General features: G+C 38.4%; 3 protein-coding genes and 2 long non-coding RNA genes across 5 annotated transcripts; 3 read left to right on the top strand and 2 right to left on the bottom strand.

Moving 5' to 3' along the window:
• Positions 1 to 8,155: 8,155 nt before the first annotated feature.
• Positions 8,156 to 12,480, top strand: pkdc (protein kinase-like domain containing). The gene is made up of 3 exons (XM_085423743.1): positions 8,156 to 8,316; positions 8,401 to 8,785; positions 10,727 to 12,480. Exons 2-3 carry the CDS (start codon positions 8,415 to 8,417, stop codon positions 11,316 to 11,318), a joined length of 963 nt encoding a protein of 320 aa, XP_085279869.1. The 5' UTR covers positions 8,156 to 8,316; positions 8,401 to 8,414; the 3' UTR covers positions 11,319 to 12,480.
• Positions 12,481 to 13,172: 692 nt separating this feature from the next.
• Positions 13,173 to 22,470, top strand: herpud2 (HERPUD family member 2). The gene is made up of 9 exons (XM_085423742.1): positions 13,173 to 13,288; positions 14,294 to 14,664; positions 16,332 to 16,409; positions 18,169 to 18,270; positions 18,589 to 18,752; positions 19,807 to 19,932; positions 20,109 to 20,438; positions 20,635 to 20,740; positions 21,839 to 22,470. The coding sequence occupies exons 2-9, from the start codon at positions 14,518 to 14,520 to the stop codon at positions 22,022 to 22,024; spliced, it is 1,239 nt and encodes a 412-aa protein (XP_085279868.1). The 5' UTR covers positions 13,173 to 13,288; positions 14,294 to 14,517; the 3' UTR covers positions 22,025 to 22,470.
• LOC146659618 (uncharacterized) lies at positions 22,394 to 25,798 on the bottom strand. The gene is made up of 2 exons (XR_014913816.1): positions 25,581 to 25,798; positions 22,394 to 24,865 (listed from the first exon to the last, which is right to left on the bottom strand). It is a non-coding gene; the product is annotated as an uncharacterized LOC146659618 (long non-coding RNA).
• A 1,231-nt stretch (positions 25,799 to 27,029) lies between these two features.
• Positions 27,030 to 36,080, top strand: LOC146659617 (uncharacterized). The gene is made up of 3 exons (XR_014913815.1): positions 27,030 to 27,565; positions 28,438 to 28,527; positions 35,679 to 36,080. It is a non-coding gene; the product is annotated as an uncharacterized LOC146659617 (long non-coding RNA).
• A 1,273-nt stretch (positions 36,081 to 37,353) lies between these two features.
• tbx20 (T-box transcription factor 20) lies at positions 37,354 to 47,686 on the bottom strand. Its single transcript, XM_085423741.1, has 8 exons — positions 47,404 to 47,686; positions 46,249 to 46,480; positions 45,237 to 45,401; positions 44,107 to 44,215; positions 42,024 to 42,182; positions 40,880 to 40,956; positions 38,599 to 38,711; positions 37,354 to 37,696 (listed from the first exon to the last, which is right to left on the bottom strand). The coding sequence occupies exons 1-8, from the start codon at positions 47,531 to 47,533 to the stop codon at positions 37,368 to 37,370; spliced, it is 1,314 nt and encodes a 437-aa protein (XP_085279867.1). The 5' UTR covers positions 47,534 to 47,686; the 3' UTR covers positions 37,354 to 37,367.
• Between the last annotated feature and the right edge of the window lie 9,430 nt (positions 47,687 to 57,116).

Here is a 57,116-nt window from a genome sequence, read left to right as displayed (position 1 = left end):
CTCTGGATGTCTGGAGTTTTGATCTCCTCCATACCCGCTTCACACCCTGGAGGACGGGGCTGAGGCCCCCCCACACTCCCTAGCAGATCATTACATGGAGAAACCTTTGGAATGCAAGCATGCTGATCCACACAGGTATGCACACATGGGTATTCACAGACGCGGACTAAAGCTTTCTTGGCTGCTGCCTCAAAGCACACTGTGCGCTGTCTATCTTGCGTGCTGCACAATATTGTTTATTACTTAGTAAATACTGATATCTATGACTAGCTAGTTTATTGTGATGGTGCTTTGTTTTCTCTATTATTATGTTGCTCTTTGTTGTTTGCTGTCTCCTCTGTTTGTTTGTTTGTTTGTTTGTTTTTTTTTTCTCCATACAGGTGACCCAGGAGTTTTTTTTTTTTGTCTCTCTTCCCCCCCCTTCTCACCGTCTCTTCTCCCCTTTGGTTTTCTTTCTTTCTCTCCCCCTCTCTCTCTCATTCATTCCCCCTGTCCTATTTATTAAAAAAAAAAAAAAAAAAAAAAAAAAAAAAAATGACAAAGGATGAACTGAAGCTCTGCCATCACGTAATGTCGCATACTGCTGTTTCTGATGTCATTTAAGAAAAAAAAAATAAAAAAAAAAAAATAAATAAAACAACAAGCAAAGAGATGAGTCCACTGCCAGAGGCCATAATTAATCTATTATTATAATAAGCCATTATTTGTGACCTACACTAAAGAATTTTCTGTACTGTGATTAGTGTGGTGGTAAAGTGTCAAAGGGTTGAAGAAGTTTGTTGAGAGGCAAAAACAGGATCCTGGTGTTACCCTCATAAAAACCGAAAATACCTGAGTAAAAGTTTTGTTTGGCCTAATTGATGGGATCTTTATACTGTAGAACATGACATTTATAGATTTCCGCATTTATATTTACGCTCTAGTTGCCAAGCTTTTGCCCTCAATGCTGGGAGATCAGAGGTACACCATGGAGCAGAACGAGCGAAGGAAACAGTGGGTTTATACAGGAGCCAGAGAATCTAGGAAATAGAGTAGACAATTATTATAATATAATACTAAATCATCAGGAGGAGAATAGAAGTCTGGAATCTGACTATTATCCAATCTGATAGTGAGAATGCCCATATCAATGTTTTTGATGTTGCGGAACAAGATGAGATGGGTTGGCTTGGTTGAAGAGCAGCAGAGAGTGAGGTTAAATGAAAGGAGGAATGAGAGAGTTTTGGTTCTCCTTGTTGTTGCGGAACTGTTACGTTCATTGAGGAATGGGACCGTGGCGAAGTAGGTGCTGGCCAATGCTGCCCTGCTGGCCCACCCATTTCCGTCAGCGGAGTACGCATTGACCACTGACGCGTGTTCAATGACGATGTTGGGTTCATGTCTGGTGGTGAATAAAGTCGGAGAAAAAAGCTAGAGCTCCTGTGTCGTCTGTACCTTCACCCCACACGCTTAAGATTTCACCTACAATTGAGTGTTATTAATAATAACACTTCCAGATCCCACTCGTCACTGACTATTTTGCCTTGGGTCCTTTTCAAAGAAATCTTTCCGCTATGAGGGGAAAACCTCTGCTCAGAGCAGCTGCACACCCAGGGGACCTGGGCACTTAGACCAAAAAGCTTGTTCTCTTAGTGATGCTGGCTTCTTTTCAGTCTTTAGCCTGTTGTGATCACACTATGCAGATTATGACTGTTTAATTATTTACAAATGTACTAAAAAAAGATTTATCACTTTATTTATTTCAGACAGAATTAGTCCATACCATTAAAAACGAACTATTTGTAAATCAAATAATTCAAAGCCAGAAAAGGCCTGAGATATTTATTTTATGTATAATGAATACAAAATAGCAAATTAAACAATTATAATCAAATTAGCATAAATAATTAAAATAGTAAAAAAAAAAAAAAGGAAAGGAAAAGAGAAAGAAATCTTCAAATATTAAACTATTTTCTTTTTAAGTGAGATATGGGGTGATGCCCTACCCAACAATTTCAGCTCTTCAACAAGAAGGAATTAGTACTGTGACAGATTTACCTAATGTGTTTTGAAAATGATCTCTCAAGGATCATTACTTTTCTAATGGCTCTTGCTTGCTCTCCTTTTCATATCTCATTAATTCAAATCTTTCAGGAACTAAAGACATTTGTTTCTTTAGCCAAATCCAAATCAGTGTCATGTCTCTGCTCAGGACATAATTTTCAAGGATATATTAAGGACATTTTTTGCAAAATGTGACCAGTGCGACTTTTCCCCCTTTTAACTTTTCTTTTCAATAACATTAAACATAGTAACAATGAAACAATATGTAACAATGTGAAACTTAAACTAGCCTAGATAAAGACTGCTTAAAGCAGTGGTTCCCAAACTTTTTTTGCTGGGCCCCCCTTTGTTTTACAAGAAAAATATTTAGTTTGTGAACTAAAAATCAAGAATGTGGGATACTGTTTGTCCGTGATTTGGAGAGCCCAGCGCTGCTCCCGACAAAGGGAAAACCAATTAAGCAGGGGAGACCTACCTCGGCACTTGTGCAGGTGAAACCAAAGGGAAGATATGCTTCACCGTATTTTCTAGTCTTTGGCTTAGAATGAAGTTGGTTTGGAAACATATACAGAGATGCTTCATCTCCTGCTTTGCGTTTGTGTGGGCGCCCTGTGCTAGCAGTGTCCAAGCATTGTTTTGTTTTTTTCCCCCTTTTCATGCCCCCCCCCCCCCCCCCCCCCCCCCACACACACACACACACACACACACTTTGGGAAGGTCTGTTTTAAAGCAACTCTTATGATATGCAAGTCTTATGTTAAACTCTTGATAACTCGTGACACCAGTTCTATTTTAAAAACAGCCATTTATATATACAGCATGGCTTTGACTAAGGGGTAGACATCAGAAAACAAAAATATTTTATTTGTATTTATCTAGTCAGATACACAGATACAATTCACCTTTCATCAAGTTTTACTTATTGTTTTTTATTTTTACATCCCTTCACTGTAATATCCAGTCGACCGGCCAGGCATATTACAACAAATTTGAAACAAAAAATGCAAGTGTGTGACTCAACTCTGGCAAATCAACTAAAAAGTGAATTCTACTGGTGACATTGAAGTTTAACTGTCATCTGCCTATATATAATGAAGCTTATGTGCCAATAAGAAAGATCGGTATACACTCATCTGTGTAGAATTCGAGAATTCCTTGAAATTGTTAGTCTGCTTGCCTATCGATCCTGCTTCTTGCACTTGCACTCGGTCAGTTGGGGCCATCTTCCCAATGTAAATGCCCTCAAATAAAAGCCAACAGTCTGCAGTTAAAGCACATCTTGTTCGTTTCATTTGGAATCCATTGTGGTGGTGTATGGAGCCAGAAATGTTAGAATTGTGTCGATGTCCCAATATTTATGGACCTGACTATATATGTGTGTGTGTGTGTGTGTGTGTGTGTGTGTGTGTGTGTGTGTGTGTGTGTGTGTGTGTGTGTGTGTGTCTTCATTACGATAGGGATTTGTGTTGGTGTGTGAGACTGTAGCTTCAGGTTTATATTGTTAAATGACAATTATGGGACAAGTCAGGACAAGTTTTTTCCTGACTTGTCTTTTGCTGTGTCAAACATTTGAATGTTGTTATATATGTGTCTTTTAATGTACTGTACATGATTTTTATGACTGTGCCAACTTGTCTGCAAAAAAAAAATTACATTACAGCACACGAGCTATACATGTGCGACAGGTACCAGACTGGAAAAAAAGTATACAGGAAACATTACCCAGCTCTTAAGTCTCCAGCTGTCGGTGTTCATGTCTGCAATACAAACACATGATCAGAAGCACTAGATTTGCTTTGTGTTCTACTGGTAGTGCATTCATCTTTAATACTCCCCCGGTGAGGATGATTTTCCATTTGTGTGGTAATAACTTAATAAAGTGAAAGATTTTCATTTTTTTTCACAGATGTTTCAGCCTGATCTGATCAGTGTCATTTGTAAGCCTTAGTAAAGTTTTTATAGTCAAACTAATTGTTGCCCTGTCTGTTCTGTTATTGACCTTGTGTCAACACACGACAGTTTATCCATAATGAACACACCATGTTCAAAGATAAGGATGTCCATAATTGCAGGTTGCAGGGTCCGATATTTAACTCCCACCTCCGGTAGAACTTCGACAGCATTTCGAGACAGGCTGAAGATGTTGAATCCAAATGGACCATGTTCTGCACCTCCATTATTTTGTATATAAATGTGCAAATAGACTGTATTTACGTTTTTATATGTATGTATCTGTATATTTATTTTATTATTTTAGATGTATTTATATATATGTATTAAGTAATTTTATAATGCATTATAACATTTGATATATGACTTGAATTGTTACAGTGCATTGTATGCTGTTATAGAAAGTAACCCAGAATCTTTTGTTTTGTTTGTTGCACTTATTTACAGTAAGAGGGTTACACAGCGTGGAGGTTTTGTGGTTAATTTTCTTTGTGTAGACTCAGTGTTCATGCAAATGCATTTTGTATATTGTATGCAAAACACACGCAAACAAGGATTACAAATGCAAACCCTGGGAAGCTCTTCCATTGTAAAATTTTACCCTTAAGCCTCCACTTCATATTGCAAGTGAGCTATGCCTGTATACATATAGCACTGTGGATAAGCTACTGGAAATATAAACTAAAGAAGTTCTGAATTTGAATCTGCTGCCCAGCTGTGGCGTTCACTTAGAAAGGCCACAGACTGTGCTTCTGTGGATTTCCTCTCAAAGACATTTATGTTTGGTTAATTTGTGATTCTCAATTATCTACAGCTGGAAAATGAGAATGTGTGTTGTTATTTCTCTGGGTTAGATTCTCTGTGTTCACCCTGTCGTAGTCCGGTGACCTCATGATGTCAGCAGGTGTGGTCTTCACGTATATAGTTAGGATAATTGGTTAGTATATCCACTTAACCAATGCTCATTTTCACACATCATAGTCAATTTCCATACCCTCAGTCTTAATACTGTTATAACTGTTCTCTGCAGGAACCTTTTTGTGTTCATTTTAACCAAAAGAAATTCCTTATTTACAAAGAGACCTTTAGAATTTTAGTTGCTTTCAGAATACTAACCGACTGAAAGGATTATTGTATTCTAAAAATAAGAATTGTTTAGTTTGTGAAGCTGTTACAATTTATTTTTTATCTTTAAGGCTCATATACTCATACTTATGTACCCCCATTATTCGATATTACACAATAACCTCAACATTTGCATTTGGATGTGTATTGTAGAATAGTTTTAGATTTAGACTGTTACACTCAAACACTAACAGATACGAACAGGGTAAAGCCCCTTCACTGAGGAATTTGATGGGGATAGTCTGCCTGGAGCCCTGGACTAGTGTTGGCACCACAAGGTACAAAACTTAAAGGCTGACTCTACTAGACCAAAACATGTCTATAAATTCTGGTGTTTGAAAGTTTTCTCTCTCCCCAATTCCTCCCCTTTCTCTAACTCTACAGGCCAGAAAGCAACATTGGATGGTTGCCATGGTGATGTGAGAAGTGTCATCTCTTTATTAGGGAGATGTCCAAAAGGTGCAGGAGATGAAACGTGAGCCGGATGTCGGACCTAAAAATTTCCTCCAACTTCTGACCAATCATGTTAACATTCTGTTTTTACCACACACAATAAAAGTGTTTACTGCCTCGGTGTGGGAGCCTTTGTCTCAATGATGCCATGTAAAACTGATTTGAAATTCTAACTGTTTGATTATAAATTTTGAAAACTTAGAATTTGAGCATATTTGTTTTCTTTCTCATAAAATGAAGCCGACAAAGCCAAAAATGAAGCTGTGATGCATCTTTGACTGTGTGGAAATAAGCTAAAGACAAAATTCTTCTTTGGTTGCAGGTCTTTTTGATCCTCTCTAAAATAGTTCCTGCTGTTAAAAACTGGCTGCAAAGCAACAACATCTCCAGTTTGTGATGAAAATATCTAGACAAATAATTCCCCCTGCACAGATCTCAGCATGCATGCTTTTTGGCCATTATCTAGAACCACAGAGCATTTACATACAGTAAAATGGGTAATAAATTATGAATCTAAATGACTTTGAAACATTACAGGCCAAAATGTTTGGAAAATGTTTACCAGTCTCAAAATTACTCAAGCTGTCTCAAAACTAGGTCACTTTTTAAGGTACTTGCCCTGTTTAGGAAGAACAGTTATTTTGCTCTGGCCTACTGAAACAATCCAGATGCCCAGCCATTGATCCTGAAAACATTTCTGCTCTTTTTTATGCATCTTTTCTTCTTATTTTGTACTCTATTTTATCAATTCAAAGTGGGTGGGATTTGTATTTGCAGCGGGTAAAATATTTTATTTTAGTTTTTTTAGTTATTTATTTTATCTTATCTCATTTTAATTTTCTTTACTTATGCTATTAGCATGTACAGCACTTTGTGAACTCTGGTTTTATGTTAAAGTGCTTTATAAATAAAGGTGGTATGGTATGGTATTTATTGAACATGTCATAAATTTCTAAGTTAAATTTAAATAAATGTATTTCTAAATGTGCTTTTGACATGAAATCCTCACCAGATGTTGGTAACAATCTATGCAATGCACAAAGGGAAAAAAAAATCACACAATAGATGTCCATACATTGTGTTATGTGTAATAATGAGAAATAACCCAGGGGATAAAAAGTATTGAACACGTGGCGAAAGGGAGGTGCAAAAAGGCAGGGAAAGTCATGACACCAGCTGAAATCTGAAATCAGCTGGTTCAGTCCCAGCTGATGACCTATAAAAAGGTGTCTCATTACCAAGGTGTCACACGAGAGACATCTTATTATGGGTAAAATCAATGAGTTCTCACAAGACCTGTGCAACAATATTGCTGCAAAAATACTGATCACATTGGTTACAGAAGAATTTCTGCTCTCAACCACCATGGCCCTTCTGTATAATCACCACACAAGACTCCATTGCTGAAAAACAGCATGTTGAAGCATATTTAAAGGTTCCTGGACAACATTTAGAAAAGCCTGTGAAATATAGCCTGATCAGATGAGACCAAAACTGAACTCTTTGGGTCCCATAATATACACCATGTTTGGTGGTCAAGAGGCACTGTATATGACCCCAGAAACACTATTGAAGTTTGGAGGTAGTAGTAGTGAGACATTCTTGACTTTAAAAAAAAAAATAAAATTTTTTAAAAATCTGCCGCCATTTAAAGATTATGGAGATAAAATGAGGGTAATCGACAATGATTCCGGACACACAGACAAGGAAAGTCTCAGTTGTGTTCAGAGAAAAAAAAATCAAGCTGCTAGCATGGCCCAGACAATCACCTTGCCTGAATCCAATTAAAAATCTATGGAAAGAACTAAAGCTAAGAGTTCTTGTAAGGGGCCCACTGAACCTTCAGGATTTAAAGACTGTTTGTGTGGAAGGATGTGCCAAAACCACGACTGGGCAAGGCATGCGACTAGTTTCGTCAAACAGGAGGCATCTTAAAGCTGTGATCATCAACAATGGCTTCTGTACAAAATATTAAATAAATTTCACAGTTGTTGAAAAATTTCAGCGTCTTCAAAACTTTTTCCATGTGTCATTTCACATTATTACACATAATTTAATTTATAGACATCTGTGGTTTGATTTCTTTGCATGTGTGGATCAGTTGTTACTGACATCTGGTGAGAATTTCATGTCAAAAAGACCTTTAGAAATATATTTACTTAGACAGTTACTAATGTTTTCAATACGTTTTTTTTTTACCATAGCAACCATTTAATATTATTTAAATTAAATTGTATTGATTATTGTATTGCTAATCTTACTCTTTATTAAATTTCATTAAGAATACACTCACACATTGCTGAGAGAAAAGAGATGACATTATGCTGTTATAAAGTTTATTTATTTTGTTTATATAATCAAAAAAATAATATTTGATGTTACATTAGAGTGCTTGAAATCTGGACTGCTCACAAACCTATAATAAGAACTACTTTATGCAATCACAGACGTATAATGGCTTCTCTGGGTTGCTAAGATTGCATCCAATTTCATTGTCCATGAGCGATGACATTTTTTTATTGGATTCTTTGTGTGCACTCCAGTCCAGTAGGTGGCAGCGTTGCACACTTTTCGCGCGGGTTTCCTTAAATGCCGAATACTTCCTGAACCGTAGGATAATTTAAACCGTGTCGGTGTCCTGACACATTTGCGAGAAAATCGATATTATACTTATTCAGTATTCAGTGAATCGTGTGGGTGAAACGAAACCTTTGGTGTTCTGCTGCAAAAACTTTTAAGAATCAGGTGAGTGCGACACTTCAACAGAGACCTCCAGCAGCGCATACAAGGACGCTTTTTAAATGTTGCTAACTCTCCTCTTTCATTCAGCCGTAGCTGTGGAAATGAAACAGGAGTACCAGGACCTCATCCTGCAGGCATGTGATGCTTCATCTCTGCGAGTCGGTGCTAAGATCCAGACCCTGTGGAGTGGTTATGGGGAGATAGTCCGGCTGCACCTGGAGGGCTGTAACCGGCCCTCCGTGGTTGTAAAACACGTTAAGTTTCCAGAGGAAGCCGAGCACCCCGGGGGTTGGAACACAGATCGATCCCACACACGTAAAGTGAAATCCTACCAGGTGGAGACACATTGGTACCAAAACTATTCCACCAATCAGAGCTGTCGCATCCCTGCCTGCCTAGCTGCCTGTTCCTATGGCGATGAGATGCTGATCGTGCTGGAGGATCTGGACGTGGCCGGTTACGATCAGAGGAGGTATAAGCTTAGAAACTCTGAAAAAAGCTTCAAAAAGCATGTTGCATAAAATCCATAAAAGTCTATGAAGTGTTCATGTTATTCAGATATACTAACCCCCACCCCTCCTCCGTGACTTGTGTATATTTGTGTATGTTTATAAAGTATATGGTTTGTATACCTAAGCAGTCATGGCTGATTTCCCACCCATAGACAGCATAAAGCTAGTATAAACGTGGAATTTGGTGAGTGAATCATCAGCTTAAATTGGCACTGAAGTCTGATTCTGACCATGAAAACCACAGCTACCCTGCACCAATCCAGTACATTACTGTAGACTAAACAGTACTGCAAACTAACCAGACAAACTAACCTTCCCAATCTGCACTATACTGTCTAGTATTTTTATGCAAACTTTAACCCCTGATTATTGGGCCAGATTATATCTACATATTTGTTTGCCCTTTTTTTTTTTTATCTCCTCCTGTGAGCACTGGTGATGGCTACACCAATAGGATTGTATTTTATGTGTTACTGTTTCTTTCCACAATCGGTTATTGTTGTGAAGGAAAACAGTGACAGGAAATAAGTCCCTACAAACCTAAAGTAATGAACCTGTTTTGAAAGTGTAAGGAGCAAAAAAGGACATACTGTTGTGCTGAAATGTAGAGAGTAAAGGTTAAACTTCATTAGAAAAATAAATACTCAAGTGTAGTACTGTTACGTTCCCCTGGGGGGGGGGGGGGTCTAGGCGGTGAGGGGGAAGTAACAAAAGTGACCGGGTCAGAAAAAGGAGTCAAGGAGGCGAAACAGTTAAATAAAACAGTTTTATTGAAGTAGTTCAACTAAAAGAGACGGACAAGCCGTTATCACCATAAAACACCAACAAAACACAAACAAAACTCAGGCGTTGGTCAAATAAAGCAAAAAGTCAAAAGGAAAGCGCAGCTCACTAGCTGGAAACACCACAAGACACACAGCTCACTAGCTGGAAACACCACAAGACACACAGCTCACTAGCTGGAAACACCACAAGACACACAGCTCACTAGCTGGAAACACCACAAGACACACAGCTCACTAGCTGGAAACACCACAAGACACACAGCTCACTAGCTGGAAACACCACAAGACACACAGCTCACTAGCTGGAAACACCACAAGACACACAGCTCACTAGCTGGAAACACCACAAGACACACAGCTCACTAGCTGGAAACCACTCTACTGGCACTCTGGCCCAGAGCTCACCCTGCTCTGGGCTTAAATACCCTTAATTGCTGATGGGAGTCAGCTGTACAGGAGGGAAAGGTGGCACCTCAGGCAGGAGGTAGTGGGACACGCCCACACAGGCACCCTCAGGAGAGAGAGAGAGAGAGGCCCTGCTAGGGCCGTAACAAGTACAGATACCTGAAAATTCTACTTAAGAACTGTAATGAAGTGTTTTGTACTTGCATTATGTTTTTCCATTTTTCTGCCACTGCTGTGAGAGCGTGCAGTAAAACAGGAGGCCTGCATATAAACTATGGCTTGGCATTAATGCAGTAAACACTGGATTCTCTTGTAGACATCAAAAATGTTCATAAATTGTGTTTTAGGTGAGGGAAGAGATAATTTAACTTTCTAAGGGCATCTTATTGTAATATTCATTTGTAATTTTAGGTCTGAAGGCGCTTTTTTTGATGTTTAGTTATTTTTAATTTTATTTCTGTTTAATGTAACTTAAACACTGTTCAGTTTCAGGTGCCTCATTTCCAAATTAACTGCTGAAATAGGCAGAAGCTCTTCTGGGGGTCGTTTGATGTGTCTGAGCACTTTCAAAGTAGTTCTGAAAGGGAGTAGTTCAGATCAGAGCCTTTATTAGCCTGGATAGGTATATCCTTAAAGCCATGATAAAGACATGCCAAATAGTGAAACAAACATAATTTATGGTGGTTAAAAAATATATTTTATTCTTTTTAGGACGAGCGTTACAGACAGGGAGATAAAGGCTTGCCTGAGCTGGCTTGCTCACTTTCACGCTCTCTTCTTGGGTGTGGCACCAGAGGGTCTGTGGCCTGTCGGTACCTACTGGCACCTGGAAACCCGGCCAGACGAGTTGGAAGCCATGGATGATGCTGAGCTCAAAGCAGCAGCAGGCGACATTGACAGGATACTCAGTGAGTGCCGCTTCAAGACCATCGTTCATGGAGATGCCAAATTAGCTAATTTCTGTTTTTCCCAGAGTGGGAAGGATGTGGCAGCTGTGGACTTTCAGTATGTGGGTGGGGGCTGCGGGATGAAAGATGTTGTATATTTTCTAGGAAGCTGTATGGAGGAGAGGGAGTGTGAAAAGAGGGTACCAGGACTACTGGACTACTATTTTTCAGAACTAAAGCTATCGTTAAAAAAAGACGTAGAGTTTCATGCCCTTGAGAAAGAGTGGAGGGAAATGTTTGCATTTGCTTGGACAGACTTTCATCGTTTTCTGCTGGGATGGAGGCCGGGACACTGGAAGATCAACCGATACAGTAAACAGCTGACAAAGGAGGTTCTGCGCAAGCTGAAACAGTAATCAGTAGTTTCCATGCAGCAAGTCTTCCTGGGATAAACACACAAAGCACCCAGGAAATCTGTACACACCCATATTCATTCCTGTGTCATTTAATGAAGCATGCTTATCACGTCATTTGTGGGAAAATAAGAGTTGTTGAACTGCTAAGGCAGTTTTACTTTTCCATATGGCCTACTGCAAATTCGCTGCCCAGATGTGAATTAATATCAGCACTTTAAAATCAATACCGCACATTACAAAAAGCAAGAAATATGGCTGAAAACATTTCTGGATTTTATTCTAGTACATGCAAAGATGTATTCAGTGGAAATTATTCCGCATGTGCAATATTTATGAAACACCGATAAAAAATAAAGGCAACTAATAGCATTATTATTGTAGAATGTGGGGTATAAACAATCCTAAAATAATAACTTCTACAATCTGTGCGAATATTTTGAGAAAGGAAAAACTCAATAATTTTGCGGCACTTGAGGAGGTGCTAAATACTTTAGCGCTGAGACTTAAAGTCTGGCTGTGTGGTTGGACAAAAGCATAACATTTTCTCCAAATGTAGTTTGCCTGTTAGGCAACTTACACTGCCCTCTGGTGGTGGAGTGCCATTCCAACGATCAGTCCTTTGTTTAAGAGGTTCATTTGAAGTAGGCGTGGAAAGATTGAAAATCTTACAAATAAAACAAATAGACTTTTTAAAAAAAATGTATCTAAAATGTCAATGATGAATAATGAAATGTAAGTCTCAAAAATAGTTTTCTTAATTGTATTACATGTTTTTCCACTTTTAGTAACCAAATGGTAAAGCAATACAAAACTATACTGTGTAAGAACATCATGTCACAGAGGACCTAAATTTGCTTAAAATTTACCAGACTGAGTACCAAATGTGGTGAATAAATTACGATATTGCATCATATCATCAGCGAAGTGCAGCACCAGTGTTGTGAATTGTATGCACACGCAAATATGCTGCCATCTACATTTTCTATAGCTATAAATAATTTAAACTAGGCTCTTTTTAGAGTTTATTGCACTCCACTTTGAAATAACATGGCTATATATAAAGCCAAAACCTGCTGACTGGGGGCATGAAGTCATTATTCATATTTATGTTTGGGGAATTAAATGACATTGCTGAAGAAAAAAAAATAAAGCTCCAACCCTGCGTGAGTCATTCTTTGCTGGATGATTATGTAGTATTTTTCCTGACACTCATCAGACCAAACAATATATGTCCAGTCTCCACATGTCCAGTTTTGGTGATTGGTGCAGATTTTATCCTCAGTGTCCAGTTCTAAGTTGACAAGAGTGGCATCTGGTGCGGTCTGGCATCAACGGGGCTTTTTTAAAATTGGCCCAGGGAACTGCTGCTGAATGGCTGTTTTCTCTTTTTTTGGTTGTGTAGAAAATCCAGATCAGCACCAACAACCATGCAATCATCAAAGTCAGTTAAATCAACTTGCTTGTCCATTTTGACGTTAGGTTTAAACTTGAGTTCGTCTTGACCACGTCTATATGCCTAAATGTATTGAATCATTGTCATTATATACTTGCATTAATGACTTACTGAAAAGGCATACCTAATAAAATGACCAGGAACGAAATATTGGTTCTTATAGTCTGCGTGTTACTGTTGTCTGCTTTGAAATTACAATGTATATGGTCAACTTCTAAAACACCTTTATATCACAAGACTATAAACTAATAGATTGAAACCACTATACTAAACCAGAACTGTAGATTTTCAATTCTAAATTTCAAAGTGAAATCAAAAACACGAAACTATACTAACTTTAATGCGTATTTATTACTGCGGTGCAAGGTTTTGTTTTGTTTTTTCTTTGTTTTTTTGATCAGCTGTTGCAAAGAGAATGACGTGTTTCCGCTCTCACACCCGACATTACAACAACAAGGGAGGCGAGCCGAGCTGGGACGGGGAGTCGACGCTGACTGACTGACTGGGGAGTAAACAGGTACAAACAGAAAGCCCTCTGATGCAACGTGTTCTCATTTATTATCGTTAGACCTTTAAATGTGCTGTCACCTTGGGAGAGGCTAGCTAGTCCCACCGAATTATTACCAAACCACAGCGACGCTAGCATTAGCCAAGAAGCTAACGGCGTTACCCTGGCTTCATAACCAAGGGTCAAAATAAAAGCCGAGTTGATCGGAGTGACCGGCCCAGTGAGGCTAGTTTGCTATGTGTGTTAGTGTGTTCGCCTGAGGATTGTACAGATAAGCAGCGTTAATAGCTCACCTAACTCTAAACCGTCAGGTTTAACCCGACTCGGTGTGATTTATAGTTAAAGTTGCTTTAATTGTTTACTGTAAAGATGAGCCAACATGGCAGGTATCAGGAAGTTTAACCGAAACTCCCGACCCCTCCGCCTCACCTGCGGTTATTTTCGCTTGCGTGTGCTACATTTTGTAGATACATTGCTTTTCATTGTGAGCCAGCTGTGAATTGTTGTTGCAGTGAGCTGGTGCATTGCTTATTACAGTATGCAAAAGTGAGCTTTTTGTTGATCAGTTTCCTCAGTTGCAGGAAGTTTGGGGCAGAGTGTCAGACAGGTAGGACAGATGAACAATTATAGACTGGTGACCTGCCAAGGGTCTACACCAGCTCCAGCCTCGTAACCCTGAATGGTTAAGCTGGAGTTTATCTTTATTAATCATTTATAGCTTGTAAGTTAGTTTATTTATCCTATATTTTAAGAGGTTTTTTTGGCACACTTGGGGAGGGATTTAACTCTGTCACAGACATGGACAGGGACAGCTGCAGTAGTTATCCCTTTAATACTTCTTTGAAGTTTACCTGAAGGATGACCACACAGATTTCCATGTTGCATGTGTGCTTAAAATTTAAATTTCAAAAAATAAAATTATAGATATTAGAAAAATACTTTGTATAAATCAAAACAAAATGTTTTAGGATAATGTGTAATCTATATATGCTACTCTCTCTTTTTTAAAAACAGAAATCCAACAACCTGCTACCAGAAGAATTCCAACTCATAAAAGATCTAGAGATGAAGCAGATATTGTAAAAGGGGACCCACCAGCCCCTTACCTGCAGCATTGACTGTTTTTGGTGTTATACAAGTACCAGAATGGAGAGAATTTGAGGTAGCTTACTCCTCAGGACAGTCCTGAGTTGTGTCAGTGAAGGTTCCTCAGAGCCCACTTTCTAGTAATATGAGCCATGGACTCTGGGGCAGTTGATAGTCCTGTGACCTTGGTCATTAAGGCCCCCAACCAGAAGTATGAAGACCAGACCATTAACTGTTTCCTTAACTGGACTGTGGAGAAGCTGAAAAGTCACATCTCCAGTGTGTACCCCAGCAAGCCGGTGAGTAGCGTTTTGTCCGTCTGAAAGAAACCAGAATCATGATTATTTTGATTAATAATCATATTATATATAATTTGAAACAGTAATTCATTTTTTCAGTAGGCTGCTTGACATTTATTAAAGGCATTTATCATCAGTTTACAGATATAAGTTTAAAAAAAATAGATGTAAATGAGATGATGTACACCATGTTGTCCAATAGGAAGAAAGGCCTGGGCTGCTGGTCCCTAGCAGCTTGCAAAATGCATAATAGAGTCTTTCCACAGGTCCAGTGGTTCAAATCTTGGTCCAACTTTAACTTCCTCTAGATAGAGCTTAGTGACCAAAGATTGTTTCTGTTCTGTTGTTCAAAGCTGAACTACAGCACCATTAAGTTTCACTTTTAGGAACAAACAAAAATGCGCTTTGTAAAGGAAACGGATGTGCTTGATATATAAATACAACAAAAATAAGAGATGTATAGAAAAAATTAGTACAAAGAGCAAAGTATTTGTTTTTGAGATTATTTTATTTAATTCATTAATTGTTGACAGACAACATCTTCATTGAATCCAAGTGATTGCTGAGCCCAACCTCATATTATGTTTGATACAGAATAATCAGATTTTCTGTGGGGCGAGTTTTTGTGTGTGTGTGTGTGTGTGTGGGGGGGGGGGGGGTCAGTTTATTAAAAGAATACATGGATTTAAAATTAAAGACAGGATGAAGTTTTCTTGGAGGTCTTCATATTTCAGCAGGGTAAAGAGCACAGCAGCAAGCACTGTGCTAAAATGGGGTTATATTTGTAGACTCGTGTTTCACCCAGAGGTGTGCCCCACTTTAAGACTGGAGTACTTCTCTAGTATTACAGATGATCCTAATGCACCAGTATGTAATACTACTCCCATGCAGACATTATCATTTGACCACTGATGTGATGTTCCTGAAAAAGTGGAAACACAGTGATTCAAAGACAACTTTGCTTTGATTCTTCAGTGAAAATGAATTGTCTGTATTCCTTCTCGGTCAAGTTGCTCTCATAAAACGGATAAGGAGAAGCGAAAGTCTTGTGAAGAACTGAATATTTGATTATACACATCACAGGCTTTCAGTAGGCTTTGAAATCTAATCCAGCCCAGTACTCTCATTTAACCCCAAGGCACCTAATCACTTTACAAACATGACAGGTTTGATGTCTCATACTTTGCTATCAGCTACCAAAAGGCTTTTCTCAACTGGAAACAAAAACATGTTGATGTTGCTGCACTGAGTTAGCTATGAAGGTTAAAGGGAGCTGGTTGTGACAGAGTAGTAGCTGGCAGTGTTTCCATAAAAACATGTTTGTGGATGTTTGGGTTTAAGTTTACTGTGAGGGCTGTGTTTGCTCAGACGCTCAGTTCAAGCTCTGCTTGGTGTCTCAAGAAGAAGCCCAGCAGTTTTATCATCCTGCATCAGGTTACACTATATAGAGGAGACTGGTGTGATTGTGTCAGACAGTGACCTGAATGCCTGTCATTTTCAGAATATTTAAAAGCATAATTTAAAAAAAGAAAGAAAGAAAAAAAATTACCCTCACTGTGTGTGTGTGTGTGTGTGTGTGTGTGTGTGTGTGTGTGTGTGTGTGTGTGTGTGTGTGTGTGTGTGTGTGTATCACTTCTTTGTCTCATTGTGTGATGTTTGTGTTTCAGCTGTCCAAAGACCAACGGCTGGTGTACTCAGGAATGCTCCTTCAAGACCACCTGCAGCTCAGAGATGTGCTTAGAAAGGTGAGAGCCACGTATCGATGAGTTTTTGGGAGGGGATGTTAAGTTCCTGGGAATTCCTTGGTGAGAAAATATTGGATCTGGATTTATCCTATAAGGGATCATATAGATTTCTTTAAATTTCAAGCCAGGTAGCACACAGCACACCTTGTTTTACAGTATAAACATTAACAAAACAAAGCATAAAATAAAGTTCACTGCATTGCCTTTCATGAAATAACTTACCTTTCTTGTCTGACCTCGTGTGTGTTCAGAGTTTGAATTTAAATTTTCAAAAGTTGTTCCAAAGTTCAAAACCGTGATGTGTCTTTACTCTTGTTGAGCGCACTGGCTTGTAATTAGTGCCACAGCTGTCAGTTACTTTAGTATTTGACTATTCTATTAATCCATTGAGTAACCGGGTAAGAAATATGTTTGTCTTATTAATGAACAATAAAAATATTAAATCACCTACAACGTACATAAAACATCTAACTAAAAAACCAAAACATTTTCTTAAATTCAAAGATAACTAATCACAAGTACAATAATCTCAAGCAAAAGAAGTTATACATGCAACGGAGCCAGTTCATAAAATAAAATAGGCTTTGCTTTGTCTTCTTGTAAGACTTTTTTATGAAACTGTAAGCAAAAAAGAAAGAGGTAGATTTGGTTTTGTTTTTGTGCTAGTGAGTGAGCAGGTATGTGTCTTTAAGCCTTTAAAGGACTATGTGGTGTCAGCAATGAAGAAAAACGAGCATATCAACATTCTCAGAGCTCAGGCTTGACCTCAGATTCAAAGAAATGTTTCCTGTTGCAGAAAACAGATGTCCTGATAGTGTAGATGTTAATAATTAATGTTTATTATAATTCAGTGTCCAGCATAGCAGACGCAGATCAGTGGTCTCTGAGTTTTACTGGCCTGCAAATAAGAAGGAAGAAAAAAAACTTTTATATTTTTAAATATTAATACAATTTAGCTGATACAGTTTTATTTATATTTTATATCAGTCTAAATCTTCAAAATAATGTTACTTAAGCATTGAAAGAAATGTGTTCTAGTATCGTTGCAGTCCCACTTGTAGCCTTTGTTTGAACCAAATGTGAAACAAAAGATGAAAACTGAGATAAACTAATCTTTGTTTTCCTTCTTCAGGGAAATTTAAGAAGCCAACACGGCTCTCAAAGATTCATGAATTTAAATGTGTTGAAACAAAGGTGGTTTAGATGATTCTTTGATATAATTGCCAAATACATCCTCTGAGGTGTTTGGCTGTCTGCCTTGCTTCTAGAAGTACTTTGCTTTAGAAAACAAAACACTGAAACTAATTTATTAGTGATGTTTGTGAGTGAGCTGTCTCACACAATTACAGTAGAGTAGTTGTAGCGCATTAAGTCAGAACAACATACTTTATTAATCCATAGGGAAATTATGTGTAAGCAATTTTGTAACTGTTGGTATTTAAGTAGCTACAAATTGTGTGAGGGACTGATGGCCGTGCAGGAGGCATGTGTAGTCAGTTGTTCACATCCTCAGTAGTAGTTTAGCTGTTGCTCGTAGACATTTCCATCTGTGGGGGAAGTGAAACGGGCAGTCTGGGAAACAATAGCCGATGTGATGTGTGTCACCAACAAACGATGAGCATTGTCTGAATTCTGGCCATTTCCACTCTAATCCTTTCTTTCTCTCTCTTTCTTGCTTTGTCTCTGTGATCTGCTGGTGCCTTCTCCACCACCACCTTTTTCTTCCTCCCACACGCTCCCTGGCCTTGTCGACCCACAGCACGATGAATACCACATGATGCATCTCGTATGTACCTCTCACAGTCCCCCCGGCTCACCTATGCCTCGGAGTCCCTCCAGCACGACTGCTTCTGATTCCAGCGTGAGTAGATCAACACTTACTAACACAATTTATTCGTGCTTTTAATGTATTTTTACAGTTTTAAAAGCTCTGGTAAGCAAATGTTTTTAAAAACATTTTATTAAACTGACCTGTCATAATTAAAACAGTTAGAGACTTATTCTGATTAAGTTGCAATCAACTTTAACTGGATGTGTTTCTGTGATTTCCTGTAAAAACTATGAAAGCTGTTTGATTAGGCTGCAGCCTCCATGCTCCTCTCATCTTCTCTCAGGGCAAACTTGATCTTTTCTGTGTGTGCTTGATTTAATTATTGGTTTGTTATTGGTGTTCACACAGAGTTCAGAGAGTGCTGGCTCCATATCTCCTGCCACCACACCAAATCAGGAAAGTCAGTCAGCCTCTTCATCCTCCTCCTCTTCTGATCCAGCGAGTTTTGATGGGCTGAGGTACCGCGGCGGCTTCGCCCAATATCCTCAGAGCACCGCTGGTATCCCTCAGTGGTAAGCAAACAACACCAAGACACGAGACTGGGCTTTTTTTAGCTCTAAATGAGCATTTGTGGGTTTTTATGGTATCACTATACAGGAGAGGGGCAATTTTACAAGCACTTTTTAAGTGCCGTGTATCAGGGTAGCACAAAGCATTCACAAGGTACTGCTGTCTGAACACACACAGAAAAATCAGCTTTGCCTAAATTTTACCACATGCACTTCACATTACTCCTCAACAATATACTTGAAATGTGCAATTCACTTGTATTTTTATTTTTTATTCCTATTTATTCTATTTATCCCCTTCGTATATTTTATTTATATTGTCTCTGTATTTATATATGTGTGTGTGTGTGTGTATATATATATATATATATATATATATATATATATATATATATATATATATATATATATATATATATATAAATATTCTGTAACTCTGTAACTTCTGTCGGTGCTGTGCTTTTTTGGAAATCGAATTTCCCAGAGGAACCCACCCGAGGGGTTAATAAAGTTCTATCTAATCTAATCTAATCTAAACAATTTTGGGCTAGAGAGAAAATTCAGATGGTTCCTGAAAGATGATAATTATTTTTTGAATTGTTTTTTGTTTGTTTAATAAACAATAAAAAGACAAGTTAACAGGTTTACAGAGCAAAGAGCTATAATGTCTGCTATCTGTTATTATATATTAATGGGAAAAAGTTCTGACAGAGTCACATCTGAGCATTTACCCCCAAACTAATCTATGCTTCTTTAAATTATAGAAAATATAAATTTGTGCTAAAATATAAAATAAAATAATATGATTTAAATCAAAGGAATCACCACTGTATAAATAGGTCTTGCAATAGATTGCCAGCCAGGTGCTAATGACATAAGTACTCACTAAAGTTTAGTGAGATATTCTGTTTGACATCAGGTTGAAAGCAGGTCTGTGGTTCTGAGAAGCTAATGGGACGACCCTGAAGATGGAACATCAGTTTATGAATGTGTATCAGTTGTGCAGCTTTGTGTTAATGCCTTTAATAACAAATATGACGCTTTCCTCCCTCCACAGGCCCGATGCTGCTCAGGTTCCCTTTCATGGGGGCCTACCTGCCAACATGCCCCCCCACCCCATGTACATGCCAATGCAGATGCTGTGGTGGCAACAGATGTACGCTCGTCACTACTACATGCAATAGTAAGTGCAAAAACTGTCCTTCTATCATCATGCCAGTGACAGTTTGCCCAGTGACATATTTGTTAGACTACATTTATTTACTATGATTACTTCGCGTGCTGATTTGTTTGTTTGTCTATTTTGTTTCCATTCTCTCTCCCTATTCTCCTTCTTTTTATCTCCATTTTCTTTCTCAGTCAAGCAGCAGTAGCTGCCTCGCAGCCTCCCAGCACCTCCCCTCCCTCCTCCCCCACCCCCTCACCCCATCAGCCTGCCCAACCCAATGCTGTGCAGCCACCACTGGGACCTAACGCGGCCCCCAACGCCTTGCCAGAGAACCAGCCGCCCAACCCCATCCAGATGAACGCTCAGGGCGGAGCCGTCCTAAATGACGACGAGATGAACCGCGATTGGCTGGACTGGCTTTACACATTGTCTCGCGTGGGCGTCCTGCTCAGCATCGTCTACTTCTACTCTTCTTTTAGCCGCTTCGTCATGGTGGTCGGAGCCATGTTGCTCGTCTACCTGTGAGTTAATTCTGCAGAAGTTGTAAAAACAAAAAACGTATAATTTGTACTTTTAATTTTGACATTTTCACATCTGTGTTCATGACAGTGTACTGAATGTGTTTTTACTGCAACTTTATTTTCACCAATCATTTCAGTCATTTTAGATATATCTGTTAAAAACAACTTTAAAGTCAAGTGTGTGTCTATGGTTCAGGCACCAGGCTGGCTGGTTTCCCTTCAGGCCAGAGCAGCAAAACCTCAGAGGAGGAGGAAGAGTTCCACAGGAGGAAGCAGAGAGACACCAGGACATGCAGGAAATGGTGAGCTGGGCACTGTCTGTCACTGTTTTTCTGCCTTACTTTTCTAGCTTGTTGTTTTCAAAGACAAATATCAATTAAAATTTCTCAGACTGACAGACGACCTGATGAAGTTTGGCTGCATCACACCAAGTACACTCTGGACTGTTTCCCATCTTTGGAAGTCAATGATGATGTGCCAAAAATCAGCACTTGCCCCACTTGAAATATGTGCAGAGACTGCAGAATACTTTGCACTGTACTTTGAGTTTCTTGTCTTGGCCTGCTGATCTCTGTGCATTTCTTTGCTACCTTGATGTCTGAAGTGGATACATACAATGTGAAAATCATAATTTTTGGTATTAAATTATAGAATAGATTATAGCTTTTACAGCTGATCAACAGCAGTCCTAGGATGATCCTTTACCTGTAAACAGAAAAATCCTTTGTTAAAAAAAGAATTTCAGATTGCTGATAATGTGACAACTCAAAACAAGACTGTAGATGTCACTAGATATTATAAATATCTTGGAGTTTGGCCAAATGAATGTCTTTTGTTTAAGCATGTAGCAGTTTAATCTCTAATATAAAACCAATTGTTCAAGAGAGTTGTTTATTCTAACAAGGCCTATTTTTTTTGTTGGAAAAAATAAAGACAGTTGTTTTTAATAGGCAACTTCTTATTCACTCATATCTTTTCAAATAATTTCAGGTCTTTTCTGAGTCTTAACATGAGAGTACAGCAGAGAGATGTGCTGATAAAAACAGAAATGAAAGCAGGAAGGTTTCTGCTGTAGGGTTGTTTGCAAAGGGAAAATGGTTTAAGGAACTTGGCATTTCAGAGTGCTTTTATTCTCTGTTTCTTAACACTGACTTCATCTTTAAGCTTCACTCGTTTGCGTTTGGTTTTTAGTGTTTCATTTGTGTACATGATGATGTGTCAAGTAAACATAAACTTGCAGCGCATTATGCAACATAATATCCTGCCAACTCACAGGAAGCGCTTTCAAAATATAAATGGTCTTATTGTCATTTTAAGGTGGAGTTTAAAGCAATCAGTCCAGAATATGTCTGAAAGAGAACGTCTTTAATCTTTTTTGTCTCTGTTTGTTTGTGGCAAAGGAACGACTGATGGACGAAGGAATGGAGGACGATGACAGTGGCGAGGATGGAGGTGGAAGAGCGGAGGATCAGGGCCGGGCGGCGGCTGCTGCTGCCGAGCCGAGTTTCATTACAGTCGCGTGGTCCTTCATCAGCACCTTCTTCACCTCACTGATCCCCGAGGGACGACCCCACCCAGACAACTAGGTAGACCCCCTTGCTTCTAAAAATACTTCCTCTTCCTGCTACAGGACCCCCACCCCCCACCCCCACCAAACCTTTACTGGCCATAAATAACCCAAACGCATCTTCACACAATCCCATGTGGTCAAATACTCCTTGACCGAAGTGCCCGCCTAGCCTCCTGTCCTCAACCAATGAATGAAGTGTAAGAGCAGTTGCAGTGTGTTGCTGCAGTAATGGAACCTTTGGTAAAGTCATGTCTGTGCTGTGTTAATGGAGTAAAAGCTTCAGCAGTGAAAGTTTTTGTTTTTGTTTCATCGCTTGTGAATTCATTAAGACTTGGCGATGACGAGAGACGCTAAAGGGAGTTGTCTTCCATTTTGAGCTGTGATATGGTTATGCTTGTGAATATTTTATTTCATTATTTTTTTAAATAATGGATGTGACCCAGAAATAAAAAGAAAAACAAAGTAAGGAATTTCTCTAAAATAATAGGGAAACGTTTCCTTAACAAACCATGGAAAACACATCCTCAAAGACATTTTCATGTATGCACACAGTGTGCATATAGACATTGCAGCTACTGAAGCACATTGTTTTCCCACTTTGTGTATTTTAAATATCTATTTACACATGTAAGTATATGCATCTTTAATTCCTGAATATATGCTTTTTTTGAATAAAAAATCTTGCTGCAGTTTAATTTGCCTGCTGTGGTGTACTTTCTCTAGTGCGCAGTTGATGTAGTTCCACTGATGTCCAGCAGGGGGCGGCATTCACACGCAGATATTGTATCCTCCTCTTCTCGTTTCCCAGATTATACTTTTGCAGTTCCTTTCTTCCTTTCCTTCTTTCCTCACTCTTATTCCATCCATCAGAGATATGGGAGCAGCAGGAGTTGAGGAAAAGACATAAGGAGGCAACAAAATAAGACGCCCTTGTGCTTTGAGGCCGTCATTTTAAAGTGATTTCAGTAAAATATAAGTATACCAATGTATCATATGACCTCAGATGTCAGATGTGCTTATATATTTAAATCTATTTTTAATTAAATTTACAGTGTAGCTTAATATTAAAGAATATACAGATAAAAAAGTTAAAGGGTAGAGAGTTTGACTGAACATTTCAATAATAAATGACAAAAAAAATAAGAATATAAAGGTTCTGTCTCTGAAAGCCTTTTCTGGCCAGGTTTTGTGCTGGCCTTTACAGCTGTGCATCTCATCTCTTTTCCACACTTCCACAGAGGATGCATCCTTGATTGTAGCTCTTCTCATCACTTTGTTCTCCAGATGCATTTTAAGATTTGAGATGTCTTTCAAAGATGGCGTCCTAAGCTCGATGTCTGCAGGAAGTCAGTTCTGATTTTTCTTCTGTTTCCTTATGTATTATGTCCCATCTTACACAAATTTTGTTCGGGCACTTAATCAGTGTGTGATTTCTGTTTCTGAACTGTTGTGCAAAATTCTTCACAGCAAAAAGCAAAAGGGGGTCAGATTAAAACACGAGGTAAAGACAGTACAAGACAGAGAGGAAAATTAAGATGCCTGGCCATTACAAACCTCTCCAACTTAAAAGGTCAGTAGAAAGCTTCCACTGATTGTGCTGAAAATAAAATATATTGGGCTCCCTATCTCTGCTTGAAGTGGGAAATGTAAACAAGTACAAACACTTGAATCTTTTTCACGCATATTTTGCTGCCTGAACTTTCCTAAATGTTATCCCAACAGGAGTGCATGTGAGAATGAAAATATTAGCGGGTCTTTAACCTTTCTAATACAAAGCCTGTGTGATGATGGCTGTGACAGTAGATCAGCTGATATACTGTTGCATTCGCAGTCTGGGTCCACAGTGGTGGTCTCTGCCTTTTGAGAACGCTCTCTTTTCATACAGATGCTGATGGTCATTAATGGCGGCACCAATAATCTCACAGTTTGGCAGTCCAATCCTGATTCAGCAAGTTAATCATAATGATACATTTACAGAGTACATTTGTCCTGTTACCAGTGCTTCCTGTTTGCTTCCAGTGAACCTGAATGCTCCATCTGGTCACATTTTACTACATGCTTTTTTCTGACCCAGAAACATAACTGTACAGAAACAAGCAATAAATAAAATAAAACCCCTACAGTAGGCAAAGGCAGCTTCAGAAGACTATATACTAAAAGTAAAAAGAAAATGGAAGATTTGAATACAGGGTTAGCTTGCTTCTGACTGCTTGCACTACAAACTGAGCCTTCAGCACAGAGCATGGCTTTTTCCCCAACTTTACCTGCTGAGACCTGCAGGCTTTCTGCATCTACAAATTTTAATGACTATCAGCAAATGTTTCGATTGCCGAGCTGTGTAAAAAGCTGGTCCTTACAACAAACAGCCTAACAATGAATTAGGGGCTTGAAAGTTTAAAATTTACCTGGCTGAACATGTGCAGGCTGACACAATCCTCACTGATAGAGTGGTGAGCTGGGAAGCAGCTCAGACAGCGATGCACTTCAGAGAGTCCTCCAAAAACCCCTAATCGAATGACCATGGATTTTTGTGTAGTTGGGAGTGGAAGGTCCAATTAATTATGCATGACAGCGGCTTGACGGCCATTTGATTTTGTAACGTGCGCCCCCTCTGAGCCGCCGATCCAATCAGGTTAGGACGCACCACCACACACACACTTTCTCCTCTACCTCCACACAGCTCCGGGGTGAGGCTGAGACTCCCCTTATCAGTGGGAGAGATTTCTTTAAGAGGGTGTTTGGGGCCTTGTAGGACATTTCATCATCATAATAAGTCCTTGTTATGCAGCCGGCTCACTCCTGTTTCCCTGCTATCAGGCCTCGTTGTCTTCGGAGAGGCAGCAGTTGGGCTGGACACCTGCCACAGCGGGGGGAGAAGAGATAGACTGAGTTCATTAGGTGAACACGGAGGAGATGGAGAGGAGAGATGGAGTGTGACACCTGTGAGGATGATATGGGGATGCAGTGCTTTCAGTAAAAGTGCCTTGACTGAGCACATGCTGTAAACGTGGTACAGTGTGTTTAGGCCAGGTGTTACTTTGGATGTATCCATATATGTCACACAGTGAAAAACACCTACGTTTGCTTTGCTGCTCCAGTAACAGAGAGACCGTAAATAACTAATTGCTGTGAATTCTCTGTAAATTTATCCTCAAGTTAAGTCACACGTTTTTGTAGGCTGTTGCAAACACATCCAAAAAACAACAAAGCTTGACTCAAAATGCTTTCCAGTTATGGAAGGTGGATTAACAATATATAAAAAACAGGTTGTGCAAGTTGATTTAAAAAATGGACAAGATGTAAATATGACAAAACTGATCTAGTTTAGTCATATTTATAGTTTTAACTTCATATAGTGTTTCTGTCAGTTTCACAGCAAACCTAGCCCAACAACAGTGGGATTTTTTAGCTTTACTCCATAAACTGAATATCTTAAGCTAGTTTTTAAGAGGAACTGTGGGTGCATTTTACAGTATTTTATCACATCGTCTCAATTTCAATTTCTCTTATTCAATTTGGATAGTAAGGTCAGAATTTGACATAAACAACATGGAAGCATGAATCCAACCTACCTTATGATGGTGTCATGGTGTGTGGGGTATTTTGGGTTTCTCAGAACCAATGAACACGATTTACACCACAGCATCTGAGTGTTGTTGCTGATGACGTTCATCCTTTTATGGCAGTGTTCCTCTAGACCTCTGGTGGATGCTTCTAACAGGATAATGTCACAAGGCTCAGATCATCATGAACATGACAGTAAGGTCACTCTACTCAAATGGCCTCCACAGTCTCCAGATCTCAGTCCAATAGAGCACCTTTGAGATGTGGTGGAAAGGGAGATTCACATCATGGAAGTGTAGTAACTGTTTGATGTTATCATGTCAATATCTATCAAAAGAATCTCTCATGAATTTTTTAAGCAGCATGTTGAATCTTGCCACAAAGACATTAAGGCAACTCTAAAGGAAAAAGGGGTTCCAACCCTGTAACAGCAATCGTACCTAATAAAGCATCTGGTGAGTATATATTACATTTGAAACTTCAGACTTTAGCCTCAGGCAGTTGACAGAGGTAACTTTATATTTAGAGCCAATCAATATTACACCAATACTTATGCCATATCAGCCATCATTATACAAAAATAAATAAAAAATTATACAGTCATTATTTATGAACGTTTCGCTAGTTTATGGTCAGACACTTCTTGATGCCGCCCTGCCTTTAGCTAATGTTGCCTGCTGTGCTTGTAAGACCACTAAAATTGTTTTTTTTTCTACATTTCATGTAAAGCATATCTGTCGATACTAATATACAGTATATGTGTGGTAGGCTAGCATATATGGGTTTCATTGTAATTATATTACATGTTAAGTGGATTTCTTTGGGTGTGTCCATTAATGCAAGTAAAACTTCTGTTTGTGTCTTTTGGCCAGTGTAATTGTGCTGCTGTCGACTGTCAGAAGCACTGTGCATACAGGATATGTTGTGATTTACGTGATTATCTTGTGATTCAATTGGTTCCCAACATAAGTGCATCTACATCAGGAAAAAATCCCTTTGTTTTTGCATATGCTTAGAGCTCAAATTTGATATTTACTCTGAGTTTCACTGTACTGATCAAGGAGTGTCCCATACTGAGTATAATTCAATTTTCCTTTAATTTAACCAAATAGAAGTCTGCCTGAGATTAAAACCTTTTTCAAGACAGACCCAACCAAGAACACAGGACAAAGTCATTATTACAATTCGGCAACTTTACAATAGATTGACCATATATGACAGAAATTTTTTTTAAATATTTTTCTGTTGCAGGGGTTGATGTTCAAAGAAAACATGATTATGTTAAGTAATGAGTTTAGTGGAGTAATAAGTAAAGTTTTTTCTACTATTGGTTTTGTAAAGGAGACCAGGGATCTCTTATATGGTCATCTTGGGTACACAGCTCTGAATGTGAGAACAGAAGCCCCGCCCACCTGCTGTTCAGAACTTCTGTTCAGGAGGCGCAGGCAATGGGAAGTTCCCCAAGGAATAGGGAAGCGAGATGACTTATTAGCTTAATATCTATCCCTTTTTTTGAGACTTTGAGATATTTTGTCTCCCATTTTGTCTTTACTTCTGCCTGATTTTAAATTCCTTGGTTTAATGCTGAATTCCACATATCTGTTTTCTTAACCGAGTTTTGGGGTGATGGAGCCTATCCCAGATCACACAGGGCTAAAGTCATTGTACACCCTGGAGATGTACACAGGCAACCACATCCTCTCACATTCACACCTACAGTCAGCAGTCAGTTTAGAGCCATCAGTCTCTTCTCATGGATTTATTTGCACAAGGTTAACATTCTTTGTGTAAATGTGAGATAGAGGTGGATGGATTGAGCCAGATATCGACAGTATCGATACCAACGCTGATATTGATATTGGACGGTACTAGCATAATATACGGTGGCCCTGAGAGACCAAACGGACTGCAACGGAAATAGGAAAAAACAACAAAAGAAGTGTTTCTGGGGAGACAATAACCCGACGGACCAGTTGCAGGAACTGAAAAAATGGTAGGTGTGTTTTATCATGATTCATATAATACTGATGACAGAGTTTTAGACTAATAGTTAGGCTAACACACTTACCTCTCATCTTTTGTTTTCTCACAAAACCGATAGATCCTCCACTTCTGTTAAGTGTCTCCCTGCGCAATTCTTAGCATATTTTGGTTCCTGCAACTGGTCCGTCGGTATTGTCTCCCCAGAAACACTTCCCTTGTGCTTTTGGAAATCTGTTTTTTCCTATTTCCGTTGTGTTTTGTGTGCTTTTGTATCATTTTTCTTGCTGGTGTTTTCTTAAGTTGCAGTCCGTTTGGCCTCTCAGGGCCACCGTAATAATAGGATCAAAACTATCCTCTAAGTTCAGTATATAGCCCAGTGAATTTTTTGGATCCATTATTAGCTTTGTTTAGAAATGGAAAAAAGTACCTCAAACATGTTCCAAATGTGCAAATTGATGAGAATTAATCTCAAAAGGCAAAACAGACTGCTCTCTTCATAAGCTGCCTTTATAAGTGAGAAGTACAGGCAATACTGCCCCTGCATTTACTTGGTATCAGATCAATACTGAAGTTTGCAGTATTGCACAACACTAATGAGTTTCAATACATACATTTTTAATATAAATTTTATATAAATAATTTATGTATATATTTTTTTTCTAATCCAATTTATTTGTACTTGTTTGTGTTTTTCTTTCAAGTTCACCCAATTTCTGGCTATCGTGTATCATTTTGATGTAAATGTGAACAGTTGTGTGGTGGGGTGTTGTTTGTGGCTGAGCTGCAGACGAAGGGTGGAGCAGGGGGTTCAGGGGCAGTGCTAGGGGAGGCTGGATGTCACAGCTGACCTTCTTCAATTCCATCATGTCTCTCCTATTTTAGTAGCATGCTGGGGCCCGAGGAAGAGAAGGAGTAGCAGCAACAGCTGCAGGCAAGCAACGCTGAGCTGGCGGTGAGGAGCTGAAAAGCACCGTAAGTAAAGCAGACTGTAAATAAAGTGCACCGCCATCACACTGCCCAGTGCTGGGTCAGGTTAAAACAGTTAAAAGGGAGTAAGTTATAAGCTGACTGTCATTTTGAGAGCTGCATTTTATGATACAGAACTTGGTTTGGGTTTGTGAGCCACGTATTTCACGAATGCCAAATCTACACAACAGGGGGTGCTGTATTAGCAAAAGATGAAATGGCTGCTTGTGACATTACCGTGTTGCATGTAGTAACAAGCAGTGCTGGTCAAGTTACTTGAAAAATAGTAATTAGTTACTAATTACTGATTACTTCTCCAAGAAAGTAATCCTGTTATTTCACTGATTACTTATTTTCAAAAGTAATTAACTACTTTATTACTTCTATTTATTATGCATAATACAATTGAATCAAATGCTTTAAAAATTGCTTTATGAGTTTTAATCTTTTAACTTTATGCACATTGCATCAAGCAAAAATTAAATTATATGTTACTGTCTTTGTCTTGAAGAAATGTATTTAACATTTAAACCTATTTTCTGCTTATTCCACCATATAAAATAAAATAATGGTTTGTTTGAATTCACTCTTTCAAATAGATGCAAGTAAAACACAGCAAAAAGTAAATAAAATCAAAGACTCAGCGTCAGTAAGTCCTGTCTCTCTTAAATCTACTGTCACCTGTTTAGCAGGAGTGGGGCCGGTGGAGGTTTGCCCGGTGCTGCAGTGGTCATGTCAGTGGGGGGATCTGGGAGTTTCTCTGTGAATTTCACATTCCTTTGGCAGCGTGCTAGGTTGTTACGTCTGTTGCTGCCATAGACATTATACGCTCGTACGTCATTGTCATGAGACACTCACAAGAAAAATCATGGTTTAATAACACAGTAATGCAGCGTGCTTACGGGAAAGTAACAGTAATCTAATTTTTTTTTTTGCAATAGTAATCCCTTACTTTACTAGTTATCTGAAAAAAGTAATTGGATTACAGTAACGTGTTACTATTAACATGTTACTGCCCATCTCTGGTAACAAGTGGGAATTATCACTGCTCTGCTCTTTACTGTTGATGCTTTTCGTTTTCTCAGTTCGTGTTCCAAAATAATTTGAATCTGCTTTCAGGGAAAGCACCTCCTTCACTGAAAAGAAGCTGGTGGAGACCAAAACAGAGCTAAAATGGGGGCAATTATGACTTATGCGCATAACAGTTAATAATTCTACTAATGGATGTCTAAATGATAACTAAAATCATTTTTTTATATATTCTTTTTTACCCTCTAGTGAAGAACAATAAAATGACCTATCTATAAGAAGTAGGTCTTTTTATTGTTCTTTATATAGTCAAATCATATTCAAAGCAATGCTACGCTTCAAAGTCACAATCGCCCATGTAAACATAGCTGTCGGGGTAATGTAATGGTATAAAATCCCTCTGAAATGTGGCGAAGCATACGGAAGAAGTCAGGTACTGTACTTACTTTTCTCATCTCGTAATGGCATTACTAAAACTAATATATCAGAAGAAATCTGGAAACCACTGCAGCAGCGTCAATGTCAGACTACATTTGGGAAACCTTTTGGCAAAATCATCTGCTCTTGAGTAGAAATCCAAGCGTTTGTGGGCAGGAAGTGAAACTAGACTGTACTTTGTCAGGAATTCCTGTCGTATCTGTCTGTCCTCGGACAACTTTGCTTTCAAGGTGTATTTCCTCTAAAACAATTTTCCATTGTTTGCCAACAGGTTTCACATTTCACCACAAACTCTCCCGTGTGTTTGTGTCCTTTGTCCTGCCTGAAGCACTTTGCGGCCTGTTTGTTAAAAGCACTTTATCGCTAAATTTGACTTGGCACGTCTTGGCAGGAGAGATTGCAGCTGATGAGACTCCTGACCTGCAGATAAAGCATCCATTAAGTGTCTTGTCTGGAGCAATTCAGTACTCTTAACCTATTAGCATATTGTTAGCCATTTGTGAGATGGTGCAGCCGTGGATACGCGCTGCTGTGCTGCAGCCAGTCACCACACCATAAAGAACCACCTCTCACTCTGCCGCTAAATGTCGTCTCCGACATTGTAATGCTCGCCGACTGTCCTCTGCCAGATGATTCAAATGACCGCTAAAAGCCCGAGGGAGGCAAAAAAGGGGTCCAAAATGCAAAATTGATGGAAATGACATTAGATTCAGCTCATGCTCCTCACTGTGTAAATTATGCCCCAAAATGGACTCTCTGGCCCGACTGTTAGCTCCAATTTGTTGGGCCATACCTCATGGTGGCTTGTCTTGCCCTTCCCTTCTCCCTTTAATCCAATCAAAGCCACGCTGGATGTTATTTATTTGTTTATTTATTTATTTTCAAAGGATGTAACCGATTCTTATCAAGGCAGAAGTAGGGCCTTCTTCCTGGTGAAACAGTGACTAACGTCCAGCCATCGATCTGTCAGTTCGTCTGCGGTGGCGGGTGATGCGTCTGGTGATAGAAGACTTTTTCTGCTTGTGTTTTTATGTGCGAGTGTGCAACAGAGTCATCAGTGCACACATTGTTTTCTTTTTTTTAATGTTCTAGATTGCATTAAAAGATGTCGATTTTGAGATTATTTCATTTCTCACTTGTTTATTTTAATGTATTCTAGAAATGACTTTTTTTTACACATTCAGGCATTTACCTCAAGCACTGCCATAAAGATTGTCTCCTTAAAAAAACATAAATGCATGAAGTTGCAATTCTTTGATTTAAACTGACCTTCAAAGCACATCACCTCACAGGTGTTGCAAAAGTCGATTCACTACAATAAGCTAATTGAACGACTTCTTGAGTGGATGATTGTGTTCTTGTCTGTGGCAACCTTAACCTCCTCTTAACTGTTTAAAATGAAATTTGATATTGATGTTGGTACCAATATCGGCTTTGTTGGCTGATATTTACATCAGATATTTCTTCGTTGCTAGTGGTGAAGTGTTTAAACATAGTGTGATGAAGAAGATATATATATTTTAAAGCATTTAGATGTTTTAATAGATAATAATTCAAATTTAAAAACTAAAATTTCTTGGCTTCAGGTATCTGCATCATTTATTTTAACGTTTAGAATAAGTATGAACATCCGTTGCAACGTATTATCTTTAGATCAGCTGTTAATTAGGTCACAGTTTTGGTAAAACCTTAAATCATTTTCTCAAGATATTTTAAATACATGGTTACCCAATTCCTGCATAATATTTCTATTAACAATAATGGAAACAAAAATTCCACCCTTATGTCAGTTTTCAGTGTGTCTTATCAGGAAAAGGACACGTGGACATTTATTTAACAATGGTAGTAATTTCCTTGTTTTGTTCATGATGGCTAACTGTCATAGTCGCCTTGGACACTTGTTGAAAGTCCAATCAAGTCCAAATGCAGTGAAAGAAGCTCCAGAATGGCATAAAGCACACATTTTGATGCTTTTTCTTTTTATGTTTGTTGTTTGTATTTATTATGAATTTAAAAGGCTAATTTCATGGAAGTAAAACATCACAAGTAGGAATAAACTCTGCTGCAGGCAGTCTGAAGGATTTTAAGTTCGTACTAAATTAGAGATGGGCAGCAACGCTAATTCGATTACTTTTTTCAGTAATGAGTAAAGTAAGGGATTACTACTGCAAAAAAAGTAATTAGATTACTGTAACTTTCCCGTAAGCACACTGCATTACTGCGTTTCAAAACCGTAATTTTGTTTGTGTCTCATGACAATGACGTAGGAGCGTGCAAAGTCTGTGGCAGCAACAGACGTGCAGATTAACAATGGATAATATGGAGTGCGGGAGAGAGTACGACCATCCAGCATCTAAAGCGTGGACGTACTGACATTCCTTTGAGTTTGATTCCTTAAAAAGTGAGAAAAACATTAGCGTCCGCTGTACACCCTGCATGGGAAGAAAACTTCTTTCTACAGCGAAAAATTAAACTTAAAATCTGAGCAAGCACCTAGCACGCTGCCAAAGGAATGTGAACTTCACAGAGAAACCCCCAGATCCCCCCACTGACATGACCACTGCAGCACCGGGCAAACCTCCACCGGCCCCACTCCTGCTAAACAGGTGACAGTAGGTTTAGGAGAGACAGGACTTACTGACGCTGAGTCTTTGATTTTATTTACTTTTTTCTGTGTTTTACTTGCATCTATTTGAAAGAGTGAATGCAAACAAACCATTATTTTATTTTATATGGTGGAATAAGCAGAAAATAGGTTTAAATGTTAAATACATTTCTTCAAGACAAAGACAGTAACATATAATTTAATTTTTGCTTGATGCAATGTGCATAAAGTTAAAAGATTAAAACTCATAAAGCAATTTTTAAAGCATTTGATTCAATTGTATTATGCATAATAAATAGAAGTAATAAAGTAACTAATTACTTTTGAAAATAATTTGATTCAATTTTATATGATGGATTGTGCAGAAATTGGGCTGAAAGGTCTATTGCTGTAACTAATTACTTTTGAAAATAAGTAATCAGTGAAGTAACTGGATTACTTTCTTGGAGAAGTAATCAGTAATTAGTAACTGTTTTCAAGTAACTTGACCAACACTGGTCCTGATTATAGTTTGTATCATCTTAATTGTGCTCCATGTTTTTTCTTACCCTCTGCACCCAGATAAAGTTTTTATGTACTGCTATGTCCTGGTTTTTATCAGGGTTTCATTGCCATGCTTATGAAAAGCAGGAAATACGGTAGTTTTTAAACATAGCTGAGATATGTATACCAGTGCAGTGACCACTTTCATTTGTTTCCTAGTAATCAATATATATATATAAATAAATAAACATACTGAATTATTCGAAATAAATTACACTTTTCTTTTTTAAAGAGATGATATAGTGTGATTTTTTTTTTTAGCTCCTGCTTAGATCATTTACATCACACATTTTTTTCTATACTCTGCAGTCGGAGCAGGGCAGCAGTGGCCTGATGTTACACCACTGAATTAAAAAATCCCGCCCCCATTGTAAATATCGACTTCCCTTCCACTGCAATTTTGTGGAGGTCAGTTGAAGAAGCACAGATGTAAAGACTTGAATAAATGGCAGCTGAGTTTCATGTAGCTGCTTCAGATTCACTCCGGTTAACCTGTGGCATCAGTTCCTGCTATCACCTGTGAACCGCTCCATGCTCCAAACTGTAACATAGGTATGGTTTCATTTTACAATGAACACAATTTATAAACCTAAAATCAACCTAATGGCTTATAGTTTGGTATTAGTTTGCCCAGTGTCACAGTAAAGTAAAGAGTTCTGTATTGAACTGAAATTGATTACCTTTCCAGTATTTAGAGATAAACCACAACACTAATAGAATGCAGTTAAATGCTGTGTTGTAACTCACAGCCTTAGTTTGAAAATGTTAAAATTCTCATCATTTGCATAACCAAAACCACAAAGCTCTTTGGTATTATCTGGACTTGTGGTGTTCTTGATTAGTGCAGCTGTCAAAGTGCATGAAGCTTCAAAGTTTCAGAGAGCAAAAAAAATACCATCAGCATTAAGTGAGGCTTGGATGCAGACTGACCACTAGGTGGTGATGCAGGATGTGCTGAAGCAGCTTAAATCCTGATGATGCTTCATTTGTTTTGTTTTTTTATACTGAACTTTTGTTTTTGCTTTTATATTTACTCTATTTCAGCATTACACAAACCTTTCTAAATACCTGATTATAATCTATTTTTTCAAGAAAAGACAAAACATAAATATTTCATTCCATTACTGAGTATCTGTGATTTTGATCAAGCAGATGTAAATGAAAAAACATCAATAAAAGGCGCTCAGTGTCTGGGTGGTGATATATATATATTTCTCATGGTTTACAAATAACTTTTTTTTTTGTTTTTTTTTTAGATGCGGCATAGTACATTACACATTATTTCCATACAGCAGAATAAAATAAATATATTGCACTTAAAAATCATCAAAACACAATCTCACTGGGTGTATTTGGATTATGGCATTAAAAACAAAACAATTTCAAAAACAAATCATTTTCAGTGGTGAATTGCGATTCAGAGGTGTTAAACATTTACATCAACATGGAAATCACCATTCAGTAAACAACAGAAAAGGACTTTGATTTCCACAACACGTACATTTCCCCGTCTTGCTCACTACACAGCTGAGATAAAATCAAGTACTGCCAACTCTTACACCCATGTTCTGCTGCGTTAGGCTACATGTGATGTTAATATATGGTATGAGTCAAACTGGGACATTTACAGTGTTTGTTTAACCAACTCATGTTGCTCTTTCAGCTTAATTTCAATCTTTTCTCTGTGCTGATCGCTGTGCAACTGCAGAGAAGTGTTAAAGGGACACCTTTAATCAAAATACACAAAATAAACCAAACAAAAAAACTCCATCCATACCGCACATTTTATCAGTAGTGATGGGATTATTCTTTTTATTTTTTGAGTTCATCTTTAAAATGAAAGTCTGTACCACAGCACAGGTTGAACTAATCGAACTGTTAAGGTAAATCGTTTCACTTTTTGAGTACAAACTAATTTGATTTTTCTGGCATAAAGGCTCAGATTACATTGATGTCAGTCTGCATATTGGCCTGGATGATTTATCATCAACTGCAGTTTTTAGGACTCAGTTATAGACCACAGATACTGGCTAAAATGACTTTGTTGTGTGTCATCAGAGCTTTTAAAATAAATGACTGTAACCGAGTGTGTGAGCCAACTTCCTCATTTCTGCATGCTTTAAATGAGACCCAAGAGCCAATATTTCCAGCTGTGTCTTGTCACCACATACACACATTCAGCCTCTGTAACACCCAATGAAGACAGACCACCAAAAGGCTGAAAGCAAGGAGGAGTCGGGGTTTATATTTCTACTGTACATTTCACGCTGTTTTATGTGCCTTTTGATATAAAACAGACTACAGTGAATGAGTCGTAATTCAGCCCATTAGAGGCCAGTCAGAGTAGATTTATAAGGGCCACTCAACCACTTTCACTAACCTAAGCAAATTAATATACAGCTATATAAAAAAGGTGTCATTGAAGTGATTTTAGTTAGAGTCCAGTCACTATACAAAGATAGTGAAATTCATCAGTCTGTGTGAAATCATTCTTAAACCGAACGACTTTCGTCAAACCAAGCGTACTTTCTCAACTCCACAGAGATGAGCAAGCGGCGTGTTGGATCGTTGGTTTCAGATGTCAAGGACAAGTTACTGAGCTACACTGTATGCTGAAGTAAAGTTGATCAGGTATTTAAAAAATTAAATGCTGAAGAACTCGACGTTATGACACTTCTATCACAGATAAACGTGGTGATTACGAGGCCATGATAGCTTTGGGTTATCTACACCTCTGTCTAGAAAGTTTGCTGTTGGTCCGTGGTGGGACTTGTGTTAAATTCAAAGATGAATCTTAGATTAAAGGTCTGCATGTGTTTACCATGGACGTGTTATAAGAACTGGAATAAATTGAAGTGCCCAAAACTGCAGTTCCCTAAATGGCCACTTGAGGCTTGTTGCTAAAGTGAGTCAGTGCTGACCCAGGTTAAAATGCCCAACTTTACAGGAGAATTAAACAGGTTTACAGCCTGTGACAAAAACTGGTTTTGGCCTCTGTAGCTAATTTCCCCTTTCATGACAACTGTGGTGCAAGTGAACTGTTATGTAACTCAACAATTTAGACTGTACTTTGTCTTGAAGTTACACATAATTAAAAGTGACTCCTCTGAATGACACTTGAGTGCCATTTTTTTTAGGAATACTAAAATATGAGGAAAATTGCCTAAAAATGCCAAAAATATCTTCTTGCTAGGAACCTTACCAAATCACCTCTAGATCACTGATTAAACACTATTTAAACAAACAGCAATCATATTAACCTTGAGTTTCAGATGTCTATAGAGATTTAAACGGGCACCAAGAAAGAAAAAAAAATCAGCAGTAGTAGCATGGTATCCAGCTCTTTCGATACATCTGTGGTTTGAGCAACTTTGCTGCTTCCATTAACTGGTCCTTTAAACAAAGCAAAAAGCACCTTTTCATTTTTTTTTTTGGCTCATATTTTTCCATATAAAGTGTGTATGTCTACTGCGGTCAGCATGCGTCCTATTATTTGTTTAACTCCACAGTGACAATTTTCCTATGAGTAAATGTAGCACGTTTGCCTTTGTACAATGCATTTTAACATGTTTTTTGACATTATTTTCGAAACACTGTGGGAGAAACAGTGTTAAGTTCTAACTTTCAACTGTACATATGGCTGGTTTTCTCCAAAACAGAGGAAACCTGAGATGGCTGCTCCGGCTTGATGACATGCTGAAATGTTCACAGACTGAGCCTCGGTGTCCATCCGGTGGAGTTGTGAGTCATTTTGGAGAACCACAGAATTGCCTGCCATCTTTAGAGCCGGTCGAGCCCCTGCTACTATTAGTGCCTGTTTAAGGGAAGACAGGGTTTTCTACTTGTTTCTTTAAATAAGTCAAAGATCCACTTTCTGTTCAAGAAGGGCCAAGATCAAACATACTCCTGTTATCACCTTGCATTAGATTTTTTTAGTTTGTATTGAGGTCACAAGTGTTTGTACAGTGTCTTTTAAGCATTTGTAGAAACCACAGGATCTGCTGGTGTTTCCGCAGGTCCAAAGGATGGCGCCACAGTCCTTTTTTGATTGGCTGTCAGTACACCTCATCCTCTTTATGTCATGACCGTCACCTCACTTACTGTAGGTGAACTATTTACAAAGACCGAAGGGAAAGATACAAACTGGATGAGGAGTGAGGAAAGAGCTTGATGCTCCGAAACACGGGTGAGTGTCAGAGCGAGGTTCATCCATCTCCTCCCCAAGATAGAGTCATACAAATGGTGTCATCACAGTGGAGGAATGGCGGAGTCCCTGGATGGCAGCATAGGGGCCCTGCTGGAAGTAGTGGTGGTAGCGTGGCATGTGGAAGGAGGGGAAAGAGGGGCCGCTGCCCTGCATGGTTCCAGCCAGAGCGGTGGGTGTCAGCGGCATGCCCAGTCGGCTGTAAGGGGGCAGGGAGCCCTGGATGGGGTGGGGCAGGGAAGCGGTGCCGGTGCCCATGGCCGATAGGGACTGTGGGTGTTGAAAACCTGAGAAACCTGAAGTCGTGGTGACCCAGGAACTCAGGGAGAGGTTATCTGAGGCGGTGAACGCTGAGCCTACAAGAGACAGATGAATGTCAGTTCAGTTGGGATACAAATAGATTTCAGAAAAAGGCTCACATAAATGTAATAAAACTGGATTTAAACCAACTTTAAATTCCTGTCATGGTCTCTGGGATTTTTGTACTACATCTGCTGTATTAGTTTGTTTTGCCATCTTTCTAGTTTCCCTGATCTACTTTATTCTCCTGCATCTTTCATTATGTAAAGTGTTTGTCTTCATGTCTCAGTATTAGTTATTTATACTGTGATACTTCCTGCTTTGTTTTAAAGGTGAGTTTCTTGTTCTAGTTTTATTTTCTGCCTTTTTTGTTACTTAGCTGCTTGTTTTTTGGATTCCTGCTTTGTGTAGACATTGCAGTCTTATTCTTTTCAGTTATTTTTGGATGTTGCATCAGCTAAAATGAAGTCCTCTCTCCTGACTCTATGACGTTATAAAGCTCCAAACACCCCCCCCAAACAAACAGGTTTACATTTAGTAGAAAACTCAGATATTGGTCTTCATCTCAATACTATATCAAAATATCATATTTGTCATATATTGTGTATATGACAAATAGCCTCTATATTATTTTTATTATGCATTTTGTAGTTCTTAGTTGCTAATATACTTTCCAAGTATTTGTTCATTAGTAGCTGTTAAAGTGTTTTCTTCCCACATACACTCACCAGGTCATGTTCGGTTATCAGTGGCACTGTAATTATCCCTCAAATATTAGTACACCTATATTTTTTTAAATGGTAAACTTCCTTAACTTAAATTGGAACTGCAGAAAATGATGAAGAGAATGATGAGTTTCTATTTTATATGGAAGATGGAAAAAAAAAGGAAATGAAAGAAATCTACTAAATATAATGCTTTCACAGGATCTGTGGTGTCTGCATTTATGAGTGTTTACCTCTGGTGTGTGAGGCGTGTCCATCCTCGCTCAGGTTCTCCTCGTCACCCGCGTAGGTTCGGATTGGCGACCGGGCGTATGAGTGCTTGTGGATCAGATTCTCAACACTTTCCCTACAGCAAAAGCCGAAGAGAGAGCCCCAAAATAAATCTCTTTTTGTCATTTTAAATATTTTAAAAGACATTTTTTATTTGATGAGATGCAGACTTAACAAAAAAGAAACTATGTCACTTTTTTTTGTAAAACATAATTTCTAGAATATTTGATTAGGAGCTTAATAAAATAGTTGCAGAATAGTTTTGTTGAATCGTTTTGATAGAAACTTCAATTATCCATTAATGTCTGACAACATAAAACAGATACAACATCAAGAGCAGAATAAAAAAAATTTAAAATGAGTTGGGTTTTTCACCTATAATCTAATGTGATAATGTTCAGGGGTTAGTGACACTGAAACTGACAGGTCACAGATTTATTTTTAATACCAGTGCAATTTTCTAGTATCTGCCTTTTGGTCCATTCTTTGTTTCTGTGCAGTAACAGGATCTTTCCTCTTTACGTGATGTTTTTTTGGCAGCATGTCTAAGTGTGAATTTCCCTTTTGTGTATTTTAACGTTTGTGTTGACTGTGCATGTAGATTTTGGTTTGTGTGTGCGTCTTCTGTGTGTGTTTACTATCCAACAAAGTGCATTAGCTCATTTGAGTCTTGTCAGACAGCACTTCTCAAACACAGTGACACAAATTGTTGCGGGGGGGTGGGGGTAGTGAGTGTTCACGAGTGCGTGTGCATGGCTGGGTGGACAGGCAAGTGGTCTGCATCACGAGAGCCATGCGTTCACATTAGCAGCCCCCCTCCTTGCAGCCCCTTTGCCTCCAATTAGGTTAGGAAAGTGCAATATCTGTCAGCAGAGGAGTACAAATGTGTGTTTTTATCAGCGTCGGGCCCCTCCGGCAGAGGGGCCACCGTGAACTCCCACAATACGCAGCATCAGGCGGGAGGCAAACAAGGAGGGGAAGAGGCGGGGCATGCTGGTTTCAATCAGTCATTGCAGCCAATTGAATTACAGTGTGTTTTAGTGCAGTGGCCGACTCCAGACTAATGTGATTTCTGCAGCTCCCTAAGATCAATTGATCTGGTCTAATTCACAGCCCTCAAAAAAAAGAAAGACAGAGGAGAAGAAGGAGGGAGGAGTGTTTGTCTGGCTGTTTTTCGACAGTCTCTGTTTGGGATATTTGATTGAAGGAAATGGGCAGATGGTCTGATTTTGTCAGCTGATTTTGGCCGTAGTGCCGGAATCGGGAATTACGAGAAGTGTGTGTTTTGGCAGCGTTCATAAAAAAAATCCTTTGGAGGGGTGATTTATAACTCTACGTGTGTGTGTGTGTGTGTGTGTGTGTGTGTGTGTGTGTGTGTGTGTGTGTGTGTGTGTGTGTGTGTGTGTGTGTGTGTGTGTGTGTGTATAAAGGACAGACAAACTATTCTTGTTCATGCAGAATATAGAGAAATGAAAATAGAACATATAACAAAAGGAAAAGCAAGATAAAAGGACTGGGGGGGGGGGGGGGGGGGGGGCACAAGTGATGGGGGAAAGAAACGAGGATGATAGCTGGGAGTTTCAGTGTTTAAAATTTGTTTAAGATAAGACAGACAGAAATGAAGAACAAAGAAGCTAAAGAGGGAGGACAGAAAGGGAAGACTGAAAGAAAAAAGAAATACAAGGGAAGGATGATCAAGAAGGTAAGCAAAGAGAATGTGAACTAATAAATAAAAATAGAGACGAGGAAGAAGAAGGATACAACTAATACACAGACTAGAAAAAAAACTGGAAAAGAAAAAGTAAAATGAAAATTTTAAAGAAAAGGGGACAATGAAAAAGGATTGAGGGGAATCAAAAAAGGGAAAATAAAGAAAAGTACCGAGACCAAGTAAAAGAAAAAAGACAAAACTGGGGAGAAATATATAAACTATTTTTAAAAAATGGATGAATGAAAATTGAAGCAAAGACAGGGAATAAAAAGTAAAAGGGTTGTATGAAGACACAAGAAAACAAGAATAAAAGATGTGAAAGCAAGAACAGAAAGAATGATAGAGTACAGTATGTGGAGCATGGATTATCTGTTCTCCACTGACACAAACAGAGGGAAATAAATACTCCAGCTTCTGTATTTACTAATGAGCAGCAACCCCGGCTATCTAACACTCCCCCCTAATCGTGTATCTTATCCGTAGCGGTGGGGAGAGAGGTAAACAAACAGTGCAGGACCCAGAATCCCATGTACCTCTCCATGTCCGTCAGCCGCGAGGAGTCCCGGAAACCTTTGGCGAACGGGTTGCTGTCAATCTTCAGTTTGGTTATCTGGGAAAACACAGGAGCAGGAGAGTGAAACGAGTCAGTCAGGTCAGGTTTGACACCTCATTTTATTGTTTGGTTTTTTTTGAGTCAACATGTCTCTTCACGCTGGTTCTCTGCAGCTACCACATCCACAGAAGCCCAAAGCATAGCCAGGTTTTAAAGCTATTTATATTTTTTAATGTCTGTATGCATGTCTCCTCTTTGTGCTACAAAAGAAGCAGTAAATAAAGGGACACACAGGAAAAGCAGCACAATTTCTCAGCTCTTATTTCATTGACACTTTTACAATTAAATTGATTAAATTCTAAATGACCAGATTTATTTATTTCCACCAGCACAGCACCAAAAGGTTTGCAGGTCACAAAATTTTAATCAATTATTTTAGTTTTATTGGGGAAAACTGTGAGAATTTCACAACTAATTAAAAATCATAAGAAACGTGATTTTCTTATAGAAATTCTGTTCTGGATGAACTTCACCTACTTACAAGGTGCACAAAGAAGGGGATAAAGACAGCAGACAAGCTATTCAGCACTTTCATTATGCAGAACAACTTTGTTATTTGATTTACACATTCAGGTTAGCGTCATGGGGTTTATTACAGATGAAATTTTAAACTGAATAGGTATAGAAACAACCAACTGTATACATGTCCAACACATACACCCACCAATGAGGCACTAACAAAGATGAGCTTTAATTACGGTATATGGTGTCAATCAAATAACAAAGTTGTTCGCTATATTGTACTGTATATATTATTTACACTATACTGTCTTAAAGGCAGAAGTGGATGCACGCTTGAGCTTTTACCTGGTATCTCTCGATCTTCGTTAGGTCTAAAGTGCACTTTTAATCTCAACCTTTACCCTTTCCAAGGATGAGAAGTCCTTAAATTGCTCAGGCAGCTCAACTCGCTGTGCTGATAAGGCCCATGTGATACAATCAAAGGCTCCAGATTGACTCTTAAATGGAGTTTGTGGCAATCTTTATAATTTAAAAATTTCATGGGAACCAGCAGCAGATTTTTGGCAGAGTCCTTAAGCCTGCAGGAGTCAACAATCACTCACCAGCTGGTTCTGGTAGGCTGTGACAGCTGTGAAGACAGTCTCAATGAAGACGAAGGTGCGGAACTCCTCAGATTTGAGATTGAGCAGCGAGGCAGTGTGGTCCTTCTTTTTTATGATGTGGACCCGTGGCTGGTATTTGTGCATGGAGTTGAGGATGATCTGCAGAGGACAAGAAGAGCAAGAATTAGTTTACAGTGACATGTAGATGATGAAGATGATGATGATGATGATGATGTGAAAGCTCACTGGAGTCAGAGTGCATCAAGATCAAGTTCAGATATATTCTATTCGATTATGTATTCCATCTCTGCACCACAAAGCACTATTATTGTCCATTAAAACATACCAGGGAGTCATACTGTCGCAGTGACTATTCATTGTGTGAACACACAAACTTCAGTTTACTTTTACCCAATCCAATTCACACCCTTTTGCCGCTGGATATACTCGGCAATCCACAAGCGTTCTATTAATGTGCAGCATAAAATAGTTCCCAAACATTTCATCAAAGTTACAAATATAAAAACCAAATTACACTGACATTTGTGACTCATTTTAAAAGATTTCCACAAAGATGATCCACAAAATGAGAATTGACAAATGTATTTGAGAAAAGATTAATTTGCATGGAGGATAATTTTGCCATTAAAACCATAAAGAAAAAAAAAATCATTTTAAGCATTTAGTATAAATTTGAAAGGCTATGAACACGGGGTGTGTAAAGCTAAATAAAGTGAATTTGTATACAAATGCTGAGTCTTTCTAATCTAGCCCCTCCCTGTCATACTGTGGTTTATGTTTTATATATGTAATTTTTTATATGTATATTACATTTGGTTATGATATATTTTCTCTTTTCTTGCTTCTCTTTATTTCCTTACTATGAATTGTAGTTTTGGAAAATAAAATAAATGAAGTATAAAAAGTATAATGCAATATGAAAACACTGCTTCACAGTAACTGGCTCAAGTATTCATTGTCAGAAAAAAATGTTCAAGAAGCCCAGAGATGAAAAATTCATTTATACCTGAAAGTGATGTCTTCAAATTGGAAAACGTAATTTTCTGCTACAGGTAATCAAAATTTTATGCCGAATATTTTTTATTTTATAGAATATTATGCACATAACTTCAGTCTTTAAGAGTACAAAGTTATATTTCTGCACCACTTTTTGTTGTTGTTGTTGTTGGTGGTGGTGGTGGGTGTGTGTTCATGTGTATATGTGGGCAATTATTCTGTTTATAAAGTTAAAAATTAATGTTTAAATCGCTTTCTAAATTCTAAATATATAATGTCATTATATTTTTGTGATATTTTAGTAAATTTCATGTCTTTACCGTTGCTGCTGACCTTTCAAATGATCAGACTTAAGCTGCAGTGTTACAGAAATAATGGCGGATGAGTATATAATGGGAATTTGTGTGCATTCAGTTTATATGATAGCATGAGAAGAATTATTGGGGTAAGAAGCGATATTACTGTTATTTTTTATTTTATTTAAAATAGTCTTGCAATGTATTATTTTGTATATATTATACGTTGTTAAACGCATGATATGTATTTATATGTATACACTGCATTATTTTTACTGCTGCATTCCACTGTTACTCGGCAGAAGAAAGAATCTGGCAAAACTAAAATAAATAAAAGGAGTGTAGAGCATTTTTAATTTTATGTGCTCATCACATTGTATATTTGTTTTGGAGACATCCACCTCAATAGATTCAATTGAGGTGCTATTTTTGGACTGAGAAAGTGCACACACCCTTTAAACTAATAATTGCCGCGTTTCCCAGACTGTGCCCTTCTGTTGACTTATTAATGGATGACAGTTATTATTATTATTTTTTCGGCACTGTTCTGGTCTCTGCTTGTCCTTGCCATGATGATGTCAGTGAAGGGAGGATTAAAAGAACAATTTGCTTTAAGTCGTATATTTCGCCTGAAATGAAGCTAGCTTAACTCATTTTCACGGGGTTTCGAAACACTAAAGCCTCCATGATGCTAGATAAATACTTGACGTGTTGTTTCGAGGCAAAAAGATGTGAAGAAAGAAAAGAAAGAAGAAAAATCAGGTGCTCACATGTCCGTGTTGGTCCAGTTCGTTGTTCGTCAGCTTCACTTTCTCAAAGGAAACCATTTGCTTCATCAGCTGCTCGCCGGTGAATGGAGAGTCTGGGTGGACGTACAACCTGCGGGGAAAAAGAACAGCACCTCTGATTGGCTGAAAGGCGTTCGTTTCCTATCCAATCAACGTTCAGCAAACTGGCAAATTAAGAATCGCTTAGCGACTAACCAATTAATTGGAATTACAATAAATACTGTGATGTAATAATAATAATAATAATTATAAGAATTTGTATTTATAATTATGAGGTTAAGTAGGCCTACTTTAACACGCCCTGTTTATAAATTCACAACAGCCGCTTGGTGTGAGATCGAATTAGCTACGCTACATGTAAAACTACCACAAAAAGTCATTAATGCCAAACAGCATTACACCTTTGTCAGAATGTTTTTTTTACTCAGTATTATTATATGTTGTGTTTATTTTATTTTGTAAGATTTAATAATTCCTAATCTCAAAAGTTTTAATAGGCTAACTATAGAAAAGTCGTTAATAAGCACATATCAATGCATTTTTTAATTGAACAGCATTTAAGTGAAGACTACAATCTTCATATGGGCTCTAAAATCCAGGTTCTTGAAATAAATGGCTAGCTATGTAAATAAATAAATAAATAAGAATGAATAGTTACTGAAAAGAGGCCTCCAAATGATCTCTTTCTTGAATCAAATCAATATAAGTCTGCTCTCCACTTTTTTATAAGTTGATTATATTTAGTTAAAGGTAAGACAAAATGTAACTGATTGTCAGGTTACATAAACAACAGCCTACCAGAAGAGAGTCAGCGGTGTCCATATTTTCATAAAGAATAAAGTTTGATATTGCAACTGAAATAAATCAGGTATAAAATATTCATAAGTGCCAGAAAAGAGCAGAATTATTAGCGAATTGTTCTCAGGTTTTTCGAATATCCACCCATTCTTCCAACGTAATTACGGTCATTTCATCTAACTTGGAAAGTCGTTCAAAATATTGAAAATGTCTTTGGAACATTTTCATATTCAAATTCAAGTCTACACAGAGGATTTAAAAAAAAAGGGTATACATATTTTAAAAAGAGAGAGAGGGAGTTTAGGTCTGCCTACCTGGCGGGGAGAGGGGGGTCGGCCTTGCCGGCTACCAGCCAGGAGGAGCGGTGGTAAGCGTATCGGTAGCGCTTGTTGTCCACTGGGACAATGTCCATCAGCACGATGTACTTGGAGTCCTGGTCCACCCCGGAGAAAGAGACTCGAATGGTTGGAAACATCCTCCTAATGGTGTTTTGTTAGAGCAGAAAGAAATAATTGCTGAGTTAGAACACTGGTCTTTCTAAATGTAGCGCTTGCTAAAAAGATAATAAAAATAAATAAAGTAAATGCACAGTTAACTTTTTTTCGGATATTCACAAACAGTTTGTGTTTTCAAGCCATACTCAGTGCAGGAATACAGCTCTGAGTAGTGAATTATTAATTTGCATTTGCTGGGTTTGACGCTACGCCTCACCAATGTCCGTAAATGTGTTAAATGCAGTTCAAGTTTCACGAATTCGTTCACAGGTCCTTAACATTGCCTCACGTTTCCCTTGTATATATATATATATATATATATATATATATATATATATATATATATATATATATATATATATATATATATATATATTATTATTATTATTATTATTATTATTAATTTTGTGAATAAGGTTCACATCGACCAGCTGCAGTGTCTGCCTTTATGTTAAAGTAACCTGCGGTGTGTTTTTCAGGTAGCTCTTGGGTCAGTGAAACATTAGATCACGGTGTAAATGTCCTTTCACAGCACCTGCGGGAAGTCATCAGATGTCTGCAGCTTCCTGTTTAGATCGCTGCTCTATCTAAAGAAAAGTCAGACAGAGCTGCAGAAGAGCTTTATCCTAATTTTATTTTTTCAACTTTCAAAAGGCTCACAAAGAAGTTCCAAACAAAAACGAACCATAATTCATTTCTCTATTTGTATTTCTCACAATATCGTCTTTTATTTTTCTCTCACCCGTCTTTTTTTCTGATATATTTATAGCCTATTTATGGGACAATAAATAGGTTACATCAAAATATGAAAATAAAATTAGCGGTAGTTTACCTTCCAGATTTGGTGATGATCATCTCAGTACCGAGCTCGTGAAATTTGTCCCACAGCTCTTTGGTCTCAAGGCTGCACGAGATCTTCGCCATCTCCTCGCTTGGGATGCCTGGATTGGTGGGGATGAGCGGCTCCGTGCACACGGCGGGCGCGCTGAAGTCCCCATGCCCGTCCAGGGAGGACAGGTCAGCCAGGGACTGCTGGTTGCAGGAGGACTTCTCCACGAATTGCTCTGTTTTATTTAATTAAGGTGGATTTGTGGAGAAACAGGGATGATTATTCTCATTTGATTTTGATGTCATCAGGAACAACTGCAAGATTTTGTCTTAAACAGGGAAAGCAAGTATGTAACCACAGTCTGCTAAAATATCCTGCTATGCTGTTGTGTTGCAGCATAATAAATGTAATAAATCTTTTTATTATAATACCTCATTTCTACTAGAGCGGCTTCTATCATGGATAAGGTCAAATAAAATAAACACACATATCAGCTCTGTAGAACACGTCTGTCGTTAATGAGAAGAAGCACAATTTACATTCTTACAGAAAATCTGAAAATTAAAGTGTAATACTTGTCTGACATGCCCGCTTTAAAAGAAATAAAAAGATATTTTGGAGAAGCAGCTCGTCTTTTGATTCGATTGGCAAAACAAAATATAAAGAATTAAAAAAGAAAATGCTCTTTAAAATACAGGGAAATTAAATGTTGGAACAATGAATGCGCAGGGTCAATTTAGAGCCTTTTTATTTGCAATCATTTAAATATTAAAAACTCTTTCATTGAACACATTACTTTTTGATTAACGTATATAATAAATTGCATGGATGTTTACTGTCACTCTATGTATCCTCGTGAATTTCCTTTTACATTTTACAGACTAGAACCTCACCTCACTGCTATCACAGTTCATCTTTATTTAATTTGTTTCTTCAGCATTTTCCTTTTATTATAACGCATCGTTATTTGTAAAATAGTGACTGATTTGTTTTACGGTTCCACATTTTTGAGGTTACAAACGCCATTCGTTGATAAACTCGCTTTTATTATTGGATGTTTAACTGCAATTCGAAGTAATTCGAAAGTGTAACCCCAAAACTAAACTCACGTTGAGCCTGTTTAAGTTTTCTGATTTAATTCTTCAATTCTTCTCTTACCCAGAGGCTTGATGGTGTTCTCCTCCGCCTCCTTGTCCTTATTGGGCTTCCCGCTGGACATCAGGGCTGCTATGGAGAAAGCATTTGCCCGGGATGAGAGCTGCGGTTTCGGGGATGAAGTATACTCCATGTTGGTGAAGAGACTGGAACAGAATATTCCCCTTTGAATAAGGAAAAAAAAATCCCCAGAAAGGCTTAACTCCGCCTGCTTCCAACTGCCAGCGACGTAAAGAAAAATGTGCAGGGAAATACGCAAAGTTTCTCCTCGATTTCGGCCTTTCTGCGCAAATACTCAGCTTTAAAACTTGTCACTTCGGAAACGCTTGTCACTGCCGAGTTGAGAGTCTTGCTGGATGCATGGTGAGAGAAGGCGGAGGAGGGCTGACTCCACAGACTTGTGCGCGTCCTGCAGTGCCAGATCTGAGGCCGGCTGCTCTATGGGACGCTTCACTCCGGCTCACCCTCCCCTTATAATTCCAGTCTGTCCTCCAATCGCTGCCTCTTTCTCCACGTCACAGTCCCACTGTCCCACAGGCACCCTGCTACCAGGCAGCCAATTAAATACCCTGACAGGGTTTCCTTTTCATGCCAAAGACCCCAGAGAGAGTGTGGTTGGAGAGGGCTGATGTGAGATTTTTATGACTGTCTGTACTCGGGTGATGACAGAAGGAAACGACAAACATATGGTTCGGAAAATGTAATTCTTTGCTGTCATTGCACAACACAAAGGAAAGAAATAAACAGAGAAATGTACTTTATATCTGGAGCCCTCTCAAGGACCCCCACCAGACCACATGTTGGGAACCACAAACCCAAAATGTCAACAACAGAGATTTTCCAGGAGATGTTTGCCCAAGATGGAGCTATTTGATAATTAATAGCAGAAGTGAGATGATGAGGAAAGCTTAACATACACAATATCTGCTCCTGTCACAATTATGAATTGATATGAAAGAAACACTGAAGCATTTTAGTCACATTTTTTAAAGTGGTTAAAACCTTTTTGGGTCACTCTTTCTTTTGGGTACTAACCATCCTTTTGAGATGACTGGGTGTTCCATATATTAACCCCTTCCTGCAGTGCTGCCTGGTGTGTGAACACACTCACTCACAATTCATTTATAGATGAAACTATCTATTCATGCCAGAAGTTATCATTTTTTGAGTTATATAGTTGTTCTGTAATTTAAAAAAAAAAACTTCCACAATGATTTCATTGTCTTACAGCTGACCCCAGCCTCACTTCAAGCTCAATAATTGTGGCTCTGTGTTGTTTAATGGGAATAACAGCTAGCACATCCAGCAACTAAAGAATGCTAAATATGGCCCCAAACTACAACTGGACAAGTTAGTGAGGTTTAAATATATATAAAAAACAAAAGCGTAAAATTACGTTGTTATTGCTGTTAAAGTTGAAACAATGAGATTATTATGATTTATAAAAGGAGTCAACGTGAACATGAATGAGAAATTTAATTTTAGGTGGAAATTAGCCCAAATTTAAAAATGTATTAAGTCCAATTTATTTTAAGTCTTTTTTATTTACTTGATTAGCAAATAATATCTTTGGCTGACTGCAGTGTAATACCCTTTAACCTTTCCAAATCCAGACAAAGTCCTCTGAACTGAACTCCAGTTTAACCAGGCGCACCAGTCCATGGGTTTCTGCCATCATTTTTGGTACTTCTGCTTTTCTGACACTGGCATAATGCCCAAGTCTTAATCCTAATTCTAACCTGAATTAAGAATGAACCCACCATCAGCCCTCTGAGAGTGCTTTACAAAATGGAACAACCAAAATGTCCACACTTTCCAAAGGTCTAAAACTTACACCACTGGTCTGCACAAAGATAGCCTTAAGCACACACACACAGGGACCTTACTGAGTGCTGGAGTTAATCCATTCTATGACACACACCAGTAATCACCTAATCTTGAACACACACAGTTTTCACGTGACAACAGGAAATTCACATTATTTTTAAGAGGCCCACCAGCAGGTCTACAAGTCCAGCCTGTAGTCTATACTGCAGGTCTGCCAGGCTCAGATCCCCTACTGTTATCATCTTATTACTGTCCTTAGTCACTCATTCAATCTTATATCAAAGAAGAAAGCTTTCAAGACAGATTAAATAAATCTTTTTTCTTTTATTTCCCTTGCTTTTAACTTGATAGGGACTGAATCCGGTCTAGACGTCACCTAATGGAGAGTGTTTATCAAGACAATTTCTTTTTTTTCTTCCTGGATACACAACATCTGCACTGCTTGATTCACTAGCAACCAATCACAGAGACCACTGGAAGCCACAGCTGAGCTCGGAAAACTGAGATTTCGAAGAGCACCTGAAAGCATCGTATTTCTGAAGCGTTGACTACTTTTTTTTCTTCTAAAGGTGTATCTCTTTCTCTCCTCTCTCAGTGTGTGTGCGAGTGTGTGTCCTCAATGTCACTCTCTCTTCTCTCTCAAAGATGGAGGCTTACATAAACACTGAGCCAGAGCTCTGCCGGGCAGCTAAACCCATTAGGAGACTCCTGAATGCAAATCCGCTGCTGCAGATATTTAATAAGAGACCTGCGCTGGCAAATTAGATTACCTTGCAATTGCTAGTGGATAATGTGCTAAAAGCTTTCCCACTTAAGCGTTACTCCTTACTGAATATTATTCACACTTTGAGGGGCCGGTGCAGCCTTAAAGAAGCAGACGGCCTGGAAGTGAGACACAGATGGTGGTTAGACTTGGTGCCTGAATACAAGATGAGTCACAGAGAAAACAGAAAAAAATGTCTGTGTGGCTGATTCAAAGCCAAATGACCCAAAAACCTGCCTCAAAATCTTGGGCCAGATTGAAAAAGCATTGTTAAGATTTACTCTTTATAAAGTATATAACCTACATCAATGTTTAACAGTTTTAACATCATTTTAAGATTAACACACACCCTCCAACTCTGCATTTAAATCTTTTCTGATCTTCACCAAACTTTACATTAAATATTCCCTAAAAATCTTATTACCTATAAACATACGAGAGACACTTTCGATGTCCTAAACCGAAGAAGACCATTATGGCATTAAGCTTAAGGAACAAGCACACCTACACTGAGTCCATGTTTGTTCATATTTAGTCTTTCGGTAAACACACTTAAGGAGTTAATGTGATCATTAAAGAGAACTCGAGTTGTTGCCACTGTACTGAAAAAGGGTTGTGCTTAAATAACACAAATACTTTTTGTTTATATTTTTAGTTTGTTTGTTTTCAAAGTTTATGGACACATTTATTTTTTAAAACATTTTGAGATCTGGATCAACTTCCTGTGTTGCTCTAGATTTGATTCATATCCTATCTCAGTTTATGAAATCCTTCATATGTATCTGCATTCTTAACAAAATTGGTGGTTTGCACCATGAGTCTTCAATCTAGTTGATGGTTTCCTAAACTGACTCCTCGCAGTCTGATAAAAATAAACATGGAGCAAATTAACAACAGTAACATGGAGTCAATAAAGGAATGAGGAACTTTTATACTCATTGCATGTTTGAGTGTAAAAACACACCTTTTTTCAGTGACTTTTAGTCATAAACTGTTGAAAGTACCTCAACAAAAGTTTTCAAGGAAAGACTAAAACTGTCATTTCACAGGTTTCTTTAAAAATAAGAAAGAAAAAAATCCTTGACCCAATACAAGTGTTTGCAGTACTTTCCTGCGACGCATCAGTGGCAGGAGATAACAGGATAGGTGACATCTCACCACAACGAGAGCCCCAAGCACTCAGGGATATGACAATGAAACCATCTAAACAATTATTCCTCGGGATAAATGGCCGCCGTGTGAAAAGGTCAGCAACAAACGACAGCCAATTCCCCGCAGAGTGGAAACTGAGTAAAAATAATCGCCCTGTGATTGAATTGAATCCTGGGACATTTGAGCCACAGTAATGAAATGGCTGTTGTTGTGACCCAACCCTTTCACCTCCCTGACGATTTTTTACCAGATTACAGGGCAGGCAGCAGGGGCGACTATTTGCCTACAGGAATATATTTAATATATGTGCATAGGTTTGTTTTGCCAATGTAAATCCCAATTATCACAGCTACTTCTGCATATTACATGTCTTTGTTCACCTACAGGGCCCGAAGGGGCACCGGGGGGGGGGGGGGCTGAGAAACCTGATTTATGCACAACCAGTTATAGCCACCGTTAATGGCTGTACTTTAACAGCAGTGTGTATACCTTAGTGTGAAGCTTTTTCTAAACGATCTACTTTGTATATATTTTATTATCTTTGTGCATCAAATTCCAAAGATGCTCTCAAACAAAGATGGTACATAATACAATACAAATACTACATACATATATTACATTGTTATGTTATACATTGTATACCAGTGTTTCTGCTGAGTGGGCATGATCAGAAGAGTTGTGAATGCCTGCACGATCATCCATCAGAACCATAAAGAGCATCCCTCCTTCTTTGTTAATGTTCTCTTCACTGTTTTTGACTAAAATTGACCAAGAATGTGTGGAAAACATGTGGTTTGTGAACATTTTTGCACCCATGCATTCGGATTTTTCAAATTCCCATTATTCACTGTAGCATTAGAACTATTAATGGTCATCAGTGTTTTGAAAACCCTTTGGTACTTCAGGAGAAACTCCGCACTGACACTTTTTGTAAGGTGATTTTGTCATTAAGGTGCTGTGGTTGACAGATGAAATGATAAACATATATTGACAATGAAAGTGGTATTTAAAAATTAAGATACGTCTGCTATATTTATTACACTTTCTATAGATATTGCAGTAGTTTTGTAATAATATTTAACCACAGTAATTGTGGTAGATCTGTATTATTGAACAGCTAGTATAGCTATTGTCTATTACAAAAACATATTGTAGAATTTAGTTAGAAATTTCTTTTGAAAAGTAAAAGTCAGTGATGGTCACATGTAGTCTCCCAGTTTCTTGTTTGTTTAGGTATTAAACCACTATGCCACTAGAAGTCAAGTATAGCCACCCACCTACTAATATTTCCAACCATCCATCTTCTTCCTCTTATCCAGGGCTGTGCCGCGGGGGCTGCAGCCTCAGCAGAGAAGCCCAGACCTTCCTCTCCCCATCCACCGCTTCTAGCTTGTCCAGGGGAACACCAAGGTGTTCCCAGGCTATCCAAGAGATATAATTCCTCCAGAGTGTCTTGGGTCTGTCCTGGGGCCTCCTCACAGTGGGACATGTCCCAAACACCCCACCCAGGAGGCGCCCAGGAGGCATTCTTGTCAGATGTCCAAACCACCTCAACTAGCTCCTTTCGATGTGGAGGAGCAGCGGCTCTACTCAGAGCACCTCCTGAATGGCTAAACTTCTCACCCTATCTCTAAGGGAGAGGCCAGCCACCCTTCGGAGGAAGCTCATTTCCACCGCTTGTATCTTGTTCTTCTCACTATCCACAGCTCGTGACCATAGGTGAGTGTAGGGACGTAGATCGACCGGTAAATTGAGTGCTTCGCTTTTACACTCAGCTCTCTCTTCACCACGACGGACCGGTACAATCCATCTGTCAATCTCCTGCTCTCTTCTCCCGTCACTTGTAAACAAGACCCTGAGATACTTAAACTCCTCCACTTGGGGCAGGAACTCATCCCTGACCCGTAGTGGGCACTGCACCCTTTTCTGGCTGAGGACCATGGCTTCAGATTTGGAGGTGCTGATTCTCCTACTAATATTTGACCAAGAATATGTTAATAAAGGAAAGAGTTCTAGGGCTCAGTTAGGCGCAGAGACCAATCGGTGACCCCCTGGCAACCTCCGGTAGCTGGTTGAAAAGTGGTTGCTGAAGTTTGTTAGCTGTCCTCAGGTGAAATTGGTTGCAAAGAGTGTGGTGCACTAAAAAGCTTTGCTGTGATTGCTCTGATCATTAGAAGATTGCCGTGGTTGCACGGAAGATGTCGACCTGTCTGCACACACTTGCCATTTCCCCACAGAGCTGTGAAACATACAGAAATGTGAAATAAACCTGAAATCAAGAAATGTAACTTTCAAAGTAAAAGTTGTGCCTCAAAAACAGCAACCAGCACATTTCAAAATACTTTTTACCTACAAGATGAACATTTTTCTTTTTCCGGTTTACGTGGTGCTTTTCCCAGTTTCAGTACCGCTTGCCAAGTAGTTTGGGATTGTTTACAGACAAGTTGCATAAGTTGGACAACTCTTTCATGCAAACTACAGGTGAAGCAGCAGTTTTCTAACAATTAAAGCAATCTTTTTGATTAAAACATTTTTTAGTGCCGCACCCTTTTGCTATTACTGTTACTGCTGACTACGGGCTACCATGGTTAACTGTTAGACCAAATAAATTTTCAGTTCAGCACTGTTTACCTCTTTATAAACAAATTTTATATTAGTGATTTCAAAGAACAAAAACAAAAAAAACCTGTCTCCTTTCAACAAATTAATTTACTCTCTTCCTCACTAACCTCCTCCTCCGTTTCGCTTACTGTTAACAGTCAGCTTGCTTTTTATAAAATGTACATTTTAATAACCTGTTATAATCTTTATTTAAAATCTTAAGGATTATTACTTAAATGATACTTTCTTAATCCTGGCAATAAGTAAATTAATTTCAAGATAAGTAAATTAATGTAACAAATGTGCAAGGACTATTCACCTGAACTGTTTACAACTTACGTACTCAATTATGAAACTCTGTTCAGGGCCAGTCTCAACCATTAAAACCTTATTCTGCTTCTTTTAATTTGTTGCATGGTTCATTTCAAATAATCTCTGATAAGAATTCATCTTGCTCATGAGATAAGCAACAAGGCCAAAGCATGAAAATAATAATCCTATTGGAGTAGTGAGAGTTTGCAGAGAAGCAGTGGGGATGTTTTGCTTTATTTCAGTAACAGATCAGATCAGGTCACTTAGCACACATAAGAAAGCTTTGATCTGAAGCATGTCTTCACCAACATGGACTCTCATTCACCTGCTGTTGACTACACTTAGTCAGACCTCCACACACACATACACACTCCCACACCCCTACAACCTGAGGCATGCAGTGGTCGGTCTGTTGCCTCCGTTCATATGACTAATTAGACCAGCTTCACACTGTGCCGTTCCTTTTGATGCTGATCCCTGGTGCTAATTGCTGCGTCAGTCCCGGGCCACAGCCAGGTTAAGTTCAAATGCAGGACCGACGTCTCCACTAACTTCTCTCTCCCCCTGCCCCTCCCAAAAGAGCTAAGGATAGAAATGAGTCAAGAATATACCAAGGCTACATATCCCACCCATTAGGTTTATTTATTTTGCATACATTTATTTACATTTGTATACATTTTAACAAAGATTTAAAAGCAGAGTTGGGTTTCAGCATTAGCTGGTCTTTGTAACAGTCTAAATAACTGCATTTTCTGTTTGTTTTTTATCCAATGAAATTTTGTATAGTTCAATGAAAATGAGAAAAAAGTGTTAACAAATAACAAAGTGATGATATTGAATGCATCACTAAATGTTTCAAATGCATATTACATTGTTTTTTTCTTTTGGTGGGGGTGGGTGGTAGTGAGGGTTCATGGTTTGTGAATGTTTTTTCTACTCTTAGCTCTACATGAAGTCATTGAGAGCGAAGAAGCCCCACCTACCTGCTGTAACCAATCAGAAGAATGCTGGCTTGACAGATGAGAGAGTAAAGTCTTCTAAAGACACCCAACCAAAGCTTGTTTGTCGGCTTAGTTAATTGATAAACTGAACTGTGAGTTGAAAAATGAAGTGATGTCAATATGATCATGTTTTTTATGTCCAAACAGAGCACACTCTTCATGCTATGCAGTGTTGACTAGCAACAATTGAACGATGATCTATAACACTGTATTTGCTACTATATACTTGCAAAATGCTGAAAATGCTTTTCAAAACCATTTTCATTGTACTGGAGAGTGTTAATACATAAAGTACATTAATACATTAATCCCCTGAAGAACACTGCTGTAGCAGGAAGCTCACATCTTTGACTCTTTAATAAACAAGCAGGCTTTCTCTTAACCTCAGTCCAACCTTCACCCCTCCTTCCCCTGTAAACTCTGTTTTGCCCAAACTCAAAGGGATTACACTGGGCCTTGGTGAAGGATAGGTCAAACGAAAAGAGAAGGGGGTGGGTGTAGGAGAGGGATGAGGATGACGAATCATCACAGGGCCACAAAGTCACCTGCAAAAACTATTGAAGAACTAAATCTTCCTTTCTTTATTTTTTGTTTGTTCCTTTCTACACTGCCTGATCACAATTGATTGAGTCAGGCAAGCTGTATTTTTAATTACAGTTCTTGACTTAAAAAAAAAAGGCATATATGATATATTATGCAACCCTATTTACAAAAAACAGTTGGGATGCCTTTTAAGATGTAAATAAAAGCAGAATGCAATAATTAATTTTTTATTAATCTGAATTTTATTAAAACAGAACACATATCAGATGTCTACAGTGACAAAATTTTCTTTTTAAGAAACAATTAAAAAACTTTAAATTTGATGGGGACGTATTACTATTGACCACATTATGACTGTGCAGCATTCCCCCTTCATCCCCTCTCAATGAAACAGTAGCTTGGCTTTTTATAATGTTCCAAATTCTTTTCATTTGGTGAAAGATCTGGACTGCAGGTAGCCTGGTTCAGTACCCAGATTCTTCTATTGTGAATCTATGCTGTTGAATTAGATGAAGTGTGCTGTTTCACAAGATCTTTCCAGAGCAAGATGTGACCTGGAAGGGAGTGTATGTAGCTGTAAAACCTTTATGGTGCCTTTCCAGGAAATGCTGCCAGTTCCTTAGGCACTGATGTGCCTCAATACCACCAGAAAACCAGGCTTTTGAAGTGAGGGCGTCAACAAGCCAGATGGTCCCTCTTCTCTTTATTAAGTAATTTTAGTGAATAAATATATCTATTGACTGAAAGTAAAAGTTGAAAGCCACTAAAAAGAAAATAAAAACATCATCACTGTTGTATTTTTGACTCACTAAATAAGGCACATACAGAGCACTGATCAGGTTCTATCCATCAATGTGCTGCAGTGCTGTTTTTAAGCACTAAAAAACAAGTATTATGCTGTATTGCTAGTGATACATGAACTCTATCTTTCTGAAAGCCATTACACACTGAACATGATGTGAAAAAAACAACCCGAAATTCCCAAGTTTTTGGATACAAACTTGTCATTCAATTTGTACACACAGACCCAAGGCTTTGCGACATCAAGACCAAAATCGACATCAAGCAATGATGAACTGGTCCCGATGTTTTTAAACAAGAACAGTAAGTAACTAAATATCTGGGTTCATTCCATTCTCATGAGAAGGCAGTAGCAAGGCAGATTTCATGGTTTAATCCAGCAGTTGAAGATGTCCGTACATATTTCAGGATCTCTGTGGGGCAACTCCTCAACTCCTGTTGGCAGAGTTGGGACCACATCTGAAGGGGAAAGAAATTATAATAATTGTGTGTACATCTATGGCTTTAATTTACTTTTTGACCTTTGTGTCCGGGCATTCGTTAGAACACATGTAACTAGTAACGCCTGTATCAGTGAACATTTCAGTACTTTGGTGAATATTTATGGTTTTCTGTCATGTGACACTATGGACTGTGAATTAGTACATCAGTACATCGGTACAGTTTTAAAAAACTGACCTATACAGCAAAATATCAATAGAAGATTTAAAAAAAAA

This window comes from Rhamphochromis longiceps, linkage group LG11 (assembly GCF_057381845.1).
Source record: "Rhamphochromis longiceps isolate RC_006_pf linkage group LG11, R_longiceps_female_GT1.1, whole genome shotgun sequence".
NCBI lineage: Eukaryota > Metazoa > Chordata > Actinopteri > Cichliformes > Cichlidae > Rhamphochromis > Rhamphochromis longiceps.
The sequence above is the reverse complement of the archived record's forward strand: the minus strand, read 5'-3'. Positions and strand labels throughout refer to the sequence as shown.

Bases quoted from the DNA above. Each gene is read 5' to 3' on its own strand.
- pkdc (XM_085423743.1), top strand. From the start codon at position 8,415: ATGAAACAGGAGTACCAGGACCTCATCCTGCAGGCATGTGATGCTTCA. The intron at 8,786-10,726 runs GTATAAGCTTAG...TATTCTTTTTAG, and splicing joins GCCGGTTACGATCAGAGGAG to GACGAGCGTTACAGACAGGG.
- herpud2 (XM_085423742.1), top strand. From the start codon at position 14,518: ATGGACTCTGGGGCAGTTGATAGTCCTGTGACCTTGGTCATTAAGGCC. The intron at 16,410-18,168 runs GTGAGAGCCACG...GTCGACCCACAG, and splicing joins TCAGAGATGTGCTTAGAAAG to CACGATGAATACCACATGAT. The intron at 18,753-19,806 runs GTAAGCAAACAA...CTCCCTCCACAG, and splicing joins ACCGCTGGTATCCCTCAGTG to GCCCGATGCTGCTCAGGTTC.
- tbx20 (XM_085423741.1), bottom strand. From the start codon at position 47,533: ATGGAGTATACTTCATCCCCGAAACCGCAGCTCTCATCCCGGGCAAAT. The intron at 45,402-46,248 runs GTAAACTACCGC...AAACACCATTAG, and splicing joins ATCATCACCAAATCTGGAAG to GAGGATGTTTCCAACCATTC. The intron at 40,957-42,023 runs GTGAGTGATTGT...GTGTTTTCCCAG, and splicing joins CAGCCTACCAGAACCAGCTG to ATAACCAAACTGAAGATTGA.